Here is a 72089-nt window from a genome sequence, read left to right on the forward strand (position 1 = left end):
CCTGAGAGGAGGTTGTGGAGAGGAGGGAGCTGGGCTCTTCTCCCAAGGGACAGGGGACAGGACGAGAGGGAATGGCCTCAAGCTCCACCAGGGGACGGTCAGGCTGGACATTAGGAAAAAATATTTCATGGAAAGGGTCATTGGTCCCTGTCCGAGGCTGCCCAGGGAGGGGGTTGAGTCCCCTTCCCTGGAGGGGTTTAAGGGACGGGTGGACGAGGTGCTGAGGGACATGGGTTAGTGATTGATGGGAATGGTTGGACTCAATGATCCAGTGGGTCTCTTCCAACCTGGTGATTCTATGATTCTAAAGAAAAGCATTACCTGGTTAGACAAGACTGGAAGAAAAATGAGGTGCCCACAAGTAAAGCTGAACATAATTTTTACTGTTGGACAAGACAAAGAGGGAGGAGTAGACACACTGTTTGGAAAAACGTTAGCTCAGTTCTGATCTAATGACACTCGTTTTATAAAAATGCCTTCCCGTTATTGCCAGTTTACCCAGGCAGATCTTCTCCCTGGTGGCCAGTGACAGGACGAGGGCAAATGGCCTCAAGTTGTGCCAAGGAGGTTTAGTTGGAGATTAGGAGGAATTTCTTTCCCGAAAGGGCTGTCAAGCGCTGGACCAGGCTGTCCCAATTAAGAAGAACAGACTCCAGCCTGCCAGGCTTGCAGACATCCCTCAAGTGCAGTGTTTACAGGAGAATTCAATTTCAACTTTATGAACTTGGCAAAACTTTCCTGCGCTTCGATGCGATCATCCAAAATTAAACAGTTCACAACAAAAATAACCCATCCCAAGTTATTCAGTTCGCATTTCCATGTAATAAAAATGAGTAGCGTGTTAAACCGCAAATCCCCGAAGTAGATCAGAGCATCTTGGAGAAAATGTCAGGAATAATTAAGATTGAAACCTAATTTGGCAAGTGCTGCTACCAGACACTGGGTGGAGGAGAGGAGAAGGGAATAAGAGATGTAGGGACCTTGATCACGAAAGCCACTTCCATATTTCTGCTCTCTAAAACAACCAAACACACCTATAGAAACCAAACAATTACACATTCAGTGCATGGAAGCTCTTGTTTTAAGGAACATCAGATTCAGTGGATGATCTTGCCTTATCCCTAACAATATGAGGATTGAGGATGAGGCGGGAGTACATCACCATCTGCTTTACAGGGAGCGCAGGCAGCAGCAAACCCCCTCATGTTTCATGCAAGCACGTCGCCATCAGCAGCTCTAGCTTGGTTACCATTCTTCTGTCCTTTAAAGAAGGCAAGTGGAGATGCTGCTGCAATCCAACTGCTCCTCAAAAGCAGGGACCCTCTCTCAAGGATAGAATCAGAGAAGTGTTAAGGTTGGAAATGACTTCGAAGATGACCCAGTCCAACCATCAACACAAAGGAAGTTGTGGAAAGGAGGGAGCTGGGCTCTTCTCCCAAGTGACAGGGGACAGGACGAGAGGGAATGGCCTCAAGCTCCACCAGGGGAGGGTCAGGCTGGACATTAGGAAAAAATTTTTCACAGAAAGGGTCACTGGGCCCTGTCCGAGGCTGCCCAGGGAGGGGGTTGAGTCGCCTTCCCTGAAGGGGTTTAAGGGACGGGTGGACGAGGTGCTGAGGGACATGGGTTAGTGATTGATGGGAATGGCTGGACTTGATGATCTGGTGGGTCTCTTCCAACCTGGTGATTCTGTGATTCTATGACACCTGCTAAACCATGTCCTGAAGTGCCACATTCACGTATTTTTGAACCCCTCCATAACGATGCTACTTGCATTAGCAGTGCAATCATTTAGCTGGTGACTAAAATAACGTTAAGAGATTGAGTCATTTACTTCAGATGAGTAAATAAATAGTACCTAGAAAAATAATCTATTATCGCGGGATTCAACAGGAAGGGATTACTTTGAACCTGGCCTCTGTGTGTGTGCTGCAGCTCTGGTCCATCTTCTGTGGACCGATGCTGGCACGTTCCCCAGGAAAAGTTGGCAAGAGCAAGCAGAACGAAACAAAATCCCTTTCTGAAGAGTGTGGCAGCTGGATGCAGATATAAAAACGCTTGCACATGTTTGCATTGATATTTCTATGCGCAAATGCTCATTCTAAGTTAATTAAAAATGCCATACAAAACCAGAGTTAAGAAACCTTACCCTGGGACATGTAAGCCAATTAGATCGGGTATTAATTGTTCTTCTTCCAAATGAAGGCTATTGAGCAACTCATTACGGAAAGTTTATGTAGTTCAGGAGACTCATCCTTCACTCAACTTCCACACATCACCCATGAATTTGGCACCAGGATTTTCATGTTAGAGGAGTAAAAGGAAATGCATGAACAGGAATTCATCTCTGAGATTCCAGGATCCATATAAGAGGGTGTTTTTTTGAGATGTTCTGTTATCTAAAGTAACTGGACAACAATAGTAATTGGGGCGGCACTGGTGTGGGTTGTCCAGGGAGGTGGTGGAGGCCCCAATCCTGGAAACATTCAAGAGCAGGTTGGATGAGGCTTTGAGTAACCCGATCCAGTGGGAGGTGGAACCCATGGCAAAGGATTTGAAGTGGATGGGCTTTAAGGTCCCTTCCAGCCCAAACCATCCCACGATTCTATGATCTACGGCGAAGTCAGGGACTCGGGCGTGATTGTACAGGAGCACATCCACAAAGGTCCAGCTCTGACTGGGGTCTGAGCAACCTGATCTGGTTGAAGATGTCTCTACTCCTGTAGTGGGAGGTGGAACTGGAGGACCCATGGAGGTCCCTTCCAACCCAAAGCATTCTCTGACTTTAATTAAGAGCCGCCAGGACAGCCTGGAGCCCCCACACCACATTTCTGCAGGATGATAAGCAGCTTTTCTTAGACAGAGCAGTTGTGGGGTGAGGGCAAAGGAGTTGTTGATACCTCCTAGCACCTGGATTATTTGCAGAGCTGTACTATTTATTTTAAAACGCTCTTAACATTTACCCAGCTCTGACTCGATTACAATAACTAAGCCAACACTGTGCTCTTATTAATAAATGTTGGTCGTGTTCTTTCACCTTTAAATTCTTTTCTATACTATTTCTACAACCAGTAATTTGAATAATTCGCCGCTGACGCCCTCTAGATTTCTCTGCTGAGCCCCAGCAGCGTTCCTTTCCAGCTCCCAACTCTCATCGCACCGAATACATCAACCAACTCTTTCAACTCCTGCACTTCCAAACATTTTAAACACGTTGATGGCTTTTCTCACTGAACCATAAAAATTATTTATAAATTCCCTTTAAGACATTCATACAACGAAAAACTCATAACATGTCATGAAATACAAATTATGTTTACCAGTGTATAAAAAAACCTTTGGGTCTATGTTCACGTAATGAAGGGAAAAAAACCAACTGCTTCTCAAAGCAGATTCTTATTATAAGCAATCACCAATTGCAAGGTGAGAAGGTAATGAATTATTTGCTCCAGAGTAATTTTTTACATAAACTACTTGACAGGAAAAAGCAGTGCCTTCTAAGATTTAATTTGAATTAAGTACGTTTGGTGCAGTTGCAAAGAATAATCTACTTTAGCCAGTATTTTTCACAGCTAAGTAGTTGCAGCATCTGCTCTCCTCAAAGGTTAACACGAACACCACGGGCGATTAATCTTTGTTATCTCTTTGCAAGGGAAATCACCCCAACGCTGGCATTTCAGAAGAAATGTTTTTAATCAAGATTCATACATTTTGATGCTTCCAGAAGAAGGAGAGGTTGGGTTTTAAATACCTAATGATACGTGAAACACAGAAAGCTGGGAGTCGGTCTGGAAACTTCAGTCTTTGGAGGCACAACCACACGAAGGCACGTACAGTGGATCGGACACGTAAAAATGGAAACAGTGAATGCAGAATCATAGAATGGCTTGGGTTGGAAGGGACCTTAGAGTTCCAAACGCCCTGCCATGGACCTCCCAGCAGGTCAGGTTGCTCCAAGCCCCATCCAACCTGGCCTTGATGGGGATGGGGCAGCCACCACCGCTCTGGGTAACCTGGGCCAGGGCCTCCCAACCCTCACACCAAAACATTTCTTCCCAAGATCTCATCTCAATCTCCCCTTTTGCAGCTCAAACTCGATCCTCCTCATCCTCTCCCTGCCCTCCCTCATCCAGAGCCCCTCCCCAGCTTTCCTGGAGACCCTTTCAGCACTGGAAGCTGCTCTAAGCTTCTCACAGCCTTCTCTTCTCCAGGCTGAACAACCCCAACTCTCTCAGCCTGGCCTCATACAGGAGGTTCTCCAGCCCTCAGATCATCTCCGTGGCCTCCTCTGGACTGGCTCCAACAGCTCAAAGTCCCTCCTGTGCTGAGGACTCCAGAACTGGACCCAGGGCTCCAGGTGGGTCTCACAGAGCAGAGCAGAGGAGCAGAATCCCCTCCCTCCCTGCTGCTCCCTCTGCTCTGGATGCAGCCCAGGACACAGTTGGTTTCTGGGCTGTGAGCGCACATTGCCAGCTCACATTCACCAGTACCCCAAATCCATCTCTTTTTACATATAAAAAATAAATCTAACATTTAAAACAAAACCCAAATGTTTCCAAACACAGCCAATATTTTTGACCCAAGCCTCCTGAGAATCGTGAGCCACGCTCGCTCCGTAGGTTAACGTGCAGATGGCTAAAAATGAGCTGTGCCTTGGGCATGAAACTCTGTGGGTAAAAGAGGGTCTGTCTTAAATTGGTTCCAGACTCTCCTGAGCCCCAGGGTGCCCGTCTCAGGAGGTTTAAAACTGCACCTTAACTGCTGGGACTACAGCGCAGACGTGTGGACTCTGTTCCAACAATTACAGTCATCAGCTAAGAACCCTCGGATACACTTTCATGCCCACCTGGTCATCTTCAGGGCATCACCTCAGCTCATTTTATCATTTCTGATCCTTTTTCCAGCTCGCTCTGTAAGAAACCATCCCCTGTAATACACACTCTCTCCCCTTTCAGTCAATAACACACAGAGTAAGAGCTTCTCATTATCACCAGAGGACCATTAAAGTACAACTACGTGGAGAGAGGGACCTTTATTTTTAGCACTGATGGACTGAGGTTCTCCTCTCTGTGGCAAATGGGTCATAACATCTCTTTTCTACTTTATAGCCCAGGATTTCAAAGCAAAGTTTAATCTGCCAGATCCATAATGTAGATTTTTAGTAAGATCCGTTGCGCACGGAAAAGGACATAAACCAGCTGCCTTTGGATTCAGATGGAAACACTAAATGATCTAAATCATCCAAGCCTGGTATATAAATGAAAAGCAACAACCAGACCAGGGATTGATCCCTAGAGAACTCACTTATGGTTCACTGTGGAAGATGAAAAGCTGTCTATGTAAACAAATTGTTTATGGTCTGTTAGGCAAAAGTAAAACCAATGGGGTGCAGCTGATGCAATTCCAGCTGAGGCTTCAATCTTACACAAGCGCATGGGTCTGACCCCGCAGCCCTTTTTCAGAAGAACGGTTTCCCTGTAGACACTCGGACAAGCAAGGACGGCTGTTGGTGCCATCTGTGCCCCAGCAGTCCCTGGTGAAAAGAGTCGAAGCCTGAGGAAGCGCTTTGTGCTGCCATTTCGGTGAAGGATGAGATGCTGCAGCCAAAAGCTCTGGGACCACAACGGCGTCGTACAATTCTAGACTCGTGATCACGCAAACCATGAACAGCTCTGGTCTTCTGGGCTCCAGCCTGAACTCAGTGAAGAACAACCTGTTCATTAATTTGATGGACACTGGAGGGGGTTAAAAGGGAACAGCAAAACCAGCAGGGATTTAGTCTATAACACTCATAGAATCATGGGATGGTTGGCTTAGGTTGGAAGGGATCTCAAAGCTCATCTAGTTCCAACTCCTGCCACAGGGCAGGGACACCTCCCACTGGATCAGGGACTCCAAGCCCCATCCAACTTGGCCTTGAACACCTCAAGACACAGGGCAGCCACCACTGCTCTGCGCAACCTGGCCCAGGGCCTCCTCACACTCACACCAAAACATTTCTTCCTAAGATCTCATCTCAATCTCCCCTTCTGCAGTTGAAAACCGTTCCACTCATCCTAACCCTGCCCTCCCTGATCCAGAGAACCTCCCCAGCTTTCCTGGAGACCCTTTCAGCACTGGAAGATGCTCTAAGGTCTCCCAATAGCCTTCTGTTCTCCAGGCTGAACAACCCCACCTCTCTCAACCTGGCCTTGTACAGGAGGTTCTCCAGCCCTTGGGTCATCTCCGTGTCCTCCTCTGGACTCGCTCCACCAGCTCCATGTCCTTCCTGTGCTGAGGCCTCCAGAACTGGACGCAGGGCTCCAGGTGGGGAGCTCACCAGAGCGGAGCAGAGGGATGGAATCCCCTCCCTCACCCTGCTGGTCCCACTTTTGATGCATCAAAAGTGGGACTTTGATGCTTTTGATGCACTTTTGACAAGTAACTTCACAACTCTGCTGCCTCCTTCCTCCACCCCATGCACACCGCACCACTTAAATTCTCAGGGAAGGATCTGGGCCATGGGAAGGGACACCTCCTTCTGCATCAGGTTGCTCAAACCCCATCCAACCTGGCCTTGAACACCTCCAGGGATGGGGCAGCCACCAGTTTATTTGATCAAACCATCACAGGTTTCAACTGCTCTCGCGGTGGCAGGAGGATTTAAACATTGCTCAAGAGTCTGATGTTCTTTTTAAACAACCCTGCCTCATTTTCACCAGCCATTTCTAGTTTATTTTCAGACATCATTACCTTCAACCTTGGATTTCTTTGTTAATCTGAGGAGCTGGTGTCTCCAAGGCTGGAACAGCAGCTGCATCACACTGAGCGAAGGCAGTAAAACATCTGCTCGCGGTGTTCTCATTCGGGCAGATTGGAGTTATGGGGATTCAGCTAATAACCCCTGATGTGCCTTCACGCTCACCTGGCCACCCTTATGGCATCCTTTAAAGTATCGCCCTCAAACCACATCTTCATTTTGGTTTTAAAATTAACGAACCTCTGGCATTTCTTGTTTACAGGTCCATGATAATTGGCAATGCTATTAGACACCAAGAAAGGATAAATTCACTGCCTGGTGTAGCTTTAGGGGAAGGCATCTGTGATCACACACTATAAATTTACAGGAAAAATAAGAGACGTTTCAATTCCACTCTCCCACCCACCATGTCAGTGACTTTTAGGGTTTGCAACCACCCCATGAGTGCTAATTAAACCGGTCTCTGCACAGTTACACCACAAGAAATATCAGCTCTCCTGACTGTAGATGTAGAAATACGTGTTTGCTTTTGGGAAACACTCAAATAAACATCCAATCAAGTGTGAAAAATAAGACACTGGAAATCACAGAACCATGGAATGGTCTGAGTTGGAAGGAATCTCAAAGCCCATCCAGTTCCACCCCGCCACGGGCAGGGACACCTCCCGCTGGATCAGGGGCTCCAAGCCCCATCCAACCTGGCCTTGAACCCCTCCAGGGATGGGGCAGCCACCACTGCTCTGGGTAACCTGGGCCAGGGCCTCCCCACCTTCATCATGAAGGTCTCACCTAAATCTTCCCCCTTCCAATTTAAAGCCATTTCCCCGCATCCTATCACTACAGACCCTTCTAAAAAGCCCCTCCCCAGCTTTCCTGGAGCCCGTTTCACCACTGGAAGCTGCTCTAAGGTCTCCTTGGAGCCTTCTCTTCTGGATGAACAACCTCAAGTCTCAGCGTGGCCTCGTACAGGAGGTGCTCCAGCCCTCGGATCATCTCCATGGCCTCCTCTGGACCCGTTCCAACAGCTCCACCTCCTTCTTACGTTGGTGATTCCAGGACTGGGCCCAGGACTGCAGGTTGGGTCTCATAAGAGCAGAGCAGCGGGGCAGAATCCCCTCTCTTGCTCTGCTGGCCGCGCTTCTTTTGATACTTATTTGACATTGAGTAATAATCAGTAGGGAAACCGAGGCAGGCAGTGTTGGAAAGTCTGGCCACCAAGCCAGGAAGAGTTTGCTTAAAGCAGATGCTCGTCTTTAGGAAAAACGGTAAAGATTATGAAATCTGTAGCATTTCCAGACTTGTCTAAGACTCACACACACAAAATAGTTGTCCTAATTACTTCTGAAGGGGATAACATTTATCTCATTACTAAATTAGTGCCAACAGCAGATAGAGAAGACACTGTGCCAAAGCAGCTCTTAATAAATCTCAAATGCATCTTTAAGAGCATTGTCTAAGCATCCACATCTCCAGAAGGCAAAAAAAAAAAGAGAAAGATTCATAATCACAGGACAAATCTGATCTTAATAAGCAGGAAATCATAGGAGCTTCTCACATCTGTTTTCCTCTTATTAGATTAGCACTGGTGTCACATCCGATGTCACGCCGTTCCACACTGACCTTCAGCAACTTAACAGATCTACTATTTTTTATACACACCAAGGAAGCTTTCAGAAGCTGCTTTTCTCAGCAAGGAACATAAATAAACACAACACATCAGGATGGATTTCTCTAGGACGTGACAGAAGTGCAGGAGTGGGGATTTGGGGAACTCAGCTGCAAGGTTTCAATGGTCCAGAAGTCACCAGCAGTGAAGTATCTGTTCCTGTTGGAGTTGGGGTTGGCATTTCATGAAGCCAAGGGAGGCGTCCAAGACCAGGCTGGATGGAGCTTTGAGCACCTGGATCCAGTGGGAGGCGTCCCTGCCCAGGGCAAGGGGGGGAACTGGATGGATGTTAAGGTCCTTTCCAACCCAAACCCCTCCATGATTCTCTTTCAGCCACGTGTGCATCCCCTCACACTGACAGTACCTGCACGCTCGTTAGCAGCGATGTAGCTCGTATCACCAGGCAAAATTCTCTCGGCCGGGCAGATCAAGACTTGGTGCAACGCGACGTTACTTATCCCAGAGTCTGGAGCGCTGATCTGGCCGAGGTGACGCTTCTGGTTCCCAACGTTCAAACCATTTCAGGGTTCAGAAATGAGATTTACTGCACTGAACCCATCACCCTTAACCAAAGGGTCAGAGCACGGAGCTGGCAGAGCAAGGAAGCAAGCAGCGAGAAGCCATTCCAGACTCCTACCTCCAGGCAAGGCTCTTTTTCCTATTAAACTCCTTTTAATCCATTTTGGAACATGAGAGGTGCAGAATGAGCTCTCTCCAATTGTTTCTAACACGGCTTTTGAACAGGAGGCTTTGACACAGTTTTGAACGCATCAATCCTCTGTGTGTTTATCTATGCTGATGAGCATTACGTTCTGCTTCAAAAATAGCTATTTCTGCACTTGGTTTATTTTATTTCCCTATTGTTAAAATGAAAGATTGGCTAAACCGTTCCAGCAGTGCCTGTCAAGCCCTTCCTTTTTCTCTCCTGCAAATCCTAAAGCTCCGATTCTCATCATTAAGTCACTGACAATATAAAGACAGACCTCTTCAAATAAACCATCATCAACAAAGATAAATGCACAGAAATGATACAGAAATTGGCCTGCAGCATCACTGCATCATAAACAGAACGTTCTGAAGAGGAAATACATCCTCCCCCACTACCCAGAGCTCACCACAGAACAACGCCGACCTGCATTTTAAAAGTCTTCTCATACCAAATACTATGCAAGGATTCAAAAGCTTTTCAGACTTCACAGATCACACGAAAAAAAAACCCTCTCCACTCCATGCAGACAAAGCCATCAACTCCACGAGAAGACAAGAACAATATAGATGTCAACCACTTCTCCTCATAAAAATGTCAGTCCAGCTGAAGGTCAATCCAATCGTCTTCCTAACCCAGTTTATCTGGTAGCGGATTCTTGAAGAACAGCGTCACTGAAGCCAAGCACGCAATGAGTTGTCACTCAGCCTCCTAACAACCAGAGTTGCATCATTTCAGAGCTGGCAGTGGTATCTGGAACACAGGAATATGTCTTCGGGACATATCATCCAGGACATTTGAGCCCTCACCTGGAGCCCTGCATCCAGCTCTGGAGTTCTCAGTGAAGAAGGTCATGGAGCTGTTGGAGTTGAGTGCAGAGGAGGCCACAGGGATGACTCGAGGGCTGGAGCACCTCCTGTATGAGGACAGGCTGAGAGAGGTCCCTTCAAACACAAACTATCCCATTATTTTATGATCCCTTGCCCTTTTTTGAATTAATTTGTATTTCAGGTTGCTGCAACACCAGCTGCAAGCGGCTCGTATTTTAATCACTTGTTTCTTAAACCTTGCTTCAACTCTTTTTTCAAAACTCACTGCTTTCTGATTTCAAGTGCCCCTCTGCTTCTTGCAGCGTAAAAAACAGCATCCCACAGTCATCGTTTCCTTTCTTCTCCTTACCCATTCTGATTTTTTTATTTCTATCATTTCATCTGAACCAAAACCCACAGAATCATAGGACGGGTTTGGTTGGAAGGGACCTTAAAGATTATTTAATTCCACCACCCCCCATGCATCCGACCAACCTTCTTATCCTGCCCTTGCTTTCTGAGCAGTCCAGGCTAAGGAATCCCAAGCAGAGCAGGGAAAAACGGTGAGAGCACAGCTCTAGAAATGCACATTTGCACCTTCTCCAGGCCCTGGACATACAGTCTAGCACTTGTCCAAGCTCAGACTTGACTCACATCCCGAACTAAGCATTTGGAAGTCAACTGGGAGATTACAATTGCTGCAATTAATCCAAGTGTAAAAAGATTAACAACAGTTTATCCAGCTTTTATTCTCCTATGAGTGACTACAGTTAATTCTGCTAACACCTCCAACGACACAGAGCCCAGGCCCAACAGCAGCTTAATTGCTCCTGCGCTCTCTATATTCTTCGCTCCGTCTGGACCGTAGCCTTGGATGCCACGGCGCTGCCAGAATATTATAATCAGAAAAAAGGCTCAGAAATAGAAGCAGAGCATTAGGCAGATGGTTGAGGTCCTTCCTTCATTTGCTTTTCAAATTAACTAAGTGTGTCCAAATGAGACGTTTGATAACTGAATATCAGTTTTCCTTTTCCCGTGCAGCCCCGCACGGCCGCACTCTGGATGAAGTTGCTTTTTTCCCTTCCTGTGGAGGAACGCCGGCCACAGCCGCTCACTTTGTATTTGGGAAAGAAAAGGTGAAGGGAGCTTCTGAACTTGACTTTATGGGGCCAAGGGCAGTGCAGGAAGAGAGGGGGAAATGGTTTAAGGTATCCAAGTCACCCTTCGAGGAGCTGAGGGACCAAGCGTGATGGGCTGTGGTGCCAGGGTAACACAAAATATCTGTGATAGAACTAAAAATATAACGCAGAGCTCGTGAGTATCAGAGCTAATCTTCCTTTCTTCTCCAAACACGAAAGAAAATACCACACCAGGGGAATGACACAAGAGAAACTCAAAAGCGAAAAGCCATCCTCTTTCATTTCGTGGGGCCGGTCAACCCACCTCCTCCATCCTTCCCCCGAACGGCTGCAGCGATGGCAACTGCACGAAACAAGATCTCTTGGAGCGAGAAGTGCTTTGTAAACAAATAGCCACATCTTCAAGTACAAACCAGACAGGATTTCAAGCATTTGGCAAGGTGCAGGTACAGCCTGACAGAGTGTTAAATGCATTATTCAGCGCTGCAAAGTGTAAGACGTCAAAGTGACTGTTTATACTGCACCTACCTCCCATCAGCTAAGGAACTGGAACAGAAAGGTGGGTGCTTAAGCAACAGAAATAACAGTGGAAGAGAGATCCAAGCAGGAAGAGCAAAGAAAACAGTTTACCAAACTTCCATGAGAGGAGACCTCTTGCTCTCTCCAACTCCCTAAGAGGAGGTTGTGGAGAGGAGGGAGCTGGTCTCTTCTCCCAAGGGACAGGGGACAGGACGAGAGGGAATGGCCTCAAGCTCCACCAGGGGACGGTCAGGCTGGACATTAGGAAAAAATATTTCATGGAAAGGGTGATTGGTCCCTGTCCGAGGCTGCCCAGGGAGGGGGTTGAGTCCCCTTCCCTGGAGGGGTTTAAGGGCCGGGTGGACGAGGTGCTGAGGGACATGGGTTAGTGATTGATGGGAATGGTTGGACTCGATGATCCCGTGGGTCTCTTCCAACCTGGTGATTCTATGATTCTATGATCCCAAAGAGGAATTCAACGAAATACTTAAAGACAGAACATTATAGTGAACAAACTATTTACATTTAGTTTGCAAACGCTGTCTCCCATAAAAAAAAATTCCATTCAGATTTCTAATATCCCTAGAGCTTCACATAAAAGTGGGTTCCTCAATTCCATCATCTAGCATTTCCCTTGTATTCTGGCTGATCCAGAGAACCACTGCACTTAAGCCGGCTCAGGCACAGATGTAGGAAACCTCATCTGAGTTGCTTTTGCTGAGAGCGTCGAGTTCAACAGACCTGGGCATCCCCCCGGCTTTCTTGCCCACCTGCAGGCTGAGCTGGCAGTGAGGAGGTTCCCCTCCTGGCACATCAGCCTTTCTGTTTGGGACCTGAGGATAACACTTATGCTCACAGAATCAACTCTGACCCAGGTTGCCCAAAGAAATAATGGCTGCCCCATCCCTGGAGGGGTTCAAGGCCAGGTTGGATGGGGCTTGGAGCCCCTGAGCCAGTGGGAGGTGTCCCTGCCCATGGCAGGGGTGGGACTGCGTGGGCTTTGAGGTCCCTTCCAACCCAAACAAGAGTAGGCGTTATTCATACGCTCACTGCTGTGATTAAAATAACAGAAAAGCATAGAATCATTCAGTTGCAAAAGACCTTGGAGATCATCAAGCCCAACCACACCTGTCCACTACTAAACCCGAGCACCTCATCTGCCCGTTTTTTAAACCCCTCCAGAGATGGGGACTCCACCACCTCCCTGCGCAGCCGTTCCAGTGCCTGAGAAACCTTTCAGTGAAGAATTTTTTCCTACTATCCAACCTAAACCTGTCCTGGTGCCACTTGAGGCCATTTGCTCTCATCCCATCACTTGTAACTCGGGAAAAGAGGCCAACACCCACCTCACCAGAACTTCCTTTCAGGGAACTGTAGACAGCGATGAGGTTTCCCTTCAGCCTCCTTTTCTCTGGGCTAAACAACCCCAGGCCCCTCATCCGCTTCTTCTAAAAATTCCCTGAGCTACAAGCGAGCAAAACATTCTGGAAAACTTCTCGAAGCTTCCAGGCTGAAGTTGTAAATGAAGAAATCTCAGTTCCCCACCTCGGGTACAGGAGCACGAAAGCGAGGACTGCCTCAAGAGCTCAGGTAACTCATCATCAAGCTCAGGTAACTCACCATCGTTATCGTTATCGTTATCGTTATCGCTGTGGCAGCGTCGCGCACCCAACGAGCAGCAGCAAAGGGCCGTTGCTTATGTTTCTTGTAAGTCATTCCTGAAATGCTGTTACACGACATTAAAAGTATGTTGGGTGTCTGGGTGCAATAAAAAATTAATTTCCCATTCACAAAGCTTCTCATTTAGTTCAATCAGCTGTGTTTCAGCTACGTTATCTGTATGTTTCTAATGTATTTATTCTGTATATTTTTGCAGAGCTGGCTCGAACTGAGCTTTATTTTTTATTCCTAATTTAATGTAATTTCTGTGTATTCCTGAGAGTAGCCTTGGTGTAACAATTCTACCACCACATTGCCATCTCCAGGCAAGCCAAAGAACTGGATAAAAAGCTCTTTCAGAAATGCAGGCGTACATATGTATTTTTAACAGGATTTTTTTGAAAATATAGATCATAGAATCATATAATCACCAGGTTGGAAGAGACCCACCGGATCATCGAGTCCAACCATTCCCATCAATCACTAACCCAGGTCCCTCAGCACCTCGTCCACCCGGCCCTTAAACCCCTCCAGGGAAGGGGACTCAACCCCCTCCCTGGGCAGCCTCTGCCAGGGACCAACAACCCTTTTTGTGAAAAATTCGTTCCTGCTGTCCAGCCTGACCCTCCCCTGGCGGAGCTTGAGGCCATTCCCTCTCGTCCTGTCCCCTGTCCCTTGGGAGAAGAGCCCAGCTCCCTCCTCTCCACAACCTCCTCTCAGGGAGTTGCAGAGAGCAATGAGGTCTCCCCTCAGCCTCCTCTTCTCCAGGCTAAACACCCCCAGCTCTCTCAGACGCTCCTCACAATCCTTGTTCTCCAGCCCCTTCCCCAGCTTCGTTGCTCTTCTCTGGACTCGCTTTGGAATATTCTTCTATTACAGAGAAGGTAGGAAAAGGTGATTTGCTCTGTGTTTTACTTCCAGAATAATTCCGCAGCCAAAACTGCACCGAAGCAGACTTGAATAATCCAGAGCAACAGCTCGGTGTGAACTCTTCTGTATGAACTTCTGTGTGCTCTCCGAACACTGCAATTTGGTTCTAAGATAGATTTTAACCAAACACAACAACTCCATGGGTCTGTAAGCATCCTGCTCCTCTGCTCCCCTGAGACTCCACCTGCAATCCTGGGTCCAGTTCTGGAATCACCAGCTTAAGAAGGAACTGGAGCTGTTGGAACAGGTCCAGAGGAGGTCATGGAGATGATGTGAGGGCTGGAGAATCTCCCATACAAAGCCAGGCTGAGAGAGTTGAGGTTGTTCAGCCTGGAGAAGAGAAGGATCTGGGGAGACCTTAGAGCAGCTTCCAGAACTGAAAAGGGCTGGAAAGCTGAAGTGGGAGGTGTCCCTGCCCATGGCACGGGGGGTGGAACTGGATGGGCTTTGTTGCCCCTTCCAAACCAAACCGTTCCATGATTCTCTATTGCTCCTAAGCTGACAAACCCTGATACAACAAGTCCATACCCTCTCATAAAGTTCTTCCAAGATCTCTGACTGACAAGGACAAAAAGTCCATCATTTCATATACACAGGGTTTGAGTTAAACGCACCCTGTCGCATCAAGACTTGTAGCACATTTCTAAGGAGCACAACCAAAGACATGCCCAGTTTCACACTTGGCTCAGAAGGGACAACTAGCACTGCCGGAAGGATTTCTCAGCCTCGCAGACGCTCTGACTGAACTGTGGAGGCACCACGATAGCTGCGCTGCCCTGTTTGCAAGATCATTAAGCTGTTCCAACTAATTACTATACCCTTCAAGTAGCATGACAAGAAATGACATATGTAAAATTTCTTGGAAGCGTTGCTCGCTCAGCAACTTCCTTGCTGTAAAATGAAAGGAGCCAAACTAACCGTTAAACCGCTTTCACTTAAACACAGACTAAGACTATACTTACAGTAAAATCTTCAGGACCCATCATGGCTCATAACAGGTTTGCAAAGGCAGATCCAAGCGTGTAATACAGTCTTGGTGAGATGTAACGGGACGGGGCCTGCAGGAAAGCTGGAGAGGGGCTCTGGATCAGGGAGGGCAGGGAGGGGATGAGGGGGAATGGTTTTGAACTGAAAGAGGGGAGATTGAGATGAGATCTTGGGAAGAAATGTTCTCCTGTGAGGGTGGGGAGGCCCTGGTTGCCCAGAACAGTAGTGGCTGCCCCATCCCTGGAGGGCTTCAAGGCCAGGTTGGATGGGGCTTGGAGACCCTGAGCCAGTGGGAGGTGTCCCTGCCCGTGGCAGGGGTGGAACTGGACGATCTTTGAGGTCCCTTCCAACCCAAACCCTTCCACGATTCTATGCGCAAAGTAAACTGCACTCACTGCCGTTCGATACCAGTGTGAACATGCACTGCAGATTCATGGTTCTTCATAAAGCCTTGTCCATTGCAGCAACAAGAGAAAAATTAATAATTCTTGGAGGGATTTTGTTTTTAGCCTGCACTTTAACTGAACAATAAATCATTTAAATTCCATTGGAGGAACAAGAGGGAACATCAGTCAAATCTCACTCCACATGCTCATTACCTACTTAATGTCAAACCAAAACATTTTGCTTTGTTCTTTAAATTGGGAAACCTGAGGCCAAATTACCCCAGCAAAGTCAGGCTCTGCATATTAAAACTCAGGTCAAACAACGTTTTTTCTAACTCTGATTATGAATTGATTACAGCTCTAGAGATGTCAGAAACAGATTGGGAGATTCAGAGTTTAGATTGCCATTTAGAGAACAAAATTTAGAAATCAGATAGAAAAAAGCCTCATGGATGGTGTTTCCACACCAAACACGTCTTTTAGTACTGGAGGCCACTCTAAGGTCTCCCCTGAGCCTTTTCCTCTCCACGTTGACTCTCTCATTACAATTTTACACATTATATCCCCACTCCCTCTCTCACCAGAAATCACTCTACAGCCCACTGGCAGAACCAGGAGCATAACCAAGATCCATATAACCAAGATTTATATATAATTCCTATGAGCATTATATGAACAGAATCGATGTAGATCATTCCATCCACATGCAACAGCTTTTCCTCAAACTGCCGTTCCCCACCCTCAAGCCCCAAACTGCTCTAAAGCCCCTCTGAACGCACTTCTCCTGGTGACCTCATGTAACATCTTAAATGACAGCATTGCAGGAATCATATTGTCTTCTCCAGCTGGGTACGCGGTTCAGAAGTTGCCATCAACCATACGGTGAAGGGTTGGACCAGGTTGTCCAGGGCAGTGGTGGAGTCTCCATCCCCGGAGGGATCCCAAGTGCACGTGGCCATGGTACTTCGGTCCATGGTTCAGGAGGCATGGTGGTGGTGGGATGATGTTTGGATTGGATGAGCTTAGAGGGCTTTTCCAACCCTATGTTGCTCTATTTTCCAGCTGCCTATAGAACAGTGCAGCAACTCTTTAGAAACTCAACTTACTGGGTGACTTTTGAAGAGAGTTCAACACTGGGAGTACAGTGCAGCAGAAGTTAGCAGTAACTTCAACCAGCTGCAGCAGAGGAGTCGTCTCTTTTTAACAAGGCTGGTTTCTGTCCCTTCCCCGTTATCCACAGCTGCTTGTCTGACAATAACTGAAGTTATCAACAGGAGTATGAAGTGTTAATGTGCGATAATTAAGCAGATTTACTCCTCCCCTGCTCTAGTGCTTTCAAAGGAACCATGGAGTTACCTTGTTCTTCCTACATGAACAGTTGCTTTACTATTAACCAAGGAAATTACTAGCAAAGAGACCAAGTAAGACCAAAAACTGTAGCACAATCCCAAAGGAGCAGGCAGATCTGCGGGTTCGTACCATGCTGCGTCCACAGCAAGAGAGTTCCTTTAATCCACAGCTCACTCCAACAAGGCTAGAACAGCTGTCTTAGCTAATTGGCATCTCAGCCAGCAGCCCAAGTACCGCGGCTTCTTTAAATGAAGCTTAAATCTTATGAGGACGAGGCCAGAATCCACACAAGTCTCCAGCTTCACTGAAGCCCCGGGGCAAACAGATTTACACTGCACAGCTGGCCCTTTGGTTTCATGCAGTCATCAAATGTCCTGAGTCGGAAGGAACCCACAAGGATCACGGAGCTCAACTCCTGTCCCTGCACAGGACACCCCAACATTCACACTGTGGGGCTCCGAGCAGCCCGATCCAGAGGGAGGTCTGCCTGCCCATCGCAGGGGGTGGGACTGGATGGACTTGGAGGTCCCTTCCAACCCAAACCATCCCATGATAGTCCCTAGATCTGCTCTGCTCTCTGCACGTGGTTTGCACTCCCATCAAAGCCCTGATTTTCAATGCAATATTGGGTTTCTACTCTCCCCTCCAAAAAAGAAAGCCTACTTTTAGCAGAAGAATTCAAGTTTCAGCTGGAGGAATGAGACTGACAAGCTGAAAGCCATGTCCGTCCGCACACACGTGCAAAAGCATCCCTGCATTATCTCCAGACTTATATTCCCTAAGGCACGTCGAAATTAAATTTCCAAATTAAATCTCTCTTGATTTACTGTGGCAAAATATAACAGCATCACAGCACAGCAGCTCAGCAAAGAAGAAAGGACAGTGTGATCGATCATGAGTTGTGGAGCTCAGCCAGAGAACTGGGCCATGAGAGGAGAACACGTCCCAAAAGTAACTGGAGTGCAGCGCACAGGTAGGGTTGTTCAGCCCGGAGAAAAGGAGGCTGAGGGGAGACCTCATCACTGTCTTCAGCTGCCTGAAAGGAGGTTGTAGCGAGGTGGGTGCTGGGTTCTTCTCCCAAGTAGCAAGAGCTAGAAGAGGAAATGGCCTCAAGTTGCACCAGGGGAGGTTCAGATTCAATATCAAAAGGGTTTGGGGGCACTGGAACGCTGCCCAGGGCTCTGGGAGTCACTATACCTGGAGGGGTTTAAAAGCCGGGCAGATGAGGTGCTCAGGGATGGGTTAGTAGTGGACAGATACAATGGGACTTAATGATCTCAAAGGTCTTTTCCAACCAAACCATTCTATGACCTTATGAACCAGAGGAGCATTTATAAGCTTAAAGTATCTTCCGTCTGAAGAGGTTTTTTTCTTTCCCTTGTTAAGCTGAACTTTTCTACCAAAGCAAACAGTCGAAGATATTATCAAACATTCCTAACCAGGAAGCTCACATCCATGAAATATGAATTCAGAGTGAGGACACAGGGATGACAAACACGATGAAGGTCAAAACAGCGCAGGATTTGATCCATTCTTGGGCTGCATTTCCTTAATCAAATTTCGGACATCCAACCCTTGACAGCATCTCTGCACATGACAGATTTTTGCCATTTGAGGCTTTTTTAAACCTTTTTTACCACAGTCCAACAGCAAAACCTCAGTAATACACAAGTCAAAACAGAAAAGATTCGCCACTGAGGATCCATGGAAAGCAGAAGAGCAGCATGCTCTGATCTCCGCTGTTTCCGCAGGACGCCAAGAGTCTAGAGGAAAGGACAAATTAATTCAGGTATCATTTTCAAGCTCATTCCTCATCTTGTGGAAAAATGTATGTGGCAGAGAAACAAACAGTTACACGTTTCTGAGCATATTCAATGAGACCCGTTGACACAACAGAGCTGCCGAGGCCACCCAGGCCTATTTATCCTGACTCATTTCCATAATCTATTGTGCCTGCATCTGCAGGCATTTGACTCCATCGCTTTCAGAGGCAGCTCAGTTTTCCAGACCTTTTATTTTCCATCCTGCTTCAATAAATGCCTTTTTTTTTTTCCTATTTTCACTCACTTAATTTTATTATGTCTTCACACGAAGCCTTTGGATCACTTGGGAACCTAGAGCAGCAATTCCATGGGGATCCTTCTTGTGAAGGCAGCTAGCCTAGCCAAAAACATTCCTCACTGCAACATCTAAGGAATAAGCCAAGGTAAAAGAAGACTTCCTATAGCAGTTCAAAAAGTTCAACACGAGTCACATTCATTAAAACGATATTTCATCTTCTTTTTCCAGAATCATAAAATCACGGAATGATTTGGGTTCAAAGGGACCTCAAAGCCCATCCAGTCCTACCCCTGCCACGGGCAGGGACACCTCCCACTGGATCAGGTTGCTCCAAGCCCCATCCAACCTGGCCTTGAACCCCTCCAGGGATGGGGCAGCCACCACTGCTCTGGGCAACCTTCTCCCACCCTCATAGGAGAACATTTCTTCTCAAGATCTCATCTCCATCTCTTTCAAGCCATAACTCCGGGTTCAGTTTTGGGCCCCTCTCTACAAGAAGAACATTGAGGGGCTGGAGAACATCCAGAGAAGGGCAATGAAGGTGGAGAAGGTGGAGGGTCTGGAGCACAAATCTTATGAGGAACGACTGAGAGAGCTGGGGGTGTTTAGCCTGGAGAAGAGGAAGCTGAGGGGAGACCTCATTGCTCTCTGCAACTCCCTGAGAGGAGGTTGTGGAGAGGAGGGAGCTGGGCTCTTCTCCCAAGGGACAGGGGACAGGACGAGAGGGAATGGCCTCAAGCTCCACCAGGGGAGGCTTAGACTGCAAATCTAAAAGATCTCTTCACCAAAAGGGTTCTCAGGCACTGGAACAGCTGCCCAGGGCAGTGGTGGAGTCCCCATCCCTGGAGGGATTTAAAAGAGGAGGTGCTCAGGGATGGTTCAGTAGTGGACAGGTATGGTTGGACTCAAACTCAAAGGTCTTTTCCAACCAAACAACTCTATGAGTCAGATTCCCACAGACGACAGAGGAGCCGCAAACCATGTTTTTATGACTTCGCAGAAAATTGGCCACGATCCTCCCATCCATAAAGCAGACAAAGCTGTAACTGCCCCGAGTTCTGCGAGCGAAAAGTGTTAAGTATATTATTATTATTATTCACAGCCATCAATCAGCCACCTTTCAGCAGCACGGAAAATACAACCAAAGCAGCTCTCGGTGGCATCGCTCGCCAGCCAGCCAGGCTGCACACCGAGAATTCTCAATTCCACGAGCGGGTGGTTGATCCAGTGCCCACCAGCCCCAGCTCAGCACGCTGCCCAGCTAGTGCCTCCTCGTGTACCCAATTATACTCTTGTATTCGTTAACGTCACAGGAGAAATCTTTACAATTACTGTAGATCATCCGCTATGAATCTTGATCGGGGAGTGCCGGGAACTGTTTTCAGCTGCAAGGAAGGAGATTGAGATGAGATCTTAGGAAGAAATGTTTTCTTGAGAGGGCGAAGAGGTTGGATGGGGCTTAGAGCTCCTGATCCAGTGGGAGGTGTCCCTGCCCATGGAAGGGGTGGGACTGGATGGGCTTGGAGGTCCCTTCCAACCCAAACCGATCCACGATTCTATGTTACAGCTTCTGCTTTTTGTATGACTGAAGTCATTCAACTTGCCTTAATTTGATGTGTTCTATTTGCTGCAAATCATCAAGACACGGTGAAATAGATATTAGCGAAATTAATAGCTCTGGTATCATTTTAAATATCTAGAACTCTTTTTCTGAGTCAGGGGTCCCCAGAGCAGTCTTCACATCATGTAAAGGACTTGTCAGCTGTTTGGAATCATCACACATTATTGTTTCAAGTTCTTAATTTGTTTTCTTTCGCAGTTGTGCTTATATTCCATAGTTGGAAGAAAATCTGTTTGGGAGGTCTCAGCAGCGATGATGCCCAGTTATCCCTGTACCAGCCTATTCTTTTTGGTTGGTGTCCTGCTGATTTCATAGAAAATGATGTGTGTGTGTGTGTTTTCTACCTAAACGTGTTCCAGTTTTTAATCCACCTCTTGCACTTGCAGGTGTTTAAAGCACCACAAGCAGCTCTTTCGCTACGGCTCGCTTCAGCCACAAGCAATGCCAGCTGAATTTGTCACGACATTAGCTAATGGCATTGATGTTCCCACCGACCTGAGCTGCCTCTGGCTCCTGTCTGGAGCGCTGGGCGTGAGGTTCTGGCTCCTCGGGGTGGGACAGCTGCACAGGGTTGTACAGCTGAGGGGCCAGCCTTGCCAGAGCTGCTCCTGACCGCAGGATGTGCCAAACGCTCTGCGAGCTCAGATGAAACATTTTGGCTTGGATAATGAACCCAAAATGTCAGTGACAAAGTGACTGGTTTCCCAGTTACCAATGGATTAGATGGAGTCTTAAAGCTAGACTGTTTATGTATGCAAGAGCTGCATCTTGAGCTAAATCTACTAAAGAAATCACACTAAATAGGCAGCGAAAGCCGGAATTCAACAGAATCATAGAATAGTTTGGGTTGGAAGGGACCTTACAGATCATCCAATTCCACATCCTGCCATAGGCAGGGACACCTCCCACTGGATCAGGGGCTCCAAGCCCCATCCAACCTGGCCTTGAACCCCTCCAGGGATGAGGCAGCCACCCCTGCTCTGGGCAACCTCAGCATGAAGAAATTCCTCCTTCTGTCCAGTCTAAATCTGCCCCTCTCCAGTTTATCCCCATTGCCCCTCATCCCCTATCACCACAAGCCTTTGTGAACAGTCCCTCCTCAGCTTTCTTGTAGCCCCTTCAGGTGCTGGAAGGTTGCTGTAAGTTTTCCTCAGAGCCTTCTCTTCTCCAGGCTGAACAACCCCAACTCTCTCAGCCTGTCTTCATACGGGAGCTGCTCCAGCCCTTGGATCATCTTCGTGACCCTCACAAAACATTCATGGACATGAACTCTTGATTAAAGTAACCGAAGTCGAAGCCAGACACAAACCGTCCTTCCTTCTTCCTCAGCTGTCTTAAACCAATTTGATTAATTAAATGGGAACAAGATCGACAAATTATGCAACAACAGACATCTCTGAAGGCCCCACTCCCCACTGCTGGGCAGGGCAGCCTGAAATGGCATCCTGCCACCTTCAGCCAAATTGATGATCAACTCCTTTGCCGCTACCAGCTGTAATTTCCAATAGTGCATATTACACTGAGTAAGGTTTTTTAGGTTACAGGAGAAGGCAAGGTCTTTAGGAGCTTTCCATTCCCGAGGAGAGAGACTCAAGAGTTTTACAAATAGTGGAAGCAAAGTCAGGGAACGGCTCAATTCCTGCATCTGCTGGTATTGAAAACAGATCCCTGTGCCAGAGGCACCAAGAACAAAAGCAGAGGCACGGAAATGAAGATATTAATTCCAACGCATAATGAAATTCAGACAGAGTTACGTATTGTAACCAGAAGAAAATTAAGGGAGGAGTTCACGGCATAGAGACAGTGACAACCAAAAGGACTTGACTTGGGCGAGCAGCTCGCGGACAGCAGCTGCACGGAGGCAGCGAGGGCTCCTCACGTGGCTCCAGCCCACTGAGAAGCAGCTCCAGGGCACAAAAGCCACCTCAGTCCCAGCTGTGCTGACAGATCCTTGGATGGCCTTGAGGAGAAGTGTCTCTTTATTCAGCAAGAATCCATTTGCATCACCTATTCCAAAGCCAGGCGTCCCTCTCCTCTGTTTATATACTTAATACAGCCCAGAGTCATAAGTTTTCCCACTTTGTAAGAAATAATGATGTTAATTTTCAGCTCATTCTCTCATAAAACCATTCAAGACAAGATTAATACCAAACAGGGGTAGCTGGAAGAACAGAGAGACTCTAGTGCACAGATCAATAGATGAGTGAGGCAGCATCCCTGCAGATAAAAGTGGATTAGTGATAACTGATAAGTCCTTATCACACACATCTTCACGCATCAGAAAATGGAGAAACAAAAAAAAAACAAAGGGTCAAAAGAAAAGTGTGGAATGAATGAGTGGCAGGGGGTAGGAAGATAAAAAAAGTGTCTCTGAGCCATAAAATGGAAAGTCTTGGTGGCAGAGTTTTTATCACATAGCTGCTCCTTGTACTGCATCAAAACGACCCCACACAGCAAAGGAAGAGAGTGCGAGAGATGATCCATGTAGCAAATTTGGCACAGGCTCTGGCTGCACAAACAAGATTTAGGGAGCAAGTAACCCCTGAAGAGATTTGCTAGGAGGTCCACCAAGGTTGGACCTCAAGTCATAGTATCATGGAATGGTTTGGGTTGGAAGGGACCACAAGGTCCCACCCCCTGCGGCAGGGGCACCTCCCACTGGATCAGGGGCTCCAAGCCCCATCCAACCTGGCCTTGAACACCTCCAGGGATGGGGCAGCCACCCCTGCTCTGGGCAACCTGGGCCAGGGCCTCCCCACCCTCATAGGTAAGGAATCCCTCCTTATGTCCAGTCTAACTCTGCCCCTCACCAGTTTATCCCCACTGCCCCTCATCCCATCACTCCAAGCCTTTGTCAACAGTCCCTCCCCAGCTTTCTCGGAGCCCCTGCAGGTACTGGAAGGTTGCTAGAAGGTGTCCTCAGAGCCTTCTCTTCTCCAGGCTGAACTCTCCCATCCTGTCCTCGAACAGGAGGTTCTCCAGCCCTCAGATCATCTCCATGGCCTCCTCTGGACTCTCTCCACCAGCTCCATGACCTTCCTGTGCTGAGGACTCCAGAACTGGACACAGGGCTCCAGGTGAGCAAACCTGGACCCAGCTTGGTTGGGAACAGGAAGGGCATTGAGGTTTGCTGAGCTTTATGCCCTAAATGCACACGAACTGTTATTTGTGCCAGAGAAGCACTAAACAGCCACGGGTGCCAACCCCGAGCAGGTTGTCCCCTACATAACTTCTACTCAGAAGAATCCACACAAAACCAGCTGCTTCACTCAGAGCCAAAGGGGAATTTGCAGGGCTGACAGTTAATGGGTAAAATAATCCTTTTACCTGTAAACGTGTCCGAGTTCCAGATCCAATGCGCTATAACGGGTAACACGGAATCTCATTAGACCGTTTCATCTTATTTTTGAAGAGAGATGCCAAGCCAAAGCTGACTTTGAAATCACCCTATTTTGGGCAAGCTCGTATAATAACTTCTCTCTAATTATCATCTGCCTTTTGCAGCCAGTGCACTGCTCTTCCCCAAGCTCACTCTCTGTTACGTGAAATATTTGATGGCTGCAGGAACAAAACAGCCCTAGTAAAGGGGTTTTGGAGAGATTCCAAATACACCCAAGTGTCCAAAGTTTACAGACTCTTCAGTCAAGGTTAAGAGCACAGAAAACCTCCCATACGCAGCCAGGCTAAAAGAGTTGGGGTTGTTCAGCCTGGAGAAGAGAAGGCTCCACAAAGACCTTAGAGCCCCTTCCAGTAAGGAAAGGGGATCCAGGAAAGCTGGGGAGGGGCTTTGGATCAGGGAGGGCAGGGAGAGGATGAGGTTTTCAGCTGGAAGACGGGAGATTGAGATGAGATCTTAGGAAGAAATGCTCTCCTGAGAGGGTGGGGAGGCCCTGGCCCAGGTTATCTGGGGAAGTTGTGGCTGCCCCATCCCTGGAGGGGTTCAAGGCCAGGTTGGATGGGGCTTGGAGCCCCTGATCCAGCGGGAGGTGTCCCTGCCCATGGCAGGGGTGGGTCTGGATGGCCTTGGAGGTCCCTTCCAACCCAAACCATTCTATGATTAAAAATCTTTGAAACAAGTTCAACAAACGTTTCATTCTGTGCCTCAGTTCCAGCCACGGGGGAGTCCCTCGACAGTCGGATCAGAGGGGCTGCAGGAGGGAAACGCAGAGACGGAGGTTCCTAACGAGGATTGCGGTCTTACGGCTTCTTGTCCCATTCATGCCCAAGACCCACCATCTGCAATTACAACCAAGCAGCCAAGTTCTCAAAGAGCAAGCTGAGGAAACGCTACATCGTGATTCTCCTGCAGCTGATCTCAGCAAAGGAATAAAAGAAGACATCCTGCTTTGCCATGAGTGGCAGGCCCTGTCGATTGACAGAAGGAGAAGAAAAAGGCTGCCTCAAAATGATTATGCAAATTTCCTTGGTGGTTTAGGGGAAGGGGGGGAAATGACATTAAGGTCATTTTGTAAGACCTTGAATATTTTTAATTCAAATATGTACCACATTTTAATCAAACCAGCTCCGTGCTATTTCTAGCCAAGCCATTTGCATCCTGGCTATGTCATGGGGGCAGTTATGAGTCATCTAAGCTCTCTAATATAATAACTATCAGAAAATTGTCTTGCATTATTCATGTTAATTACGCCGAACCAAACACAGCGGGTAGGAAAATGTATTTTCCATTGCGATAGTTTTTTGCCTTATAGAGATTTTAAGAATTGATTGGACCAAGTTTCTTTCTCCAGATTAAACCTTCAGACAAGAAGGATGTCAAACACGCACGGGCCTCGGCAAACAAGGGCAGCTCTGCCTCTAGAGCTTTGTTACCCTCAGCTGGTGGATCGACAGCGCACAGTTTTTGTTTCTCCAGAAACAGCTAAAACAACAAGGAGCCAGCGCCCTGAATTAGCAGCACACTCAACAGTTACCGACTCCTGCATCATTCAAAGAAAGCGTCTGCGAACAGGAGCGGTGATTTTCCTCAAAAGTCAAGACTTTTGTCTTAAAATGTCAAAATTCAACTTGCTTTCGCACAAACAGCTTTGTAAAATAACCCAGCCCACCCTGGAGTACGAAAGTAACATTTATAGCTGTTTCTGCTTCTGCAATTCGAGTGAAGACAAGTAGTACAAGACAAGTTTGTATCATCTGCACCTCTAACGCTGTTTTACTGGCCCATCTTCCTGCCTCTAGGGTCCAGGGAGAAGAGCTCAGTGCCTGCTCTTCCTCCTCCCCTTGTGAGGAAGCAGTAAACTGCTATGAGGTCCCCTCTCAGTCTCCTCTTCTCCAGGCTGAAGATGTGGGAGAAGGAAACAAAGAGAGGAACTTCAACCCCCACCTTGATTTTCACAACTGTGATAATCCCCAAGGAAGGAGTTCGCTTACATTTCGACACAGGGGCCGGGCTGGGGGAGCTGCTTTTAATTCCAGAAAACGGAGGAGGTTGTGTCCTTTTTTCACGCCAATCAGTCAACAGAGTAAAACAATGCAAAGGAATTTATCAACATAAAGCCAGTCAGCTCACATCTATCTTGCTCCAGAGCTTCTCAACGCCTCTCTTGAACCCCATTATCGCCGTATCCTTGAGGATGTCGAACATAAAAGCCTATTAACTCCTCTTGTAGGTGGAGACCTGAACATAACCACTGGCAGATTTATGCTACGGCAAAGCAGACGCTTGATCAAGTTAGAGTCTGCGATCGGTAAAAGAGATTGATAGTCTGAGCACACAACCCTAAGGAACGGAGTAGCAACACTTGGCCTTTATTACACTAATTCCAAAGTTATGCTTCAGACAATCGTGATTGGGGGTTTTACATAATTATAATCCAAGTTTCTGGGTTTTTTGGAGATCACAGAATCACAGAATCATCAGATTGGAAAAGACCCACAGGATCATTGAGTCCAACCATTCCCATCAATCACTAACCCATGTCCCTCAGCACCTCGTCCACCCGTCCCTTAAACCCCTCCCTGGGCAGCCACTGCCCAATCACCCTTTCCCTGAAAAATTTTTTCCTAATGTCCAGCCTGACCCTCCCCTGGCGGAGCTTGAGGCCATTCCCTCTCGTCCTGTCCCCTGTCCCTTGGGAGAAGAGCCCAGCTCCCTCCTCTCCACAACCTCCTCTCAGGGAGTTGCAGAGAGCAATGAGGTCTCCCCTCAGCCTCCTCTTCTCCAGGCTAAACACCCCCAGCTCTCTCAGACGCTCCTCGCAATCCTTGTTCTCCAGCCCCCTCCCCAGCTTCGTTGCTCTTCTCTGGACTCGCTCCAGAGCCTCAACATCCTTCTTGTGGGGAGGGGCCAGAACTGACCCCAGGATTCGAGGAGCGGTCTCCCCAGGGCCGAGTCCAGAGGGAGAAGAACCTCCCTGGCCCTGCTGGCCACGCCGGGTCTGATCCAAGCCAAGATGCCCTTGGCCTTCTTGGCCACCTGGGCCCCTGATGGCTCCTGCTCAACCAACACCCCCAAGGTCCTTCCCCTCCAGGCAGCTGGATGCGTGGATCCAGTGAGATAACACACAGGAAACCTGCACAACTCCTCCACAACACACGCCCACGGACACTGCCTGCCAGCACCTTCTAAGGACTCAAAGGTTCTTGGACCAGAACAAAGCAAGGAGACACCACCACTGTTTGTAGTCCGATGCAAAAGGGATCATGTAAGAAATCAGAGGTCTGTGGTTTAGACCTTGATTTGGGAAGCCTTCTAAGCTTGTGTTTTCCCATTGCAAGTGGCAAAAAAAACAAGCTGGGTGTAAGAACTTGTCTGTGAAACAACTTTTAATGAACATCTGTAATTCTCATTTTTTTTGTAGAGCAGGCTCTGCCAGGCTCTGGGGAGAGCGGGCCATTCTAAGTGCAGCAAACAAAGCATTTGTTTTTAAGAGATGCAAACTGAAGATAATAAAAGAATGAACTTGAGGTACAAGAATGAACACACGATTCAACTGACACAGGTACAGAGACACAGTTGCCTGCTACTGCTCTATCACCTTCTGCAAAGACTGTTGGATTTACCTCTACAGGAAAAAGTCACTTGGTCTGTTCAGCCTGGAGAAGAGGAGACTGAGGGGAGACCTCATAACCATCTGCACGTTCCTCACAAGTGAAGGAGGAGGAGCAGGCGCTGAGCTCTTCTCTCTGGACCCAAGGGAATGGCAGGAAGATGCAGCAGGGGAGGGTTAGGTTGGACACGAAGAAAAGCTTCTTCCCCAGAGGGTGGTGGAGCCCTGGAACAGCTCCCAGGGAAGCAGCCACAGCCCCAAGCCTGACAATATTCCAGAAGCATCTGGCCAACACCCTCAGCCCCACGGGGTGAATGTTGGGGTGTCCTGGGCAGGGACACTCAACGGTCCTTGTGGGTCCCTTCCAACTCAAGCCATTCTGGAATTCTTTAACTGCAAAACACATGATCACTGCTGACAGCAACTTGGAGGTGACACCCACACTCCTTTATCTTCCCATGTGGCCCTGCTGACTGTTTTCATGACACCACAGTGAGCACCTCTGTCCAGATGAAAATTAAAAAGAAACCTGGTAGTCGCTTCTAAAGTGCTGCAATTTGGAAAGCCCAACAGCGTTTTCCAAAAGGAACCTTCATTGCAGGAGACAAAGATGAGATGTGACAATTACTGCAGAACCATCCATCGCAAGGAACGCTCAACAACCTAAAAATGTCAGCTCTTGTCACGTTACTGACACTGCTGGTGATTTTAATTGCCTTTCGTCCTTCTCATGCGAACGATAGAAAGGACAAGCAGAATATTAGATTTTAAACCTCTGAAACTTAAGTCCAACAAACATAAAACAAATGTAGAATCCTTGTCGTGTCCTCTGCAGCGCAGTGAGGGAGTGCAAGAGCAACTTCACAAACACAGGACCAAGAGGAACATTTTTAACAGGCCGATTTTGTGCAAAACCCAGGGATTCTGCTCCTCTGTGAGACCCCACCTGGAGCCCTGGGTCCAGCTCTGGAGTCCTCAGCACAGGGAGGACATGGAGCTGTTGGAGCGAGCCCAGAGGAGGCCACGGAGATGATCCGAGGGCTGGAGAACCTCCTGTACGAGGGCAGGCTGAGAGAGTTGGGGTTGTTCAGCCTGGAGAAGAGAAGGCTTCAGGGAGACCTTAGAGCAGCTTCCAGTGTTTAAAGACCTCAAGGAAAGCTGGGGAGGGGCTCTGGATCAGGGAGGGCAGGGGAAGGACAAGGGGGAATGTTTTTCAGCTGAAAGAGAGCAGAGCAAGATGAGATCTTAGGAAGAAATGTCTTGGTAGGAGGGTGGGGAGGCCCTGGCCCAGGTTCTCTTTCAGAACACAGCGGGACGCCGACACTCGCTGGGCAATGGGTCACATTTAGTCCTGTAACGAACGCGTCATTATTTGACGTTTATTACTAAAAACTGCAACAACAACTTATTTTCCCCATTTCTCTACTCCTACACACATGCCTAGAACTTCTCCAAAGTTACTCGCGCAATATATTTGTGGAGGTTAATTCAGGACAAAAATCCCAGGAAGCAAATAGCACAAAAACTACCAACATATTCTCTTTTTTATTGTTTCTGACAATCAGTAGTAAAATGTGTTGCTGCTACCAAGGGAGCCAGTTCTACCATTACTCATTTCACATTAGGGTCCAGAAGAATAAATCCTTCCGGAGCTCTTGCTGGCATTAAGCTAAAGCATAAGTCTCGATTTGTAAAGGAAATGTATTAAACAGATGAGACAGCAGCAGAATACAGATTTAAAGGAGAAGAAAGACATTGTGTCTTCCTTCCCTGTCTACTATTTAAGAACAAACAGAAGGCAAAGCACATGGAAGCAGCTGAGCTGCAAATAACTTCATCAACTAATATAGAGATGTACGATCCTCACCACAAGAAATAAATCACTCTGTTCCACCGAGTTCTAGTTAAAGGCTGGAGTCCCTGCAGAAGCAGATGAAGCGACCTCTGAATAGCAACCACAGTTTGGATGGAAACTGCTCAAAATCTCGTTTCCTACAGAAAAGCAGAAAACAGAGAATACGAGAGCATTTTTCTCTATCAAGCATGAAAACAATGCAAAATGGGGGCTTTGTCCTCCTGGACAGGGTTGAGGCACTTGTAGTGAGTGTGTCAAGTGAAAATAAATGGCAAATACTTTGATGATAATGTAAAAAGGTTTAACTGCACCTTATGGACCTGGAGGAAAATTAACTGATGGGTACAAACGCCTTTTTGCTACGTACGTGGGGCCACTCCTTGTATCAACCCAGCTGGTTTGGCCACAGTGCTAGATAAAAAAAAGAAATTTAGAGGGTAGAGAGACGATGCCACCATAAAAGCAGGGAATGGAAAGCAGGAGACATGGCAGCTCTGGTGGTTTGATATCCCACCCTGTGTGCCCCACAAACACTGTTCTGGCAAGAAAGCATGCAAATGTTTTCTCCAAAACATCTACTCTTAGCTTGAGAGCCTGTAGAGCACTGCAAGAGTGGCCACACCAGGTTTTAGCCTCTATTTCTTGTACTAAACTTGCAACGATATTTGCTCAAACCGACAGTGCTCAGGCACCACACAGCACAGCAGAGCGGAGCGGAACGTCCCAGGAACACTACGAAAACACACAGTGTGTTTACAGTTCAGCCCCTTTTAAGTACCAAAAGGCCACAACAAAGTCTCAGGGTCTTCTCTTCTCCAGGATAAACAACCTCACCTCTCAGCCTCCCTTCACGCGGGAGGCATTCCAGGCCACCTCTGGCACGGAGTCTGCAGGAGCTGTTGGAGCGAGTACGTGGGTACCAGCCCGGCCACCACCCTGAAACAAGGACTTCAGCTAATGCAACCACAGTTTTTTTCTGCTCTCTTAGGTAAAAGCCTTTCTCATGCGATAGCAATCCCTTCCTTGCATCCATTCAGCTACCAGATCAGGATCCACATCATCCTTCATGGAGACAGAGCTCAAGCAGCTCCTACCTGCGTACAAACAGGCACAGAGCATGACAACCAGGACTGTGTTTATGAAGCAGAAACACAGCTTCACTCCCAATCCCCACTCAAGAGAGCACCGCAGAGCAGAAGGTAACCCAGCCAGGGACAAAGAAAGGTCCTACTTGTCTTTAAAACAATTCTGCTTGATTAGAACTCGGCTCAGACGCTGCATCACCTCCGAGGCTGCTCTACGCAGCTGTGTGAGCAGGAGAACAAAACCACTTCATCTGTGCTCACCAGAAAAAGGGAGTGAAAAACCACCCTGGCTGTCAAGGTGGAAGAAAGATACGGGTCGTGACGTGCCAAAAGTTGGAGCGATCGTAGGAAGTATCGAGCACGAAGGAACAATTACAGCGTGACAGATAACGTGTTGGTATCACACCCCACAAAGCAAGCTGGCAAAGAGGTGGGAACTGAATGCTAGAGGGAAAGTGTCAGCTTGGTTTCCATCAGGTGCTTCAAAAGAGCCCCTGGATGGACGGTGCAGGGAGTCTCCAACACCAGCACACGGATGGCAAGCAAGGAACGAGCACATTAGCAACTCACACAGACATCCTAGTCCAGGCCTTTTTGTGACAATATCACTTAGGCTCGTCAAGTACGGCTGCCCAAGGCTGAAAAATGATCTGCAAAGCTTCAGTGCATCAAATTAATTGTTCTTTCTAAGGCCTTTATCCAACCCGCCTTAAATATTTCATTATTTTCTGCTCTTAACAGAGGCAACATCATCTGTGAAGAAAGACACGGCTCCTCTTGGATGACTGCCCATCGAGCCCTTCCAAAAGCTTCATAAAACAGTCAGACAAGCCAAGCAAGCATATGGGAAGCAGTGGCTGAAACGCAGTTCCAGGGAGCTTGGGACCAACCAGGAGTATGCAGACCAAGAACGTTTTATTTTAAAAGGTTTTTTTCTCACCAGCAGTAAGAAAGGGCGTTCCTTGTACGGCCACAGTAGCAGACAGGCTGCTTCACCCTGGGACATGATTTAGTGGGCACGATGATGTTGGGCTGGCGGTTGGACCGGATGAGCTTAGAGGTCCTTTCCAACCTTAATGATTCTATGATTAATAAGTTAAGTCATCAGCTGGTGGTGCTGATTATCTGTCCTCCATCCATTCCCTCTCTCCCCACAAGCCAAACCCCTCTGCCTCTCTATCAACTCTGAGGGGTGGCAGAGCAGCTGTCCAGCCCTCACTATGGCCAGGCAGAACTTGTTTGCTGTGAACATTCAAGGACAACGATATCGCCTGTGACATCCCAGACGCACCAAAAGACACGCCAGGCAGCTAACCCAGCCCTGTGGGGCACGACTGGAAGCCCCCAGCAACCCACCACCACCCAAACACAGTGTCTGCATCCAAATTTCACTGACCTCATTCCAGGAAAATCAGAAATCATAGAATCATAGAATCATCAGGTTGGAAAAGACCCACTGGGTCACCGAGTCCAACCATTCCCATCAATCACTGAACCCTCAGCACCTCGTCCACCCGTCCCTTAAACCCCTCCAGGGAAGGGGACTCAACCCCCTCCCTGGGCAGCCTCTGACAGGGACCAATCACCCTTTCCACGAAAAATTTTTTCCTTATGTCCAGCCCGAACCTCCCCTGGTGGAGCTTGAGGCCATTCCCTCTCATCCTGTCCCCTGTCCCTTGGGAGAAGAGCCCAGCTCCCTCCTCTCCACAACCTCCTCTCAGGGAGTTGCAGAGAGCAATGAGGTCTCCCCTCAGCCTCCTCTTCTCCAGCCTAAACACCCCCAGCTCTCTCAGCCGTTCCTCATAAGGCCTGTTCTCCAGATCCTGTACAAAAATTGTTTTTCACATGATTTCTACTATGACATTCATACGTGTTCATTCACATTTAGAGAAAATCCAAGACCCATTGATAGCACAAGATGTCAGAGTGGGTGAGAAATGCATTGTCACTTCTAACCCCTGCTCCTGCAGGCCTGATCCAGTGGTGAATCCCGAACACAGCAAGAGCTGTTCAAGGTCTACATGTGATCTTTGGCAAATCGTGGCATCATGTCCATCAGCAGCACAACACGGATACTGCGAACTTCACCTTTGTGCCACATAGGAAGGCACAACATTCCCCTAAGGAGTATTTTTAGAAATGCAAAACTTATTCGGCAGTTAATTAGCTTTCAAGTCTCATGCAATGTGAAAGAAATTGTCCGTAGAAGAGAATTTTATGCTCTGTACCTGAGCGAGACAGACCTGAGCAGAGGCCTACGTTCATCACTGTGCTGCTCCAACAGTTGGTTTCAACACCTGGATTCTCTTCACGTTCCTCTTTTAGGAAAGACCTGGATTTAAAAAAAGAAAATCACAGTATTTGAGACAGTGTTATGTGAGTCAATACAGATCGATTCATTCAGGAAGAAGAAACTCATAGAATAACATCATAGAATCATGAAGGTTGAGTCCCCTTCCCTGGAGGGGTCTAAGGGACAGGTGGACGAGGTGCTGAGGGACATGGGTTAGTGATTGATGGGGATGGTTGGACTCGATGATCCGGTGGGTCTTTTCCAACCTGGTGATTCTACGATTCTATTCCAAGTCTCAACACAACAGATTCTTCCTTGGCAAGACAAATTGAGGTCTCTACAGACTTCAGGAGCATCACAATAAATGACTCCATTTACTTCTTGAGCCACATTTGTAAACTGTTATATTTGAGAACTGATACAGCCACGCTGCTAGCAGACTTAGAAATATTCTACTTAATAGCACAGCCGTGTTTCTTTGAACCTACTTGGTTACGGGTATTTATGCCTTTGGCTCAGCGACTCTGCTTCCCTTGTAGTCCTTTGCAATAAATTATGTTGCTGCTCTGGATAAAGAGGTCACAGCCCTGGGCTGCAGCTCTCAGATACCTCAGAATACATTTTAACTTGGTCTTCATTTATTTCTGATTGAAGCTGCTGACATCCTATTTGTGACCGACACCCGGGCAGAGCGTGGCCCTGCTCTAAAAGCTCCAGCAGACCCTGAAAACATCTTCTCAACCTTGGCACTAAGAGGTTCACAGAGCTGTTCATGCCCTCCACAGCTTGGCTGTAGAGCAAACCTCACGCGTTGCGTTACCAAAACCACTGAAGGGGAGACTCCAGCGACAGCATTTTCAGATTTTATCTGCAGCTCTAGCTGTTTGCATTATAACATCTACAGTTTAAGTATCCGCACAAAGCTTTACAACAGGAAGAATAAACAGTGGGCAGGTGCTTTATCTCCTGCTCTCTCCCCAGCTACGTGACCATATTGCTGAGGATAAAAGGATTAATGCACAACTAACTCCAACAGAAAGAGATGAGGAAAAGTCTCAGACCTTCTACTTGAAGCAACAGCCAATTCGAGGCCCACTGAAGACACGAGAACCAGAGCCACAGAATCATTTGGCTGGAAAAGAGCTTTGAGATCACCAAGTCCAACCATACCTGCCCACTACTAAACCCAAGCACATCGTCTACTCATCTTTTAAACCCCTCCAGGGATGGGGACTCCACCACCGCCCTCAGGCAGCTGTTCCAGATGTTCCCAAGGCACGTGTGAGACAGATCTCACTCTGCAGAACAGGGTAAATTCAAAAACAAGGTTTATTGCTGCGCTGAATATGAGCTGCAGAGCAAAACCCGTGGCCGAGCAGATCTTTCTGTGCAACACAGGAGCTGGTGGAGCATTTTACAGCCTATTAATAGATTCTAGAAATACGAAGAAGTGAGCGAGTTCTTTTCTTGACTTTATCTCCTATGAATTAATGCAATTTAATGAAGCCAGTAGCGTGGTGCAGCAGATTGTTCAATGGGTTGTGTTTCAAGTTCAGCTCTCTCTAACCCTTGCCTCAGCTCTGACCACAAGAACACAGCAAACACGAAGCAGACTCAGCCTGCAGCACAGCTCCTGCAGGGCTGTGCCTCCCCAACCCACTTTCATAAACTCAGAACGCATCGAATGCATCCCCAGCCTTGACAAAATGCAGTGAGCGAGGTGATAAATGTTAATGGAAGTAGCTGTGCTCCTTACAATGGTTTCATTATTAGCATCAAACAATGCATTAACATTCATTTTATTAATGGAAAAGCTATAGCTTCATAACCTAATCCATCGCTAGCAGCGCAAGGCAGAGCTTCATCAAAATTGTATCGTTTCAGGGGTTTTTAATCAGCAAAGCAGACCATCCGATGCTCAGGCTAAACAATTTTATCTGTAATCACCAAAATTTACTATGTCCCCTGCACTACATCCCTCCAAAGTAATGCCCTGCAATGTTTAATTATGCAGTTCATTACAGATCCATCAACTTTGCAGCAGAAACCAGCAGAGATGAAGAAATCTTTCCATTTTGAGCCAGAAAATTTTTTATTGCGTACAACCTAAATACCATAGCATGTTCTTTGGGTGAGTTACCCAGCAAGACTTGGATTTCAAGACTCATTTCTTTTAGAAAGGCTCTGTCTTTTAAAACTAGTCTTGTGTTAAAGATACACAAAGATCTACTCTGTTGAACCACCGAGGGCGGTGAGACACCAGCACAGGCTGCCCAGGGGGGTGTTGGACTCCTCATCCATAGAAGCTCTCCAGGTCTGGTCTGATGGGGCTCTAGGCAGCCTGCTCTGGGTGAAGATGTCCCTGCTCCTGCCGGGAGGTTGGACCAGATGGCCTGTAAAGGTCCCTTCCAAACCAAGGCATACTAGGATTCTATTAAATATATAAAGTGAAGTTGCTGGTTGGCTTAATTTCTTTGCCACTCTATGTGGTCCTGCTTAATTCTGAAACTAAAACTCTACCCAGGACTCCTTCGACACAATGCATTTCAGTTTCAATCTCTTCCTACACATTCTTCTTCCCTGGAAGCCAATTTTTGTCCTCCAGAAGCTGTTTTAATGCAAGAACCCAATGACACACCTCAGCCAAGTCCGGAGCTGTAATTAAAACTCACTTAGAAGGAAGGTAGGTGGCACGAGGCTTCCTGCCGCTCGCTTTAACACATCGCTCCAGCCTGCCTAACGCCAAGGCTAGTGTGCGATTCAAACCGCACGTTCATCCTCCTTCCCCTTCTCTTGCCTTTTAAATAGGGATGCCCGCTAATTGCTCATTAACCACCTTCCTCAAGTTGCACATAGCAAGCAGAAATTTGATTGCTACCCTAATGGTCACAAAAATGTTATTTATGCTATCAAGGTCTGTTTTGCACAGTCAGAGGGAATGGATTGAGGCCTCGGTACCACACGCTTCGTTTGCGCAGAAGCAGGGAGTTTCAGGAGTCGGTAACATTGGCAGCTTTCACGACTACATCACAGAACCATAGAATAGTTTGGGTTCGAAGGGACATTAAAGACCATCCAGTCCCACCCCTGCCACGGGCAGGGACACCTCCCACTGGATCAGGGGCTCCAAGCCCCATCCAACCTGGCCTTGAACCCCTCCAGAGATGGAGCAGCCACCACTGCTCTGGGCAACCTGTTCCAGGGCCTCCCCACCCTCATCATGAAGAAATTCCTCCTTCTGTCCAGTCTAAATCTGCCCCTCTCCAGTTTATACCCATTGCCCCTCATCCTATCACTACAAGCCTTTTTACAAAGTCCCTCACATCCTTAGTTTCCTCTTTTATTTTTCTGCTGGATGCAAAGAATTGATGCTCGCTGCCCATTTATAAAGGTTTCAAGCCCTTAATGTTTGCAAATAAAAAGATGAAGAGAGGCAAAGAGTGAAGCTTTTGCACAAACACAAGAAAAAGGCAGTTCCCAATCCGCACAAATATCTCAATCCTACTTAAAGTCAAGCTGGACAAAAAGGTAAGAATCTCATGCCCAAAATGACCTCTAGATCAGCTGTAAAGTCAAGAACATACAAGCTGAAGCTGGCTCAGCAACACTCTGAATGATAATTGCATACTACAAAGTCTTTCTTGCCCCAAAGCTGCCTTGCAGAGCGAGGCTTCTCTTGCTCTCAGTAGGGTTGGACTCAATCCCAAAGGTTTTTTCCAACCAAACCATTCAATGATGCTGCGATTCTCCGTTGCTCTCGTTCTTGCCCGTGTCCTGAAGTGCCGTCTTCTCTGCTGGAGCTCATTCCAGCCTGGTTCCAAAAGATGGAACTGCAGGCTTTAAAGGGTTTCTGGATTTCTTTGGTGCTTCTCTCCTAAAACCCCATCCCCTCACCCCTTTGGCAATTAAGCATTTGTGCCATAAACAAGTGAGCAACAAACAGGACCTCCTGCTGCTGGAAGATTGAAAATACAAGAAATGCTACAACCAGAGCAGATAATCTCTCTCCAGGTACATTAAGCATTTCAAATTAAATTGTTTGGGTGTGTTTTCTCACATTTTCACATCCTGAAGCAATTTGAGGTTGGCCCAGGACTGACAGCAGGAAAACATCCTTTTGTGCCACACAAATCATTACAGCTGGAGTAATTTCATTAAGTGTTTCCACACGTGCAGAGCAACTGAGAAAACAGCTGGTTGGTCAGTTGCACTGAAATACTTGCTTACGCACACAAACAGATCTTAACCCTCAAGTTGAAAAAAAAAGAGGACAGTGAGGCCCTGGCCCAGGTTGCCCAGAGCAGGGGTGGCTGCCCCATCCCTGGAGGGGTTCAAGGCCAGGTTGGATGGGGCTTGGAGCCCCTGATCCAGTGGGAGGTGTCCCTGCCCACAGCAGGAGTGGGATGGGATGGGCTTTGAGGTCCCTTCCCACCCAGAACAATCTATGAAAAGCTGGTATGACAGCAGATCCTTACCATAGGATCCCCAGTGGTGACAGCCGAGGGTTATCATGTTTCAGTATAAAGCTGTTTCCCTGTTTTATCTGATAACCAACAGGTCTTCAACATGGATGGGACATTAGGTAAAAGTCCAGTGAATAACAATCTACATAGGAGAAGGATTCATGTGTAATTTAAAAGCCAATTTTCTCTTACATCTATAAGCAGCAGCACTAAAAAAAAGGCACCCGGTAAAACACCAAAGTCATGTTTCCCCTTCCACAAAAATTAGCTCTGTCCACCAAGCACTGGTGACTCTTGGTGCCGATCCTGGCTGCTGCAGTTTGGAGGCTGAGGCGTGTTGGATACTGCTCCTTCAAAGGCAACTTTATACCATCTGGGGAAATGCTCGGTTAAAAGAGTTGTCTGAAAGCGAGTGATGCTGAGCGCCGCTGCCCACCACGTCCTGCTCATGGTCCACACCTCGCCCCGTCTTTAAACCTGTCACAGGCCTTTCAGAAGTGCTGACAAACCAATACCTCAAGAGTCAGGTTCTGTTTTCCCTTCTATCACAAAGCTGAGTGAGTGAAGGGACTTCAATAGCATCGATTGACTCTGCAGGCTTTTCCCTCTTGTTTTCCTGGGAGTTTCCACATTGCAGGGCTCAGGCATGGCTCTTCACTTCATGTTCAGTCCCTTAGCCCCATCTAGTGCCAAAGAGAAATAAAAGCTTGGTTTGTTCACCAGTCTAATTTTCAAAGTCCAAAGCAGAGCACGGCTTCTTGGCTTCATGGTGAATTCTGCACCTCGTGTGGCTCTGCATAGGGATTTCTGTTGAAGTGGTGCCCCAGGCAAAAGGGTTTGCAGCCTCTGCTTTGGAAAATGCATTTCAAAACACGATTACCAGGTGCTCTCAAGGCAGTTTGTGAGCGAGAAGATTAAGAAAGTCGGTCTTTGAATAATATCCGTGTTGTAGAAGGATGCACTGTGATGAGGAGAAAATATTTTATGTAACAAAAGGTTGGTGAGGGGGCTGGAGAACAAGGATTGTGAGGAGCGTCTGAGAGAGCTGGGGGTGTTTAGCCTGGAGAAGAGGGGGCTGAGGGGAGACCTCATTGCTCTCTACAACTCCCTGAGAGGAGGTTGTGGAGAGGAGGGAGCTGGGCTCTTCTCCCAAGGGACAGGGGACAGGACGAGAGGGAATGGCCTCAAGCTCCACCAGGGGAGGGTCAGGCTGGACAGCAGGAAAAAATATTTCATATAAAAGGTCACTGGGCACTGGCAGAGGCTGCCCAGGGAGGGGGTTGAGTCCCCTTCCCTGGAGGGGTTTAAGGGACGGGTGGACGAGGTGCTGAGGGACATGGGTTAGTGATTGATGGGAATGGTTGGGCTCAACGATCCTGTGGGTCTTTTCCAACCTGGTGATTCTGTAAGTCTATGATTCTACGAAGCACTGCCTGGAGGAGGGCTGCAGCTTTGCTTCATCTCAAAATTCCTCAAAGCATCTGCAGCGCTGCTTGAAAGAACTTGTTTGACAGAGCACTGGAACAGGCTAGGAGCATTTGCCATCACAAAATGCATCTGTGCTGGGAGCAGCCCTAAGAAAGGTGATTAGCCCATGCTAGAAGCCCACTTAGAAAAAATAGATGCGAGTGAAGGAATACTCCGGCCTTGCATACAACTCTAGGCTAACGCTGCCGTGTAAACATGTTAATATTTAATAACATTTAATGCAACATCAGCTTCTACGGTCTCTCTTAGAGTAAGCTAGCGCGTTAAATCTTATAGTGAAGTCTTCTGAGGGCCTTTTCTGCAAACAGAACCAGCATTTCCACAGCAAAGCTTGAAAATTGTACCTGCTGTTAGCGGGCAGGGAGACAAGTGTATGTGTGAGCAACTGCCAGAAGATGTCAAGAAGGACGTCAAGGCAAGCAAGCCTCCTAGGGGTAATAAAACTGCTATTTTAAGCAGATGTTGAAGCCAGAACAGCAGGGAAATCCTTCAACCAGGCTTCTCCCTTTTGAGGGACATGAGCTAACCTGTTGCAGCACCACCTCCATGCCTCAATATCTTAAGGCTCATTCAGAGGCCACCGATTATCTGGAGAAGAAATCTCAAAGATGGAATTCAAACCTGCATGAAAGGCTCGTACCCCGTGTGAATTTAAACTAATTTATATACTTGTATTTATGCCATTTACAAGCCTGGTGTGGGCTCTCTGAGTTATAGAATCATGGAAGCTGGACATTAGGAAAAAATTTTTCACGGAAAGGGTCATTGGTCCCTGGCAGAGGCTGCCCAGGGACGGGGTTGAGTCACCTTCTCTGGAGGGGTTTAAGGGACGAGGTGCTGAGGGACATGGGTTGGTGATTGATGGGAATGGCTGGACTCGATGATCCGGTGGGTCTCTTCCAACCTGGTTATTCGATACAGAAGGGGTCATCGGGTGGGCAGGCAGCACTGGGAGCTGCGCAAAAACAATTCTCAAAGCACCGAGGGCCTTAGTTGATTCTTGTTAGCATGCAGACAGCCCTGTGGGTTGTTATATTCACCTACCTGGCACATTAAATACCTAAATACACATACATACCCACGTGTAAATACACACCCAGGCATATCCCTGGGTTAAAATGTGAAGGGCAACAATGAAGATAGAGCTGAATAAAAGAACAAGAGTGAAAAACTGAACTAGAAATAAATTATAGTACAAAAGCAAAGCAAAAACCCACTAGAATTCCCATAAAGTGCACTGTAATTTTGAACGCTGGATAAAAACAAGTGCCTTTTTTCTGTAAAAGTATCCTATATTTATCCAGATCCTGGAAGCGAACAGGAGAACTCAGCGTTTTGCTGGGGGGTTCTGGGCTGGGCACAGGGGAATGGAGACAAAACACAGTGCAAAAGAGAAATCGTTGGACTTTGGAGACATATAATAAATCAATCAGTGCTTAAACCCTAGCTCTTAAAAGTATTGAAGGGCAAGAAATTGATATACATCAGAGAGTCCTCAGTCAGAAACAACCTGCAAGAGTAATACCAGGCGACAGGATGAAATGGGCTTATAAAGCGAACAATATCGTGAATTGCAGTGACCTCCAGCCTCCTTAATCTTTAACAGCAAACCCTTTTTGACACCAAGGAAAGCATGACGGATCTTTTATGGCCTTCAGCTGCTTTCTGAAAGACATCAAAGGCTATCGGAGGTGGTTTATCTGACTCCAGCACTGAGTGATCAGAGAGGCTGAGGGGATTAAGGACCGAATCTGATGCAGTCAGGGATGCTCCGTTTTGAGAAGATAAACTGGACATCCAAAGCAGTGCTTTAAAATCATTAAAGAGAATCAGGGCGCCCATTAAAGGAATCTGAGAGGGAAGCAAAAGAAACGGCGTGTTCCACAGTCAGACCAGACAGTGGAGTAGAGAGGACATAAAGAAAAATCCTCTAGCTGAGGTGACAGCTAAGGACTCTGCTGCAGCTCCCAAACACACTGTTCGACCTTGCGTGATGCTCTTGCATGGAATCTCGGTCCTGAGTATGAAAGAGTGATATAATTTATCAAACCTACTTACATACAACTTCAGAAATGTGCACTTCAGAGGATTTCATAAAGGAGATGAACATCATTACTGCAGCTGGACAGAGAAAATTTGGCTGGGTGGAGAGAAGGTTGGATGGGGCTTGGAACAACCGCATCCAGTGGGAGGTGTCCCTGGCCATGGCGGATGGGCTTTAAAGTCCCTTCCAACCCAAACTATTCTATGATTCTATGATTCTAAGCAATTTTTCATGATGAGGGTGATGAGGCACTGCCCCAGGTGGCCCAGGGAGGTGGTAGATTCCCCATCCCTGGAAACATTCAAGGTCAGCTTGGATGGGGCTCTGAGCAACCTGATCTGGTTAAAAACATCCCTGCTCCTGCACTGGAGTTGGACCGGATGACATTCATGGTCCCTTCCAACCCAAAGCATCCTGTGATTCTATGATGAAACTCCTCGTCTGCAGGTAGAACTTGGCAAAAGCCCCCAGAGCCTTCCTGCTCAGGCCAAACTCAAGCTCTGAATGATTAAAGCTCGGAGGTAGACAGACCCGTCCATCTCTCAGCACTCGTGAGGGAGCGGTAATGCCTGGAAGACTTCATATTTCCAAATGCTAATTACAAGAATGTGATGGATGTGCTGCCTGAATTAAATTTACAGGAACAAGAGAGTATGGAAGGGAAAGCAAACAGCAACTAGGAGGAGGAATTAATGATGTATTTAATGAAGAGAAATCCAAACTCATTTGTTGTTTTGGGTGAGGAAGGCAACTTTTAACGCCGTTGCAGCACTAGCTGAACAACATCAAATTGATGTCTAGCCTGTCAGAGCGGAAGTAATATATTATTGGTTTCCATTATTTAATTTTCCCCTTTAAAGTAAATACTTGATTCTGTTCTTTAAAGAGAAAGCTTTAAAGAGAAAACCCCATTATTTAAAATGACTTTAAAATATCAGCCTAATGAGCTAAAACATAGACATTTACAGAATGCAGCATGTTGTTGTGATGAGGTATTTAGCTTCTTCTAAGCATCAAGGAGCAACATATTTTCCTGGGAGGTATATTTCCCAAGCAATTAGGCACAGGAGCCTAATTAAAAATTAAGTCCGTGTTCAAATAAGCATAATAGAGTAATATCTGTAATCTGCAGAAGCACCAGAAGAGCTGGAACAGAGTTTGCATTACTGCTGCCTTGAAGAAGGATGGAAATTTCAGGAGCACATTCCAGAAGATCCATTGCCAAGGTGACCTTTGGAAAGAATCACGGAATGGTTTGGGTTGGAAGGGACCTCCAAGCCCATCCAGTTCCACCCCTGCCATGGGCAGGGGCACCTCCCACTGGATCAGGGGCTCTAAGCCCCATCCAACCTGGCCTTGAACCCCTCCAGGGATGGGGCAGCCACCACTGCTCTGGGCAACCTGGGCCAGGGCCTCCCCACCCTCACAGCAGAACATTTCTTCCTAAAATCTAATCTCAATCTCCTCTCTTGCAGCTTAAAACAGTTCCCCCTCATCCTATCCCTGCCCTCCCTGATCAAGAGCGCCTCCCCAGCTTTCTTGGAGCCCCTTCAGGTACTGGAAGCTGCTCTAAGGTCTCCCTGGAGCCTTCTCTTCTCCAGGCTCGACAACCCCAACTCTCTCAGCCTGTCCTCATACAGGAGGTTTTCCAGCCCTTGGATCATCTCCATCGCCTCCTCTGGACTCGCTTGAACAACTCGAAGTCCTCCCTGTGCTGAGGACTCCAGAGCTGGACCCAGGGCTCCAGGTGGGATCTCAGTCCCTATCTGAAAACAGGAACACTCCTGTTTGCAAGCCGTGTGTGTTGCTCCTTTCCGCATGCTCAACTGTTTGGTGCATGTTTTACTGGCCTAAGGTTTTATTAATGAACAACATTTCCTTGGAAGCTAATTAAAATCTCTTAGCAGACCACACTTAGCAATAGAGATGCCAAACATGAAAGTGGAGAACAGGTGAGCAGACAGCCTAATAACTGTAATTATTTTGTTTGGAAGTAGGGAGAAGCTGGAACAAAGCCCACTCATTAGAGACTTATACATGCAAAACACTTGAAGTTGTCAGGTATGTTGAGCCACCATAAGGAATTCACTGATGCTGCTTCAAAAACCTTGTTTTAAAGGTGTTGTTCTGCAGGAGACACTTAGATCCTTTTGTCAGGGCATCGCTGCTCTGCTGAGGTAGAAGATTCTGACGTCTATAGTTATGGAGACTTTTTTAATTCACCCAGAGTAAGTCAGAAACTAAGAGTTTTGAGACGAGAGATGTTTTAGGAGCAAAAAAAATCTTCTGGATGCTGTTTACTGTCTCTTTATAGAGCAGAGAGATCTTAAAACAAACTAAAAACAAACAACTTGAGTGAAGAATAGGTGGGAGCAGTAGGAAAAGCTGCGAAGAGCGAAGGGGGAACGGCGATGAGCGGTAGAGCCACGAGAGGGAGCGCAGAAACCACCGAGAGCAGGACTGGAGGGACTCCGGATCACTCCAAGCGTGCCAGCTTGATCGGCAGAAGACAAACTACATTCAGCGTTCCCAATTACAGCCTCTTCAGCCTCATAAAAAAACTTGAATTTACACAAAAAAGACAACAGCCAGAAGGACCAAGCCTCAGCTGGATGCCATGCTTGGCATTCCACTCGCTGAGCCGATGGAGCGAGGCTTCCCTCCCCTTGTCGTGCTCTCCGTGTGAATTAATGAACATGTTTTTATTTCTCAGTGCTTCTCAGGGCTTCAGGTTTATGTGCATGTGGGGTGGAAAGAGACAGTGCTTTATCTTCCAGTTTGATGCCAGGGTCCCTTTGTTCAGTTCTAGACTGTTGGTTATCCCAGGGTTATCTGAATGTTTGCATCACTAGGATTTCATCTGAGGGTTGGCTTTGAGGATTATTGTTTTGTTTCAGGTTTTCATAAAAAACGGAAATCATAAAATCATAGAATCGTTTGGTTGGAAAAGACCTTTGAGATCATCTCACACCTAAAGATGCTGACTGGGTCTAAATTCCCCAAGATTAGAGCTCTCGCCCACCCTGGAAGTGTGTCAGCTTGCCACTCACAACGAAAATCTTCATTTCCACCCCCTCCCATGGAACAGAAATGCACCTGTTTGGAAATCCAGATGACTTTTGGAAATACAAACTGATGTTCTCACAGTTTTCCGATTCTCTTTTGTTTTCTTTCCCAGTTACACAGTTCATTTCTTCTAAGTCTTAAGTCGATGTGGCTGCAGTAAGCAAGCTTTCCTTTCATTAATTTAAAGCTAATTAAACTAGATAATTCTTTCCGAGGGAAGCCTCCATGCTTTAGGGTATCAGGATGCAACGGCTGATGCCACCCCTGGGAAGTCATTAAAGGAGCACAGAGAGCAGTCTCCTTGCACGAGAAATGGCACCAGAGATTCTGGGCTGGTTTATTCATCATAAAACAAACAAGCAGTACAGTTCGCAGAGCCTCGCGAGCCATTACTGCAGGGATTTCTCACTGAGTGCTTAGAACAGGCCTTCCAGCTTCTAGTGTGGCTCATATGCCACTTGGCATTTCGATACTGTACAATAAAGGGCTTCATTATATATTAACCTAAGATAGAGCTTGAAATTGTGATGGTCTCGAAAGGGGCTAACACTAAGATCACAGAATCCCAAAATCATTAAGGTTGGAAAAGACCTCCAAGCTCACCCAATCCAATCATCAGCCCAACTGCATCAACTGAACCATGTCCCAACGTGCCATGCGCACACGTTTTTTGATGCTGAGAATCAATAGAAATTGGGTGTCCAGATGCACCTCAAGAACGAGACCCAAGATCATTTCACACTTAATTGAAAACGACGGGGTCTACAGCCAACAAAGAACTACAGAGAATGTCCCTCCTGCATTTAAATGTGGCTTAAGCCCATCCTTACCCACCTGCCTGAAGGTAAATCATTGGCGTGGCAAACTGGAGGACTTGGTGGACCAGCCTTAACTTTAAATTCATCCAGAAAGCTCAGTTTAGCTCTGCTTTGTTTCAGAGCACAGACAGCCAGGTTTTCCTTCAAAGCGCCATTATAAGTTTCAGTTTCTTAAGCTCAAGTGTAAATTACTAGTTGTCAAGAGTTGAATTATTGAGGTAAATCAGTGAAACAAACTTTCTCTAATGATGTGACAAAAGAACATGAGATGTATCGAAAATCAAGAACTACTTTATACCAGAAATAAAGTTCTATTAGTGCAAAATACAGGTAACAGAACGGAGCCAAATGAGTGCCTAACAAATTGTTAATGGTAACGGAAAAGAAAAGAAGAAATAAAAGCTTTTCAAAATCATAGAATCATAGAATGGTTTGGGTTGGAAGACGCCTCAAAGCCCATCCAGCTCCACCCCTGCCATGGGCAGGGACACCTCCCACTGGATCAGGGGCTCCAAGCCCCATCCAACCTGGCCTTGAACCCCTCCAGGGATGGGGCAGAAGTTCTCTCTGCATGAGGTAGACGGGTCACAAACACAGAGGGAGTAACTACAAATCCCCACACATGCACTAGAGGACGACGGGAGGTGGGAAGAGGTATAAAGCCTGTACAGAGCACGCACAGGCCTGTACGCCAAAAGGAACGACTGCTGGAGAAGAAAGTATGTGTGCAGCCTCTTCAGTCTCTCTAACGTGACCCAAAACTCAAGCAGACTTGACAGACCTTAAGAATTTGCAAAACTAAAACCAAAGCATTGAGCTTGTACTATGAATTTTTTTGTTCATGTAGATGAGCACGCAGCATCACCAGAGCTCCGAAACCAATGTTTCCACTGAATTTAGGGAAAACATAAAGCCTTGGACTAGTTTTATCTCCAGAGGCTGAATTCCACGACATAAAGATATTATTCAGTGGAAATTCAGCTCAGCTGGGGCACATAACCAGTTTGGGTACAGAATGTCCTGTTTCTTTATATTAAGAATGATTATATGTCTTGCTCTCTAGCACCAATTCTAAGCATTTTTTGCTCATGGAGGAATGTTAAAGCCAGAGGACTTACACCTTCTTGCAGCAGGAGAGGTGTGCTGGGCTGGGGAGAAGCTGGTTTTCCTCTAGAGACCGTCCTCTGTTCAACTGCCTCGGAAGCCCTGTGGGAAAACGATCAGACATCAATGCACACGGCATAATTTCATTACCATCGTTATTACTCATATTCAAATGGGGTTTTTTTTGGAAAGCAGAAAATTTCCCCCAAACGAGGCATCGCTGTAAAGCAATACATGAAAATAGAAATTCAGATGAAAACTCCAGGGATCCGTACAAGCCAGATTCGTTTGGTTTCTTCTCTCTTTTCTCGCTGTCTGGATGCAGCGCAATGCAGGCTTGGCACAAGCCGTCAAATGAGACAACTCAGCGCTGTAACTTTGTATGTTCAGCTCAGTTGTTTTGTAAGCATTGCTCCAGGAGAGCATCTGCGATTTGAAGCCCACTCTAATTCGTACTTACACGGACATTCAAATAATAGGGTATTAAAATTATGGCAAATATCAGGTGATTCATTCAGTTCCCACTCAACGTAGGTAGAATTTTCCTTTGTAGAAAGAGTAGGGTGTTCAAAAATGACTGAAGGACCAAGGGCTGGAGCACCTCCCATCCGAGGCCAGGCTGAGAGAGTTGGCGTTGGTCAAGCTGGAGAAGAGAAGGCTGTGGGGAGACCTTAGAGCAGCTTCCAGTGCTGAAAGGGGCTCCAGGAAAGCTGGGGAGGGGCTCTGCATCAGGGAGGGCAGGGATAGGACGAGGGGGAACTGTTTTAAGCTGCAAGAGGGGAGATTGAGATGAGATTTTAGGAAGAAATGTTTTGCTGAGAGGGTGGGGAGCTCCCTGGCCCAGGTTGCCCAGTGCAGCGGTGGCTGCCCCATCCCTGGAGGGGTTCAAGGCCAGGTTGGATGGGGCTTGGAGACCCTGATCCAGCGGGAGGTGTCCCTGCCCGTGGCAGGGTTGGGGCTGGATGGGCTTGGAGGTCCCTGCAAACGCATCCATTACACAACTGTATGATTCTTGGAGAAACACAGGTGGAACAATCTCCAGTGGCTCTACTTGCTTTCTCCGTGGAAGAACAATGATTTATTTCAGAAGAATGTTGCTTCATAGTCAGGGAGTTCTGATGAAGCAGGAGCATCCTATTTTTATATTTTCAATCTGAAGTATTTCATAGAATCATAGAATGGTTTGGCCTGGAAGGGACCTCAAAGATCATTTAATTCTGAAATTTTGGATTGGTTTTGTGGCCAGTTCACACACTGCAGTCTCGTGTGAAAGGGAAGCTGCAATGCAATGTTTTCAGTGTTTCCCCAGACCTCCCAAAGAGAAGATCAAGTCAGACCTTTCCCACTCTGGAAGGTCCCATCTCACTCTTTAGCCAGCAAACATATCTTGAACTCTGTGTAGGTTCTGAAGCTTCGTTTTTTTTCCTAGCTCGTTTTTTGCTAGTCTAAGTCATCTAACAAAGTTTGCCATGTTGAGTTTGGATTCTCTTGGTGATTCATTTTAGGAAAGATATCTGACCTCTCTGTGCCACCTCTTGTGATGCAGAGAGAACCAAGTACAGTATCAGCAATGCACATCCAAGCAGGAGGGCTCTGGGAACAGGATGTCTTCATTATTGTGTTGTTATTATTTCTTTAAAAACAGTAATTTTTTATCTCCCATCTGCCTTAAATCCATTGTGTGCTCTTAGCCTGCATTTTTAAGCCCATTTACTTGTGGTTATGCTTCTCTTTACACAGAGAAAGCTGCTAAGAGCCATTTTCAGCTTGCATTTCTCATGATTATCAAAGTTTTCTGCCTTTTACAGTTAAACCCTCTTTAGTGTTTGCACAGAAACGCGCTTGAGGGCTGCTGGTGAGGAAAAGAGCATGGTTTATAACTTGACCTCCTTTGACTGTGAAGTAAAACTGCTTGGACTCAAGGGACGTGTCTGCTGAAAGCTGCCTGGATGACCTTGGCCAAGACACGTGACATTTCTGCTCTTCACACTTCAGCCAGTGCTGACAGTGCTGTTGTTCTTCCTTCCTGCACTTAAACTGGAGGGGAAAGGGCCTTGCCGTGTGTTTGCAGAGCAGAACATCAGCCCTACCTGGAATTGCCACAGCGAAGGGGGAGTGGACCTGCAAAGACTGATTATTGCTGCGGGACAGAGTCGATTTTTCTCTCACTTAACTTTACGCATTGTTAACCACACCTCGAAGACAAACCTTATCTTCAGGCACCAAGTTCTCTTTTCCTACAGCAGGGAGATGAAAATTGAGGTCTTCATTGCCCGGTGTCTTTCTGTGAGGGTGGGGAGGCCCAGGTTGCCCAGAGCAGGGGTGGCTGCCCCATCCCTGGAGGGGTTCAAGGCCAGGTTGGATGGGGCTTGGAGCCCCTGATCCAGTGGGAGGTGTCCCTGTCCATGGCGAAGGGTGGAACTGGATGGGCTTTGAAGTCCCTTCCAACTCAAACCACTCCACAATTCTATGATTGTGAATTGAAAGGAATAGAAATTCAATTTATCACTTGTCTGCAGAATCTTCATAATCTTGTCCTGAACTGTTCTTCTTGATGTATCCCATGGGCCAAGGCAGGTAAACTGAGGCCAAAAATCCCCACCAGGCCAATCTGTCCCACTTATGTTTTCATTCCCACACTAAAGAAAGCTCAGTCTATTTCCTGGTGCACTTTCTGCTTCTTCTCAGTGTGGCTGAAAATTAAATTAGCCGCTTAGCTCTACAACAAGTATGTGATGTGGTTACAGTATTGGCTCGTGTTTACTTTAGCAAGAAAATCACAGAGACACTCTAATCCTTTAGTGCTTCCATCAACATTTTTTCATGTCAGGGAAAAAAATGAATCTACAGACGTTTTTAATGGGTAAATATACACAGTGCACAACATGTGCTGTTCCAAAAGGTTGGGAGCCATATGACTGATAGATAATGCCGTTCTGTTCCTGTTCCAGTGCTGTACTATGAAAAACTAAATAAATGATCAAAAGAGTATTCCTATTTTTAATGCAGTGGCACGGAGTCACCCCAGTCCTTGTGAAACTTCACTTTCTGCATGTACCTAAGCTGCCTTTGCCCAACAAAGCACGTACACTCATGTTTGACTGCGACATCCACTCAAGTCTACTGCACATCTTGATATTTGCCCAACTACAGCCCAGATGGAGAGGACTGAGGTGATCCTCATAGAATCGTGGAATGGGTTGGGTTGGAAGGGACCTCCAAACCCATCCAGTTCCACCCCTGCCATAAGCAGGGACACCTCCCACTGGATCAGGGGCTCCAAGCCCCATCCAACCTTGCCTTGAGCCCCTCCAGGGATGGGGCAGCCACCGCTGCTCTGGGCAACCTGGGCCAGGGCCTCCCCACCCTCACAGCAAAACATTTCTTCCTAAGATGTCACCCCAATCTCCCCTCTTTCACCTCAGAACTGTCCCCCCTTGTCCTATCCCTGCACTCCCTGAGTTCATCAGAAGGGAACGGTGTTCTCCTTTTCGATTTGCTGAGAACAGCTTGCTAGACATGGAGAAGAACATCGTTTCCCTTTAAGACTATCAGGCATTGAGGAAAGATTCCTGATCAAAATCAGAAGAAGAAAATGAAATGCGAATGCCTCTAGGGAAAAATAATACAGATCAGTCAAACCAGTTTGCCTTTTAAATGTATTGGACTACGCTTACCTTACAGGTATAAAGAAGAACCACTTCGGGTTTTGTTTTTCATTTCATAATAAAACAGTGAAGCAATGTAGCTTTTTCATTCAGACCCAATTTAAAAATAAGAAATGTAGCAAAAACTCTTGTCATTTTTACTGACTTTTGTATCTGCAAAATATCATTTTTCCTTCTCAAACTCTTGTGCTGAAGACTTTGAGACAATGACTTTTGCTTTGCGAATACAGAGGGCAGGATTCGCTATGCATTGCTGGAAATTTCTGCCTTTTCTTCTCTTTTCTTCCACTAATATGTTTTTCTGCTGATGAAAAGCAAACTGAAATCTCTCCTTGCTACCCTCACAATTAGGAAGTAGAACAGATTCCCGGAAAGTAAAGGATCAATGCAATCCGTGGAGCAGACTGGCCTCTAAGTCAGAAGCCGTGCCACCAATATCAAAATGAAATTCATCCCACTTAATTGAATTCAGATGAAATATTGCCTTCCCAGAGCCATGCAGCATCTTTATCACCAGGCGTTCTTCCCTTTCTTCCATCCTTTCAGCCATTTGAAGATGTTACAAATGAGCTGAGGCTGCCTACACTGCTTGATACCTATTTCTTTCCTCAAAGTCATCAAATTAGCTTAAAAACGGAGGGAGCCACGGCTCAATAAGTGTGATTGCGTACATGGTTTGGAGTCAGCAGTAACACTGCCCATCTGAAGCTGCCCAGGGAGCTGCTGGAGGCCCCATCCCTTCAGGGGTTTAAGAGAAAGGTGGACGAGGTGCTCAGGGACATGATTAAGTACAAGACAGGTACGGTTGGACTCAATGATCTCTAAGGTCTTTTCAAACCAAACCATTCTATGATTCTATGAAAGTCCTACCAGCCTCACTAATGCTGTAATTGTTTTAATTCTCCAGGAAGCCACATTATTGTTTAGCCTGGAGAAGAGGAGGCTGAGGGGAGACCTCATTGCTCTCTCCAACTCCCTGAGAGGAGGTTGTGGAGAGGAGGGAGCTGGGCTCTTCTCCCAAGGGACAGGGGACAGGACGAGAGGGAATGGCCTCAAGCTCCACCAGGGGAGGGTCAGGCTGGACATTAGGAAAAAGTTTTTCACAGGAAGGGTGATTGGGCAGTGGCAGAGGCTGCCCAGGGAGGGGGTTGAGTCCCCTTCCCTGGAGGGGTTTAAGGGCCGGGTGGACGAGGAGCTCAGGGACATGGTTTACTGTTTGATAGGAATGGTTGGACTCATTGATCCAGTGGGTCTCTTCCAACCTGGTTATTCTACGATTCTATGATTATCTATCTTCAGGCACACTTCAAAAGGGTCTGCTGTGCTTCACAAGGAGTTGAGAGACAAATCTGGGACTGCACATTCCCCAGGGGACAAAAGCTAGCAGGAATTGCCCCTAAAAAAACCAAAAGAACATCTTTTCAATGTGGTGCTTCTGGAATGGTCTCTTTATACCTGTATCCACTGGGAGAGAGGAGATTTATTCTAAAACACACAGTCTTTGCTGGACACATGGGGAGAGCATTGCAGCACCCCAGAGTAAGGCAGAAATATATAACATAAATTCCCTGGAGGTGTTGAAGGCCAGGTTGGATGGGGCTTGGAGCAACCTGATCCAGTGGGAGGTGTCCCTGCTCATGGCAAGGGGTGGAACCGCATGGATTTTGAGGTCCCATCCGACCCAAACCATTCTATGACTCTCTGATTTTGCTGGTATGATTGCATGATACACACGGCTGATGCCCAGTCGAAAGCAGGTGGCAGCAAGATGTTTCCAGAACCCAGTAACATCCATCTAGTGGGCCAGCTTCTGCTGTCCCTGTCTCTCTTGTGAGGTCCATGGAATGAGCTTTGTGGATACTTGCACGATTGCTGCTGGATCTGGGCCCACAAAAGGGCTCCTGGATGTAGTTAGGGAAGGGGCTGGGTGGAGATTTTCTCATGAAATGGGTTTCCGTTGGAAAATGTCAACTCCTCAAACCCTAGACTTTTGATGGGAACATATGTACCACACGCGACAAAAATGGTCTTCCTGGTCACAGTGGGAGAAAGGGGAAACAAAGATAAACAAAGAAAGGCAGGAAAAAATTCCTCACTAACCCACAATTAGGAATGCTAATGCTCTTTAGATGAGATGCTGAAGGCCGTCCCAGTGGTTATTTCGATGCAAGGAGAAACAACTGATAGGATGCTCTGCTGTATTCTCAGTATCTCACAGATACAAGATGAGCTTCCAGTCCCTTATCAAACCAGGAAAATAAGTTTTCTGTTGATTATATTAATGTTTCTATACCATCTTCTCACTGCACATTTTCTTCACAAGCACATCAAACCGCTCTCCTCTCTTCTTTCTGCGTAGGTTTAGCCAGGCATGAAGCAGTAATAGCAGAGCTGCTCTGCGTTTTTCAAGCTTAATTAGTGGTCATAAGAAATTTCAAAATTCTTGACAAGGTTTTTTTTAGTGCAAGTAAATATGATAGTCTTGTTCAGCCTGGAGTCAGGATTCCTGGGGAGGTTTGTTATTGTGTTGTTGTCCATTAATGAGCTTGGAGCAACCTGATCCAGTGGGAGGTGTCCCTGCCCATGGCAGGGGGGTGGAATTGGATGGGTTTTGAGGACCCTTCCAATCCAAACCATTCTATGGTTCTAAATGGATGATTAATACCCAGGGCCACAAAGGTACGTGGGAACGTGGTTCCCATCAAGGTGCTTAACTCCTAAAATCAGTAGACTTCATAGAATCATAGAATAACCAGGTTGGAAGAGACCCACCGGATCATCGAGTCCAACCATTCCTATCTTTAAATAGTTCTAGATTTGGGCTTAATTTCCTTAGTCCTTAATAATGCCTGCCTAAAATGTTACGTGACTTGATTACAACACAAGTAACATTGAACAGGAATGAAAAGAACATGGGTAGATATGCAAAAACCTCATGTAATCACGGATTCATAGAATCGTTTGGTTGGAAAAGATCTTTGAGATCATTAAGTCCAACCGTACCTGTCCACTGGTAAACCAGATCCCAAACACCTCATCAGGCATCTTTTAAACCCCTCCAGGAGCGGAGACTCCACCACTGGCCTGGGCAGCCGTTCTACTGCTTGAGAACCCTTTCAGTGAAGGAATTTTTCCTGATGTGAACCTGCCCTGGTACAACTTGAGGCTATTTTCTCTCAAGCTACCCCCTGCCACTTGAGAGAAGAGCCCAGCACCCACCTCCCTACAACCTCCTTTCTGGGAACTGTAGACAGTGATGAGGTCTCCCCTCAGCCTCCTTTTCTCCAGGTGAAACAAGCCCAGGTCGCTCAGCTGCTCCTCATAACCCTTGTTCTCCAGCGCCTTTCCCTGCTTTGTTGCTTTCCCTCTCAAACTGTCAACCACAGGTGGAAAGAAAATTATCACTAGGTTTCTTAATGCTATAAACCACCTCTAGGCTTAGAACCAAACACGCAAGGCTGCTTCTCCAAAATTTAACGTGCAGCCATCAAGACCACATGATAAAAAGGCTTAAACTGCCTGAATCAAGGGCTCCCTTAGCAAGGTGAGGACACTCAGGTCAGACACACATCAGGAGACACAACAAGCAATCTCAAATGGGATTTAAAAGCTACTAGCTATTGTATAACGCCCAAACCAAACTGTTTTAAGGCATACTCATAGCTCAAAAAAAGGCCATCTGGTGGCAGAGCTCCCTAGGGGTTTAAAAATAGGACGCCTGGTTCACAGACACGGCTCCTACGGATCCACATGCTGATTAACCAGCTGATTTGTTAGGCATTTAATTCTGACAGCTACTTTGCAAAAATTTAAGTGCGTGCGTTAAGCTCTCATAAAAACCCGTCTGGACATTATTGTACAGCGCACACTGTATGCGCCAGGCGAAAAAATTAACATAACTTGCTTGTTATTGTCTCCAAGCAAAAAGTATTATTAGCACAACTGGCACAGCTCCAGTTCTTCAGCCAATCGCGCTTGGTTCCCACTGCTAATAAGATCTTGCTCCTTTTAGAATCCACAAGCAAGATGTATCACCACAAGAGCACACACATAGGTCTAAAGCCTGAGAGCTGAGCTGGATTAATGCCAGATATCAAACCCTTAGCAGCCCAGCAGGAATTCCTAGGAGGCTTCATTGGGTTTGAGTAAACATAGAATCATAGAATCATAGACTCACTAGGTTGGAAAAGACCTACTGGATCATCGAGTCCAACCATTCCCATCAAACACTAACCCATGTCCCTCAGCACCTCATGCACCCGTCCCTTAAACCCCTTCAGGGAAGGCGACTCAACCCCCTCCCTGGGCAGCCTCTGCCACTGCCCAATCACCCTTTCTGTGAAAAACTTTTTCCTAATGTTCAGCCTGACCCTCCCCTGGTGGAGCTTGAGGCCATTCCCTCTCGTCCTGTCCCCTGTCCCTTGGGAGAAGAGCCCAGCTCCCTCCTCTCCACAACCTCCTTTCAGGGAGTTGGAGAGAGCAATGAGGTCTCCCCTCAGCCTCCTCTTCTCCAGGCTAAACACCCCCAGCTCTCTCAGCCGCTCCTCATAAAATCATGGAATGGTTTGGGTTGGAAGGGACCTCCAAGCCCATCCATTTCAACCCCTCAGCCATGGGCAGGGACACCTCCCACTGGATCAGGGGCTCCAAGCCCCATCCAACCTGGCCTTGATCCCCTCCAGGGATGGGGCAGCCACCCCTGCTCTGGGCTCACACAGACTTCCAGTCAGAGCCGGGACAGGAGGGATTTGGGAATCCAGCTCCTAAGGCAGTGTCTACTTTCAGCCAAAGGTCTGGGCAAGCTGGAACAGATGTCAGCACGTTCATGAAGCAGAGAACGTGCTGGCAGAAAGCTGGGGTTAGGCAAACGTTCCCACCTTCACAGAGAGTCGGTCTAAGTGAAATCGCATCCTACTGAAGGCTGTGGGAATTTTGCCATAGACTTCTGTGAAGTCATGTTTCTTCTCCACAGCACTCTGGTGCTTAATCATGGACCAATCTTCTACAGAAAGAGTTCACTCAATCCATTAGATTTCTACAGACTTTTCATTTAATATAGCAAATGCAGCCTAATAGTTGTGATGGGTTTGCAACGATAATTGCATCGCCTGCTCCTCTGTGGCCTAGGAGGAGTCTGCCAAAATATCATTTATGTTAATTAATCACATCTATTGTGAGCCAAATTCTGCTCCCACTGAAATGAATTGCATACGTTTCAATGAATTCAGGTTCCTTAGAATTAGGCCTCCTTTCCTGCTAAACTCTATGTTTCATTAAGTTCTGGAGTCCTCAGCACAGGGAGGACATGGAGCTGTTGGAGCAGGTCCAGAGGAGGCCACAGAGATGATATGAGGGCTGGAGAACCTCCTGGACAAGGACAGGGCGAGAGAGTTGGAGTTGTTCAAGCTGGAGAAGAGAAGGCTCCAATGAGACCTTAGAGCAGCTTCCAGTAAGGGTTTGAGCTGAAAGAGGGGAGATTGAGAAGAGACCTTAGGAAAAAAATGTTTTACTGTGAGGTTGGAGAGGCCCTGGTCCAGGTTGCCCAGAGAAGTGGAGCAAGGAACAAAGGAACTGTAATTCTGAAATGCCATAGAAGCATAGAATTGTTTGTGTTGGAAGGGACCTGGGAGATCATCCAGTTCCACCTGTGGCCATGAGCACGGACACCTCCCAAGGGATCAGGGGCTCCGAGCCCCATCCAACCTGGCCTTGAACCCCTCCAGGGATGGGGCAGCCACCACTGCTCTGGGCAACCTGAGCCAGGGCCTCCCCACCCTCTCAGCAAAACATTTCTCTCTAAGATCTCATCTCAATCTCCCCTCTTGCAGCTGAAAAACATTCCCCATGTCCTATCCCTGCCCTCCCTGATCAGGAGCCCCTCCCCAGCTTTCCTGCAGCCCTTTTCCGTATGGCAAGTTGCTCTAAGGTCTCCTTGGAGCCTTCTCTTCCCCAGGCTGAACAACCCCTTGCTATAAGAATATACTTTGCTTCCTGCTGATGGAAGGAACAGGCTGTGGTTTCCTACACTGACACTGATTTATCTCTCACCTCATTTCATTGACACGAGTATAATTACACAAATTGCCCTTGCAGGCAAAGAAGAGCTTTCTTACTGTCAGGGCTGAACAGATTGGCTCCATCGCTGTCAACAAAATTGCTTCATTAACGTAATGATGTAAAAATTTTTCACAACCTCCCGCTAGCTCGATAGCTGTGAGTGAGGACCAGGAGTGCTGTTAGGGGGTACATTGTGCTTCCCTTACAAGATTCCATTCCCCTCTAGCAACTGAGATGTTTGAGGTGGTATCAAGTACCAGCTCAGCCTTTTACTGCAGACATAAAGCCTTCTTCTTTAAATTAAAAGATCCAAGGTTAAATCCCCGCTACAAAAAACCCTGCTGCACAGAGACATAGGGAATGTAGTAAAAGAATAGCAGATCTCTTCCAGCATAAGGAAATAATGTGGCTTTCAGATGCCTTGTCTTCACAATTCCCAAAGGATTCAAGTGTCCTGTTACTCAAATTACCTGGAATTAAACAGGAAAACCTATCACGGGGGGAAGCTCTTGACTGGTGAATGGACATCTTGCTTTCACCTGTCCTTGGGTGCTTTCCCCAGTCCTCCACTCACACAACAAGTTTTGGACCCCTCACTACACGAAGGACATTGAGGGGCTGGAGCACGTCCATAGAACGGAACGGAGCTGGAGAACGAGACTTCTGAGAGGAACTAAGGGAACTTGGGTGGTTTAGTCTGAAGAAAAGGAGGCTGAATGGAGACCTCATCACCGCCTACAACTGCCTGAAAGGAGGTTACGGTGAGGTGGGTGCTGGGCTCTTCTCCCAAGTGACAGGCGATAGGATGAGAGGAAACGGCCTCAAGTTGCACCAGGGCAGGTTTACGTTGGACATCAGGAAAAACTTCATCAACAAAAGGGTTCTCGGGCACTGCCCAGGGAAGTGGAGGAGTCCCCATCCCCGGAGATGCTTAAAAGATAGGCAGATGAGGTGCCCCCTCAGCCCCACGGTGTGAATGTTGGGGTGTCCTGTGCAGGGAAAGGAGCTGGGCTCCATGATCCTCGTGGGTCCCTTCCAACTCAGGACATCCTATGATTCTATAAGTCTTGTTTGATGGTCCATAATGCAACTCACTTCCTTGTAAGACTTTGATATGGCCAAGTAATGCAATACTCTGGGAAGCCAAGGAAAGATCTGGCTACAAGGGCACCACAGCTTTGCTCTATCAGAAAAAGGAGCGCGAAATTGTTAAAAACCCCTACAAGTCACAAAAATAGAAAGAGCCAAGTTTGCCCATGTTCTCTTGGCTCCAGCGAGCAGCTTGTGATGCCAAAGACTTGTCATCAGAAGCACCAAGAGAACATGGGAAGGGCACGCTGCTCCCCTGCTCTCGCTGCTGCTCAAACTCCTGCTGTTTGTGTCACTAACTTCTCCTGGGAATTTCTGCAGATAAGAAATGCCTTCGCGCTGCTGCCACGGAGTTCATGAAAGCAAAATAAACTACCTGTTGGTGACACAAAGAGTAGATTTCCTCCACATGAGGGATTGCGTGCCACAGGGGGTTGTCTTTAAGAATAGCAGATGAATACGGTTAAATCATTCAAAAAGAGATTAGTAAATATTTTCAGTTCTCTGCTGTTCATGGAATCACGGGAAGCAGTATCTGAAAGCACTGGGACAACTGTGAGATGGTTTATTTTCCTTTTTCCCTTTAGGCTTTGCTTTTTGTGAGAATATTTGCTCAAACTCCAGCTGAAGTGGACTTTGACACCACAGTTTATTTTTCTGGTTCTATCATTCGTCGCTGATGCTTTCATTCAGTGCTCATTCTACAACAGCAGAACCATCCGAACTCCACCGAAGTCAACAGATTCGCACCAAGGCAAAGGCAGCAGAACAACTGGGAGCTTCACTTTATGGACCTCACCGAGCAGTTGCTGAAGTCAATGAGAAAACGTGTTTCTTAGTGTTGGCATGTTTCTGGTCAGACCCAAGAAAAAGCAAGACGAGCCTAAGAGAAGGGGGGAGGAGGTGGCCAGGGAAGCAACACGCTGGGGTCTGAGCCAGAACACTATGGGAAATTAGATAGTTACACCTCCCCGTCCCTGGAGGTGTCCAAGGTTAGGTTGGATGGGGCTTGGAGCAACCGGATCCAGTGGGAGGCGTCCCTGCCCATGGCAGGGGGTGGAACTGGATGGGCTTTAAGGTCCCTTCCAACCCAAACCATTCTGTGATTCAATGAATCTGTAAAAATGGCTAAGCAACCATTGTTTCAAGGAATAGGAAAAAAGATTGACTTAATTCCTATCTATTTGAATGTACTTCATCTCTCCATGAGGCTCTCCCGCTTCTTTTATTAAAATCTTTTAAGGCATTGTACAGTGAAGAGGACCTGGTTTTCCTGCTGGCACTACTGGAGAACTATAAATCGTATTTATGTTCAATGAAACCTCTTCCTACTAAAGAGGCTCTCATAGAATCACAGAATGGGGCAGCCACCACTGTTCTGGGCAACCTGGGCCAGGGCAAAACATTTCTGCTCAAGATCTCATCTCAATCTCCCTTCTTGCAACTTAAAACCGGTCTCCCTCATCCTATCCCTGTCCTCCCTGATCAAGAGCCTCTCCCCAGCTTTCCTGGAGCCCCCTTCAGCACTGGAAGATGCTCTAAGGTCTCCATGGAGCCTTCTCTTCTCCAGGCTCAACAACCCCAACTCTCTCAGCCTGTCCTCATACAGGAGGTGCTCCAGCCCTTGGATCATCTCCGTGGCCTCCTCTGGACTTGCTCCAACAGCTCCATGTCCTTCCTGTGCTGAGGGCTCCAGAACTGGACCCAGGGCTCCAGGGGGGTCTCACTAGAGCAGAGCAGAGGGGCAGAATCCCCTCCCTCACCCTGCTGGTCCCCAACTTCTTTTTCTTTGCTGTAACACAAATATTTCTTTAATAGCTCTTTCTTCTGCTCTTTCCAGGTCCATTCCATTCTTTCATCTCATACAATCCCCAGCGGTAGACTCTTAACTCCATTTCATTCACAGCTATTCTGCTCAGGGGCATGAGAGAGACGGAGTGTGAGGAACTTGGAGAACAGTTCACTTAACTATATTAATGGGTCATGCTGATGTAGATAGTGAAATATTAGAGACTAAAATAGCTTCTATGATTATGTTTTGTGATGCTTTGAAGTTACTTTGCCATAAACACATGCCTCCTCTACTATTATTGCAATAGATTACTGCTGTTTCTCTCTCACTGTTTGTAAATTTGCATTTTTTACAGAGAGAAGAGCTTACATTTTTTTTCCTTTGCAGCCGGAAGAATTTCTCAACGTTGTTTAACTTAAGTCTGTAGATAAATGATTCGATTTTCAGGTTCAGCTTTTCTCTGTTTAGCCGTGACTCTTAAATGATGACAGCAATCTCTCAGACACATCCCGAAGTGAAAAGGCAGAAGAATAAAGTGAGATAAGCACCTAGTTCTGAACCTTCTAATGGATTTCTCAAGCCTTTATACCAATCTAGTGGAGAATATCTTCCAAACAACAAGAAACGCTTCCCTGCCAGCTTTCTGGATGAGGCAGCACGTTTTCCAGATGCTCCAGCTCCCAAAGATCAACAGGAATAAATAAAAATGAATTGGTTCTATTATTGTTCTTGAAATGGGCCTCCTACGTCTCTCTAGAACAAGACAAACTGTAGGATGTCTCAGAGAAGATGGTTAAAGGATCTTCATATGCTTACATTCAGGCATGCAAATAATTGGTAGGAGAAAAGAAATGTTGCATATGCCCGGGGTGGGATGGAAAAGTTAATTTATGTATTTTTAAAGAGCTGTATAAATCACACAATCATAGAATCACGTGGTTGGAAAAGACCTTTGAGATCATCAAATCCAACCATACCTGTCCACTACTAAAGCAGATCCCTGAGCACATCGTCTGCCCGTCCTTTAAACACCTCCAGGGATGGAGATTCAACCACCTCTCTGGGCAACCCGTTCGCATATAAAGACACAGATGGGAACGGTGATGTGAGTTCCATCAACTGTTTGTTCCACGTTTAAGGGACGGCTGGATGAGGTGCTGAGGGATGTGGTTTAGTGACTGATGGGAATGGTTGGACTTGATGATCTGATGGGTCTTTTCCAACCTGGTGATTCTATGATTCTGTGATTCTACACACGCTGCTGACAACAGAGGCTGCAAGAAGTACTGCTTGTTTTAGAACTGCGTGCCTGTGGGACCACGGAAACCTTGTGAAGGCTGCAACATAAGGTGGCAAGCTTTGTACAAGGCTTTGAACACTTGGCACCAAAAGACACCTCGCCTGGAATTAAAGAGAACAGTGATTGCAATAAGAGACACTTAACCTGGATACAACGCGTCCCATCTGCACCCCACTCTAATCACAGCAGATGTCTCTTTGCCTCCAAAGAAAACCTCTTTGTTGGTTTTCGTGCTCTTAGGGTGACGCTATTTGTTCTGCGAAAGCTCAGAGGATGTGAATCGTTCAGCCTCTACAGCTTGTGGCTCCGCTAGTTTATTAGAATCCAATCCTCGCAGGTCAACACTTTTAATCTAGCACAGCCAGCTGTTCACAGCATGGTGTTCACTGATCAATACCGAGTGACCCAGGAGAGCTGCAGGCATTCAGTACTTCACACAGTGGTTGGAAGCATCTGCTGGTCCCACAGGAATCACTGTGAAAGCTCTTTCTATGAATACTGCAGATAAGCATTGTGACATCTCACTGTTAGCAGCAGCAAAATAAATGAACAGCTCCATCTGGGTTGTAGCATCCTCTCACGGAATCACAACAGCTGGGAGGTCACGAAGTACTCATAGAATCATAGAATCAAACAATCATTTGGTTGGAAAAGACCTTTGAGATCATTGAGTCCAACCATATCTGTCCACTACTAAATCATAGCCCTGATCACCTCGCCGGCCGTCTTTTAAACACCTCGAGGGATGGGGACTCAACCGCTGCCCCGAGCAGCCGTTCCAGTGCCTGAGAACCCTTTCAGTGAAGGAATTTTCCCTGATACCCAGTCTGAACCTCCCCTGGTACAACTTGAGGCCACTTCCTTTCAATCTATCCCCCGTCACTTGGGAGAAGAGCCCAGAACCCACCTCCCTACAACCTTCTCTCAGGGAGCTCTAGTCAGTGATTAGGTCTCCTCCCCTCACTCTCCTTTTCTCCAGGCTCATCGTTCGGGCTCCATCGGGGGACAGTAAAGAGACCTTAGGCATAAGCTTGGTAAAACATGCACATATTTGCCAGCTGTGGCTTCAGTTTGAATGTAATCGGAGGAACTTTATCATCTGCTCTCTTAAAATATTGAAGCAAGGGTCTGGAAAGAAGAAAATACAAATTGTTTCCTATAGGACCTCAAGTTTTCTTGCTAGGGAGTAAGAATCAAACTGCGTGCCAGTCGTTAACAAAATCTATACTCTTATCTCATGCTTCAGGAAAGATCATTACGCCCCACTAATTAGTTGAAAGAAGATGAGTTGAGCAAACATTCCTAAGGAGTTGGCAGTGCTGCTGCAAACCAGCTCAGCAGAGTTAGCAAAACGAGGCAACATCCAGTTCTCCTTTTCAATAATCTTTGTGTCACTGGAAGCTCTTTGCTGGCAAAATAAACAAGAGCAGCGGTGCCTCTTCCTACTCAGATAATGGATAGGAATTTAAAAAATCATTTCACGGTGGATGAACAGCCAACTTATTTGTAGCTGCGCTAGCATCAAGACATTGTAAGCCGTGAATCAAAATGGGAGAGAAACAAATGAAAGCTTGGGTAGCTTGTGCTTCTGCGTTTGCTGCTTCTTCCACAGCCTTTTGCATGAATCTGGGAGCACCCAAGGGTTTGTGTTTCAGTGGCCAATAAATATTTACCTCAACAAAAGGCAAAGTTAACGCAAGGTGTTTCAGGTTGAATTCTGACAGGCTTAACCTTTCCAGGCTGTAAATCTGTCAGCCTCCATCCCCCCTGCCTTCAAAACTCACTGAGTGATTTTTGCTAACAGCAGGTACTTCAGGCTTCAAAAATATCCTGTCCCTTCTCAAGGTGCAAGAGGGGAGATTGAGATGAGATCTTAGGAAGAAACGTTTTGCCGTGAGGGTGGGGAGGCCCTGGCCCAGGTCGCCCAGAGCAGGAGTGGCTGCCCCATCCCTGGAGGGGTTCAAGGCCAGGTTGGATGGGGCTTGGAGCCCCTGATCCAGTGGGAGGTGTCCCTGCCCGTGGCACAGGGTGGGACTGGATGGGCTTTGACCTGGTCTACACGCGGCAGCACCGAAGAGCAGCAAAGGAGGCAACTCAATGGGTTTGTTTTAAAGCAAAACAGCATAGAACCACAGAATCATTAAGGTTGGAAAAAACTCTAAGATCTAGATCAACCATCAGCTCAACCCCACCACACCTACGAAACCATGTCCTGAAGCGTCACATCTACACATTTGCAAACAAAATAGCAAATTCCTTGTGTTTAGGTAAAGCATGAGTGATAGCCTGCCAAGATAAAACTGATGTGTCATGATTCGTGAGGCTGCTGACACGCAACAGTGCCACATCAACCAGAAATATTTATAGAGACGCAGTTGCCTGAAAGGAAGACGTCACACGTTTGTTGTTTGTGGAACGTAATTCATTAATATGTATATCATGTACCTGTCAGTCAAGGCAGAGGAGAGCTATTGAGATATAACAGGCTGAGAGAGCTGGGGGTGTTTAGCCTGGAGAAGAGGAGGCTGAGGGGAGACCTCATTGCTCTCTGCAACTCCCTGAAAGGAGGTTGTGGTGAGGTGGGTGTTGGTCTCTTCTCCCAGGTAACAAGTGACAGGACGAGAGGAAATGGCCTCAAGTCATGCCGGGGGAGGTTTAAATTGGATATTAGGGAAAATTAAGTCACTGAAAGGGTTCTCAGGCACTAGAACGGCTGCCCAGGGCAGTGGTGGAGTCCCCATCCCTGGAGGTGTCGAGAAAACAGGCAGACAAGGTGCTCAGGTTTAGTAGTGGACAGGTATGGCTGGACTCAATGATCTCAAAGGTCTTTTCCAACCAAGTGATTCTATGACTCTAAGATCCAAATATATTTTACTATTAAGAGGAGAAGACTGGCTGACACTGCTCTCACCACTGCAGCAGGAGTTCCATACTCTGTTCTGGTGCTATATTACCACTCTCTGTTGAAGCAGCAGGTGTGAGTGATGGTTTGAGCAGAGTGGTCGTAACTTTTAGTCTCCTCCAGAACTATTAATGAGCTCATTAATATAGTGAAGTGACAGACAAAAACTCAAGGTGAAAAACTAAAATCAATGAGTGCTGATTTGTTTGTAACAAATAGCCTTCCTTTGATTTATTAGCTTCTAGTACTGCCGAGCAAGAAAAGTTATTATTTACTGTAACTGCAGATGGTGGCCGGCTGAGAAAATTCAGGAAGAATTCCACCCTGACAAAACCAAGCAGGAAGAAAAGTTGAGATCAAATCCTCAGTATTATGCTACGAAAGCTTTTTATTCCAACAGAAATCCTACACGGCAGCACATTCAGTAACAGTGATCACTGAGGTCGTATTTTTCAGGTCATAGTGACATCATAGAATCATGGAAGAGTTTGGGTTGGAAGGGACCTCAAAGCCCATCAAGTCCCACCCTGTTCTGTGGGCAGGGACACCTCCCACTGGATCAGGGGCTCCAAGCCCCATCCAACCTGGCCTTGAACCCCTCCAGAGATGGGGCAGCCACCCCTGCTCTGGGCAGCCTGGGCCTCCCCACCCTCACAGGAGGATTATGAGCACCAGTAGCCTCTAAACACTAGAATGCATCCCTTGCAAAAGATACACTTTTATTCCTGGTTCTTGCATTAAAAAAAAACTCATTGTCATCTCTGGTCACCACTGTTGCCTTATACCTAAATAAAGCTCTCTATTCTTCCTTCCTATTGAATTTTAAAAGATGAGTTTTATTTTCTAGAGAAAGTTACTGGAACCATCCTCCCTTCCTCTGCAGCTGACTCATCTCCAGTTGCATTTATTCACGGTTTCAGCCTGTGCAGTATGGAGCTTTCTGGTAAAAACAAAGAGAAAGCTGAAGCTCTACCAGAGCACATTTTGTAGCAGTTTATTCCCCAAACAAAACAAACTCAGTTTCCTAATGCAGAGAATTGCAATTACTGCAAGAACACAGCAGATAAACTACAGCCTCTGACCAAAACCAGTAAGATTTACTGATGCCATTTAAAATGCTGGGATTAAGTAGAACCTTTTTAGCCCCACAGATTTTAAGGTTATTGGGAGGAAATGTTTTGCTGTGAGGGTGGGGAGGCCCTGGCCCAGGTTGCCCAGAGCAGTGGTGGCTGCCCCATCCCTGGAGGGGTTCAAGGCCAGGTTGGATGGGGCTTGGAGCCCCTGATCCAGTGGGAGGTGTCCCTGCCCGCGGCAGGGGTGGGACTGGATGATCTTTAAGGTCCCTTCCAACCCAGATCATTCCATGATTCTAACTATGATTCTTCTACACCCATCATCATGAAACCTAATTGACTGCACAACATGTAAAGAGGCACAGCAGTTTCTAAGAGTAAATGTCTGGCATTTAATTTATCATTTTCCACTTCTTCCTGCAAGTTACTGCCTCCTCATTTCATTTCCCTTTTCATATTATGAAGCTCTAGTGCTCATGGTGATGATAAAATATCTAATGCAAGAGGCTGCCAAGTGAAATTTTAATCAGAGGCTTCTCACAACTCCAAGACTGGCTTCGTTAAGTGATCAATATCTACTGATTGAGAGAGCTTGGAAAAAAAACAGTCCTCTCTGCTTTCACAGAGGAAGAAGTTATTAGAAGTTATTAGAAACGTGGGCCAATTTGCTCCTCCCACACCTCCTTGGAGTCTGGCTCTACCTTAAATAGATTGGCTGGAATCACCACACTGCCATTTTAGGACCTCTTCTAAGCTGTGCTGTTAATTAGAACCTGGATACGAACAGGCTGCTGATATCCGATACCTTGGGAAAAGCTATCTTACTCCTAATGATGTGCACCACAGGACCTGTTCTCTAGCTCAAAGCTGCATTTTTCACTCAGCTATGCAATGGGCTGAAGAAAAACGGGAGATCAGGCTAAAAGTATCTATGGAAACCTGCCAGACGCATGGGGGAGAACGCTGAAGAGCACTAATTAATAAGCTTGTTTGGCAGAGTAACAAATAGGATGGAAAGGCAGGCACCACCATCCCATGATTCTATAGTAGCAAGATTCATACAACTTCTAAGCATGCACAGCTTCTCCTTTTTCAGATTTCTGATGGCATATCTATATTTGCATACATTACATATAAAATTAAACACCATCCTCCCTTCTCAAGGTGTTTCTATCCATCCTCCATCAAGAGAAATAATTCAGCTTATCTTTCCTGTCCTCCTCTTAAAAACTTTGACAATCAAAACTGACAGAGCGTGGTTTCGTTATTTTGAGAGCTCAGGCTTCGTCTGTGTTACCGAGAGGCCTTTTCCCTAACGTCAATCCCTGATAGGAAGGGTTTTCTTCCCCTGGGAAAACCATGCTAAGGTTTGTTGGCCTTACTGTAAAGCCTCCAGAAGACAGGGGTCTAGAATTGATAGTACCGCATCATGCAGAGAATACAACTCTGTGGTTAACAAGCACGTCTAGTACGTCCAAGCACCTGGAATGCCAGAGAATCACAGAATGTTTCTGAATGGAGAAGACTTTTAAGATCATCAAGTCCGACCATCGATCAGCCCTGCTAAGTCGACCACCAGACCACATCCCCAGGTACAACTTCTACTTGTCTCTCAAACACCTTGAGGGATGGTGACTCCACCACCTTCCCAGGCAGCCTGGTCCAAGGCTTCACAAACCTTTCAGTAAAGAAATTCCTCCTAATATCCAACCTAAATCTCCCCTGGCACAACTTGAGGCCATCTCCCCTTGTCCTGTCACTGGCTACCAGGGACAAGAGACCAATCACCACCTCTTACAATCTCCTTTCACGTAGTTGTAGAGAGCAACAATGTCTGCCCTCAGACTCCTTTTTTCTAGATTAAACAACCCCAGCTCCCTCAGCCGTTCCTCATAAGCCTTGTGCTCTAAACCCTTCACCAGCTTTGTGCACCTCCTCTAGAGCTGCTCCAGCATCTCAATGTCCTTCTCGTAGTGAGGGGCCCAAAACTGAAAACAGGATTCGAGGTGCAGCCTCACCAATGCAGAGAACAGGGGAAGGATCCCTTCCCTGTTCCTGCTGATCATACCACAACTGATCCAAGGCCTTCTTGGCCACCTGGGCCACTGCTGGCTCACGTTCAGCTGACTGTCAAAAACAAAATCAAGTCACTCCCAGGAAGATTTAAAAGATCTGAGACACAACCAAGCCAGAGGCTTCTCTTGAGAGCTCAGAGAAATATTACTCAGGTTTGAAGCCTTTTGTTGGACCCCACTCTAGCAGAACAATCCAATATTCTCCAATTCCTAATATTTCAGGGGGTGGCAGGAACATTTTTACCGAGTATCAGCCAGCCAAGTTATTTCACTGAGAACAAAAGCCCAATATTGCTGAAGCTGCATCTGTGTGCTTTGCCAACAAATTAACTAAAGGAAGGATCCTTAGATGTAAGGTACTTGGTAGAGAAATTTGCTACAAATAATAGTGTAGGCAGAAAAGCTTTTGGTCTTCACAACTCTGTTCCCCTTAACAGCAATTTCTAAAAGCACAAATTTAGAATCATGGAATGCTTTGGGTTGGAAGGGACCTCCAAACCCACCCAGTTCCACCCCTGCCATGGACAGGGACACCTCCCAGTGGATCAGGGGCTCCAAGCCCCATCCAACCTGGCCTTGAACCCCTCCAGGGATGGGGCAGCCCTGGGTAACCATAATATTTCTTTCTCACATCTCATCTCAATCTCCCCTCTTGCAGCTCCAAACCATTCCCCCTTGTCCTATCCCTGCACTCCCTGATCCACAGCCAGCTTTCCCAGCTTTCTCAGAGCCTCTTTCCATACTGGAAGCTGCTCTAAGGTCTTCAGCCTTCTCTTCTCCAGGCTGAACAACCCCAACTCTCTCAGCCTGGCCTCACACGGGAGGTGCTCCAGTCCTTGGATCATCTCCGTGGCCTCCTCTGGACTCGCTCCAACTGATCCATGTCCTCCCTGTGCTGAGGAATTGGATGCTGGGCTCCAGGTGGGTCTCACCGGAGTGGAGCCGAGAGGCAGAATCCCCTCCCTCACCTGCTGGTCCCACTGCTCTGGATGCAGCCCAGGACACGGGTGGCTTTCTGAACTGTGAGTGCACATTGCTAGATCAAGTTTAGCTTCTCATTCACCAGCACCCAAGTCCTTCTCTTCAGGGCTGCCTCTAATCCATTCTCCAACCACTAAAACCTGGAACCAGTAACCTTCCCATCAATCTAAGCACAGATAACCACAGTTGACTACATTTTCCCTGGACTATCCACCCTCCCCACGCCTGTCAGCAGAACCCTGCTTGGACTTCAAGACTTCAATCACGGATCGTGTGAACCAGTGAGAATGACCCTTTTTTCACGACCAACCTCACCACTTGCAGGAGGTCCTGATAAGCATCTTGATCACCTGAATGTGTTGAGTCATGGGCAGACTTCACGTCAGATGAGTCAATGTCAGGAAATATCTCTGATTCCAGAACAAAAAATTGGGACCACTGTTTTTCTGGTAAGCTGGCTGATCAGGTTATTGCTGTTCCTGGCTGCTAACCAGCTAAACCATGGCTCCCGAACGCACCAGTACCCTGCAGGCATCTTTAAGCAGCAATTAATTGAAAGAAATGGAGAATGGCTGCATTACTTTTCTCTCTCATCTGCCTCATGGACATTGTTTAATCCATTTCCTGCATTGCAACCTGCTTTGCAAAACCAGAGGAATTCAAAGAGAACGAACGGATCCAGCCCTGGCTTGAATGCAGAGCCTTAATAATTCTGCTCAGCTCCCTGCTTCGATTGTTTTGTACCCAAAGAGATATTTACTGTAATATCCAAACGCTGCTTCCAAGTAGGCAAGGAGCATTCCTACAGATGAAATCCACAGTCTTCTAGATCCCCGGGAAAGGGAAAGGAGGCAGGATTCCTGAGAGGGAGATTTGTGCTCAGACGTGCTCCCTCGTTGTGGCAAGCGACACACCCGGGACGGCTAACATTGTACTCAGGAATAAAAAGAAACATTCTGCTTTAGATGGTGAGATTGGCTCCCGCTGGGAATCATTGAATCTCTGCCTTTTGAGATGCTTTATAGAGAAAATAGAGAAGCAAGAAGGAATAACACTGGGAGCAGGGCTGGGAGATGGCGTTCGCGTTCTCCCTCTGTGCGTTTCGTGAGCGAACTAGCAGCTGTAATTTTTTGGACGATACAGCCATCACAATTGCTCTTCGGGCAAAAGGACTGATATTTCTTAGGGAGCAATTTCAGGCTGTCATTTCACAAGCGTTTGATGGTTTGAGGCAGGAAAGCCAGTCGGGAACGCCTGTGGAATTAGATGTCTCCTTGCTGCCTGCAGGCATCACAGTCAAAAAATCCACAGAATCCAGGGACCACCAAGAGCTTTAATGACTCCTCATTTGTATCAATAAAAACTAAAGCGAGCCTGAAACCTGTGCTGGGATTCCACCCCCTTCACATCCTTTAACACATTGGAAGTGTTTTAATTGTTCCTCCTTCTTTTTAATGCAGTTACAGTGAAATGTGAGCTAACCACAAATTCCCAGCTTTTTTCACGTTAAAGCCCTCGGGTGGCCTGCCAGCTAAATGCAGGAGACTGACTTCATTTAAAGCAGAGATTCCCAATACATCATTTAACATACGAGTTGCTTGCTAAAAATTCCTCCCCTCTACTCCACTCTCGTGAGACCCCACCTGGAGCCCTGCATCCAGTTCTGGAGTCCTCAGCACAGGAAGAACATGGAGCTGTTGAAGATAGTCCAGAGGAGGCCACGGAGATGATCCGAGAGCTGGAGAAGCTCCCGTACGAGGACAGGCTGAGAGAGCTGGGGTTGTTCAGCTTGGAGAAGAGAAGGCTGCGAGGAGACCTTAGAGGACCTTAGAGGGGCTCTTGATCAGGGAGGGCAGGGGTAGGATGAGACAGAACAGTTTTCAGTTGAAAGAGGAGAGATTGAGATGAGATCTTAAGAAGAAATATTTTCCTATGAGGGTGGTGAAGCCCTGGCCCAGGTTGCCCCAGGGAAGCTTTGGCTGCCCCATCCCTGGAGGTGTTCAAGGCCAGGTTGGATGGGGCTTGGAGCCCCTGATCCAGTAGGAGGTGTCCCTGCTCATGGCTGAGGTGGAACTGGATGATGTTTGAGGTCCCTTCCAACATAAACAATGCTATGATTCTATGGCATTTCAGAATTACAGTTCCTTTGTTCCTTGCTCCTGCTCTCTGCACTGTAAGCGATTTCCACTCCTCAGCCTGAGTGAGCAAACACTCACAGGACAATCTTGCCTCACCTCCTGAGCGCAGACCTTCTCAGCCAGGCAGCAAATCCTCCTTTCTGGCAGGAGAGCTATAAAAGCAGCTGCTGGGATGCAGGGATGAAGAAGCCAATAACAAGTAGTCCTGAGTATTATATTGTCTGCTTTGTTACGATAATGACACCACAGGGACTTAGTTTAGTTTAGGAATAGCCCTAAAGAAAGATAATTTTATCTCCACTTCACAACCAAAGCAGAGACCTTACTCAAAATAGAGTGCTCTGCTCTCCCCATCCTCAGGACCTAAACTCTATATCTTTTTCTTCCCATATTGCTCTACTATTTTTTATCTTGATCTCTAATAAATGCCACGCTGTGAAATACGTTATAGCATATGGGAAGGAATAAATTCAGGTACATATCAAAGGAATGAGTGCAGCAGCAAGCATCCCTTATACCATGTTCCTCAACGCTGGATTTCAAGGCACTGAGTCTGCTCGTGACAGGGTCGTTAGTTGGCGTGCGCCGGGTGCTCTAAGTCTTGTTGAGAACCCAACACAGCAGCAGTTTTAGAGATGGCAGCAGAGACATGGCACCAACAAGAAAGAAAAAGCCATGAGGGCAGAGCAGAAGGTTATTTGAGATGTCTGGGATCAATTCTGGCCCAGGTTGCCCAGAGCAGGGGTGGCTGCCCCATCCCTGGAGGGGTTCAAGGCCAGCTTGGATGGGGCTTGGAGCCCCTGATCCAATGGGAGGTGTCCCTGCCCATGGCAGGGGTGGAACTGGATGGGCTTTGAGCTCCCTTCCAACTCAAACCATTCTATGACGGTATGATTTTGCAGGTATTATTGTTATTTTAATGTGTCAGACCTTTCCATTTCCACAGAAACGTCTTTTCCACGCTGCTATCGGTACTTTAGGCTTACAGCTTGTGTCTCAGGTACCTTCCAGATTCCCAGTTCAGACTGGTTTGCCCTTAAGAGCTCGATACTACAGGCATATTGGGCATCAGCAAACGGGAAGTTTACATGAAAACATGAATCCAGTGTTTGCTCAATGAGAGAAGCCTTAAAAGCTTGGGAACCATTTGAACGCTGACCTAAAGCGAAAGCAGCGGCTGTTGGTTGAAAGCATCCATTGCGCTCACAGGGGCCAAAAAATAAAGGGTGCAGCAGGAGCGCTTTGCTTTGCCTTGTATAGAAGTAAAAGGAGGATGTTTCCCTATGCAGCTGCATTTCTTGCTGGCACAGAAATAGAGAGGCTGGCAGAAAAAAAAAAAGGCAACTAAAATCAGGTCCATCTGCTTAGAATTAGCTTCTGAGTTGATGCAATCCGCTGCGGAGCAGTAACGCACAAGAGGATGGAATCAGGGGAGCGTGAATTACAGCTGATCAGACATCTCCAGCTCAATGAAATTATGAAAGCAGATTCTCTTCTGGTGATGTGCATATTCGAACAGTTTTTGTCAAGCTGATGCTTTTGTCCAGAGCTTTTTAGTTGTTTGCTATTTCAGAACAAGCAGTGGGAGCTGCATTAAAGGAGAAGAGCAAGAATAGACATGCAGGAAAACACGTTTTGTAAGCTCGAAGTAGAAGGACTGATGGCATTTTGTTTAGTAGAAAGTTTTTGCTTTGGTTCTAATGCGGGATGCAAATGAAATGTGAAAGTTTAGTGGTTATAGCAAAATGGATTTATCCTCCCTCACTTGGCTCTAACAGGAGTGTTTTTGGATGGAGGTGAGGAAGGGGTTACATACGAGCATAGGACCAGTCAAAGTCTTTAAAGAGAGAATTCTGCTTCTTCTGCTATTCCTTAGAATCACAGGATCGTGTGGTTGGAAAAGACCTTCGAGATCATCGAGTCCAACCATACCTGCCCACTTCCTACACCAGATCACTCGGTGACTGCCAGGTCCCCACACGAAGCCTTCAATAATTCAGAACATACTTTTCAGACAAAAGAAGCTGCTGGAAGTTAGCACAGAGAGTTGATAGCTTTCCCCCGTGAGACAGGTCACTGCACAAATGCCCATGAAGTTAGTGAGGTCTCTCCGATACTGACTTCCTAAAGTGTTAACTCGCTCTAGCAAGCAACTCTGGCTGAATTTCCCTTCATACGAACGTTGCACATCTTTCCAGTTTGTTGACTGATTCCCTTCTTAAGGGATTCCTGCTTTTCCTGCCTGTCTGTGAAGTGTCTTAAAATACCCTTCATATAGGTTTGGATCTGGCACCATGCAAAAAAAAAAAAACAAACCTGTATTTACTGCCTGATATTCAGCTTTTATTTTTTTTACTTTTTGAAGACCGTGGATCCCTCCAGACACTCAGTTTCTAAGAGAACTGCTGCAGTTCAGGCCAGTTCTGATGACTGGAGAGGTTTGTGTCCTGGTGTGCTGTAGAGAGTGGGAGGAAAATATTGCAAGGAATAACAATTCATTCCTGGTTTCTCCATCACCAAAATGTTTTAGTTCAGTTCACCAAGACAGCCTCTCACATCATGCTGAACAAAAGGAGGAAAACCCTAACAGGGCCCACAGGGAAGCTGGGGAGGGGCTCTGGATCAGGGAGCACAAAGATAGGACAAGGGGGAATAGTTTTTAGCTGAAAGAGGGGAGTTTGAGATGAGATCTTGGGAAGAAATGTTCTCCTGTGCGGGTGGGGAGGCCCTGGCCCAGGTTGCCCAGAGCAGTGGTGGCTGCCCCATCCCTGGAGGGGTTCAAGGCCAGGTTGGATGGGGCTTGGAGCCCCTGATCCCGTGGGAGGTGTCCCTGCTCTTGGCAGGGGTTGGAACTGGATGGGCTTTGAGTTCCCTTCCAATCCAAATCATTCCGTGATTCTATGATTCTAAATATTAGGTATTAGACAAGGGAGGAATCTGCTAAACCAACAGTCAAATAAGGAGCAACACTCCCTACACACACTCGCAAAACCACACACATATTTTCTAAACTGAGTCTCTCCTGGATCATTGTTGTTTGCATGAGATTTTCCAGCCTATGAGAGAAGAACGTAGATTAGTCAGAAGTTAAGTGTTCTACTCTAAGTATTTTGGACCCTATTTTGTCCCTATTGCCTAGGAGCAGATTTAGGGACCTAAAAATAAGTAATGTTCTGCATCTTCAACCTCTCTGCACACAGTATTAAGTTTAGGACACAG

This window comes from Phaenicophaeus curvirostris, chromosome 27, assembly GCF_032191515.1.
Source record: "Phaenicophaeus curvirostris isolate KB17595 chromosome 27, BPBGC_Pcur_1.0, whole genome shotgun sequence".
NCBI lineage: Eukaryota > Metazoa > Chordata > Aves > Cuculiformes > Cuculidae > Phaenicophaeus > Phaenicophaeus curvirostris.